The 61,694-nt window shown below is 38.8% G+C and overlaps 1 protein-coding gene across 11 annotated transcripts; it reads right to left on the bottom strand.

Annotated features, from left to right (window-relative positions):
* Positions 1 to 2,787: 2,787 nt before the first annotated feature.
* tmcc1a (transmembrane and coiled-coil domain family 1a) lies at positions 2,788 to 49,415 on the bottom strand. 11 transcript variants are annotated; one of them, XM_007562326.2, is made up of 8 exons: positions 49,311 to 49,415; positions 48,380 to 48,582; positions 40,465 to 40,514; positions 39,115 to 40,020; positions 9,918 to 10,175; positions 9,039 to 9,730; positions 6,465 to 6,600; positions 2,788 to 4,907 (listed from the first exon to the last, which is right to left on the bottom strand). In XM_007562326.2, exons 4-8 carry the CDS (start codon positions 39,772 to 39,774, stop codon positions 4,593 to 4,595), a joined length of 2,061 nt encoding a protein of 686 aa, XP_007562388.1. In that variant the 5' UTR covers positions 39,775 to 40,020; positions 40,465 to 40,514; positions 48,380 to 48,582; positions 49,311 to 49,415; the 3' UTR covers positions 2,788 to 4,592. The 11 variants fall into 11 exon arrangements, with proteins under 11 accessions (XP_007562388.1, XP_007562391.1, XP_007562392.1 ...); XM_007562329.2 differs by having other exon boundaries at positions 39,115 to 39,395; XM_007562330.2 differs by lacking the exon at positions 48,380 to 48,582 and having other exon boundaries at positions 39,115 to 39,395; positions 49,311 to 49,399.
* Between the last annotated feature and the right edge of the window lie 12,279 nt (positions 49,416 to 61,694).

Below are 61,694 nucleotides of genomic sequence, written 5' to 3'. Positions count from 1 at the left end.
GCTCACTGTGAGGCTTACAACTAAAATCACCTTTAATCTTTAGCTCTCTAGCAGACACCTGAATGTCAAGGGTTATACCTGTCTGATATTTAAACTTTTCTTATTTTATTGATTTTGACCCAAACTGTTTAGTTCCATCAACCCACATCATGCTGTTGCCACCACCATGTTCCAAAATGGCCATTTTGTTCTTTTGATAATACACACTGTTGTTGTTGTTGTTTTTTGTCCCAAATACTTTCCATGTAGCATCTGAAAGAAAACACTTCTCCCTTTTCTTACTGAACTTTTAAAGTTCACACACTGAGCTTTGTGTGAACTTTCATAGACTGAACTAAGAAAAGAGTAACTTTCTTAAAACCTCTAATTCATTGTCTCACTGAAAACATCTAGAAATAATTTGTTGGTGCCCTTCTCCTGGACAGATGCACTGATAGACGTTAGATGCTCTGTTCCCTTTCTGTACCTTCACTTTAGCTATAGATGCAATTTTTCAGGAGGATTCTACAACTGTTTTTTCAGCTTAGTGACTTTTCCCAGTAGAGGATGTTTGGCATGTACCCAAAAAGACTGAACGTTGGTCAAAATCTCCATAGAGCAAAGCAACAGTTCAGTCATTTATTGTGATTTTTAAAAACCTGTTTGTTTGTTTGTTTTTTCACGCAAGTGCGCAAACTAATGATTTCCTTTTGAATGTAGGTTGCCATCAAGATGAGCCTCCACCACCGCCATCCTGGTAATCCTGGTATTGTGGTTCCGCTCATCTCGAGGTTAATGACGGGTCACCGTCCCACCTTCTGTGCTCTCCAAATCGCCCGACTCTCAGATTAGTTCTGCAGATCCGAAGGGTTCCGTTTTGGGCACAGAAGGCGCGGTAAGAACCGTGAAAGTGCAACCAGATGGACGCGTAAAGCGCACCTTTCCGGGCTCTGACATCTACTGCGGATTTCTTTCAAGTCATAAATATTTCAAGTCCAAACACATGCGCCCCCGACTCCAAAGAAATATTTAAAAAAATGTGAATATGGTTTGCATTTTTGAAATCTGGATAAAGTGAGCATATGCTCACATCCCTAAATAGAATACTTGGTTGTGGAACCAGCGAGTCAGACGCTGCATAAATCAGCTCGCAGGCGAGCCAGAGAAGTGTTATCTCTGAATACACGCAATAATTAAAGTTGATGCTAAATCGTGTGGAATCGCCCTGTGCCAATTTAACGTGGACTCCTCTGGGGGACAAAACTCACTCTCTCCTCTCTCCTCCCTCCCCCCGGTCACTATACTTGCAGCTTTCAGCTGGACAGATAAGTGCACCGCGCGTGTTTTCCTTGGCGCACAGCCAGGCGCATCAAATCTGGCTGCGTGGAAGGGGAGGAAAGTGATAAAGTGCAACATCATTACCTTTAAACTGCGCGACACAATGAGTAAGATGCAGGTGAACGGTGGTGTGTATTTTAGGAGGAATGCAGCCAAGGTTGGGTCAGACGGGTCAGCGTCAAATACCCTCAGCCGGCCGTTAAAATGCAACGGGAGTAAAACAAGGAGTTCGCGCATTTATCATTAGAACACTCCCAGTGGTGACCCATTTAGCACCTAACCTGTTTCCTTCTTGATAAGGAGCAACAGCTATTTATGTTTGGACTCCATCTCTCTGGAAGCACACTATATATACGCGTTCATGAGCTGCTGATATATTAGTGAAATGCCTGATGAAAGAACACCATCTAGTGGCTGGAATGTAAAATCTGTAAAAGTACAAAACTCTGAGAACAAATGACCAGATGTGGCTCATCGTGTTATTGTAGTTGATACGAAACAAATGTCAAGTGACATGTTCAAGAGGGTTAGAGGTTTGGCTGGATTAAACCTGCAGTCACTTGTCACATGAAAAACCTGGTAAATCCTTTAAGCTTCTCCAAATTCGATGGCTTCATCCTTAGTTCATCACATAGATCTCCAATAGGCTTTGAGTGACTATCATGTCCAGTACAGATGTGTGTCTTAATTTGATTTTGAAAAGTATTTTCTTCTACTTAAATTTATCTTGTATGGAGACTCTGAAGGAAAATTGAAGGAAAAAAAAAATAACTTTCTGGTGCTCACCAGAAAGTTAATTTTTTTCCTTCAATGCCCCTTTTGGGGCTCCATAGGCTTTTTAACTCTGTAATTATGCTTTTGTATTATTTCTGTTTTAAACTACCAGAATTTGCTAATTATTTTACATATCTTTTTCTGTCTAATGACATCATTATAAAATCTGGTAATATGATGATTACCATATTACCAGATTTATGATAATAAATCATAACAGTCACTGCCTGAGCCTCGGTACTCAGGCAGCATATTATGGAATACTTCTTACTTTTACTCAAGTAAAAATATGCTGAAGTAGTGCTGCTCTTACTTGAGTACAATTTCTGGGTATTCTCTACCTAAATAATTTTCAATGCTCTCTTCAGAAGGATTTCCACTTCTGAAGATAAAGCCCCTTTCAAGTTTGGTGCTAAACATTTGGACAACATTGTCTGGCCCGATGTCATTGCCTTTACACCTTTACAATGCGAATGGCACTGCATCCCCAAAACACAATATCAATATTGAAATTTGGTGGTGATAAAATCCGGTTTTGGAAGGATGAGTGAAGAAACGTGCCAGGACATCATCTAAACCTCTCTCTGGCATTTTAGAATGTTTCGAAATAAAAATGTTGTGTCACATTGTACCTGGCTGTACTCTATGCCTTGCAGACAAAAAATGTAATAATGGTTAGGAAAAAAAAAAAAAAGCTTAGTTGGGAATGCACTTTATTTATTCCACACTTAGAAAAGGACATCAGAAGGCACTGAAGTGGTTTAGCACACAACCCTACATTATAGGTGTTACTGAAAAAGTCATGCAAGGTTAATGGTCAGCTCACTCAACTCAAATGCTCTTCTCCTCATCCCAAAATAAAACAGATGAATAAATACATTATACATTTTTAAAATCTGTTTATCTTGAGGGAATCCGAGATTACAATGATTTTGACACAAAACCTTCCGAGTTCTTCTTTGTTGGTTTTCTCGTCAAAACCGCGATGAGGGTGATCCTGACCCGAGTCAACTTTTCCTTTAGAGAGTGAAACCTTTTTAAGAGTCTATCAAAGATTTGTTAAACTTCAGCCTGACACGTGCCGTCACAAGCAGTGCTAAAGTAGAGGCTGGACAGTTTTGATGATCAAGCTAATAAATCTGCCACTGAAAATCCAGGAGGTGGTGTAGTGGTGATGGTGGGGTGGGAGGGGGGGGGTCTCTAAATCACGTAGAGCCTCTGACTTGATGAGAACTACGAGCTGCGTCCCTGACGACCCTGCAGCGTACATTCATGCCATATGTGAAAAGTGCAGAGCATCGTCTTAGTTGTGCCAGTCAACCCGGTTTCAACTCAAGTTTGGCACTGGGTGTTAAATACAGAGTTAGTGCTAGAAAAAAAGACAAAAAAAAAAAAAAACTGTTCATACGCAGGGAGAATGTTTTAGTACAGTGTTAAAGACGGACAGTGTGCATTTGCATGGCAGTGGAGATGACTTGCACCGTCGATATTGGGCAGCATCATTGCTGATCCTGCCGAGACGGGGCTGGATGAGCACCAGCGGTCTCTTTTCCCTAAACTGATCATATCAAACATGGCAGGTGGGAGGCAATTATCCTGGCAAATTGATTTTAGATGGACAACAGCGCTCCGTCATTGCTTTTAGCAGCAGAACTGGTTTGCATGTAATTTTCTTAATGACAACAAGCGGCTTTGTTTCCGTGTTACGCGTATGGCAGATGCTTAAGAATTAACAGATGTTCTCTGTTTATGGGTTGTTTTCTTTTTAAACGGGAAGCAGCATGTCTTCTTGAGTCTTCATCTGTCGTTCATAACCTTCATTAATCAAGTTTTTTCCACTTAGAAAGGGAGCTAAATCAAAGCAGGTGATCTTAGCTATCAGAAATGCTAAGAAAACACAACATCATCTTAAGTTACCATGACACAACAGCCATATTCAGTCCTTCTGAACCAGTTCATCACAGCAAAAATGGACCAACTCCCAATAAAGTTCATAGCCACGGTTCAAATCTACCAATCACAGAAAGGTAAGAGTTCTCTTCTTCTCCTAAAAGCAATCAACCACATTCCCACATGACTCTAAAATTAGACTGGACCTTTAGGCTGAGGCGCCAGCCCAGTTTCCTGACTAAATCCTCCTCTGTGTAAAAGGAGAAGGTCATAATGCTACATGGTACTGAATAAAATAACAATGGAAATTAAATATTATTAGAAATAACATTATAATCAATTAAACTCCAAAGACAAAACAGTAGAGTGTTGGATCCTGCGAGGGATAACACCATATCGTTTCGTTTTAGAACTGTAAACAGTCTTCTCCTTCCACAGTTTGAGTGTCCTCAGCTGTTCACTAACTCTTCCTCTCCATCTAGGTTCCAGGTTGTGTCCAAATGTGCTCAGAGTGCACGGCCAAGCAGCCACCCCAACCTAATCACATTCTCTGAGTCTCCTGCGTGACTGCAGCGACAGTATAATCATCCAAAAGCAAAGCGCCAATATGGTCATCCTGGGGGCTGCAGAGCACGATGCGTGTACCCCGACAGAGCGTCCCAGTTTCGCCACAGGAAGGCCAGCAGGAGAACAATGATGATGGTGGAGACGGAGCGTGAGCGCGTCCTCATCAGCGGGACCACGCAGTTGGCCACAGTTGAGACAAAAACCAGAAGGACGGCCATAAGGGCCAGCAGGACATTGATAAGTTTTCCCAGGAGGGTCCTGGCCGTGGCATTTTCCAGCCCCTCCAACTGGACGACCTGCTGTTGCTGCTGCTGGAGCTCCATCTTAGAGATCCTGGTCTGACACGCTTCCAGGGCCTCCTGTGGAAAATGACACCCAGAAGGGAAAAAGGTCAGCCAAGAAACCATTTTTGTAAATAAAAACTGAAGCTCGACGTAAACGTACAACCCGCTGGGTCCGCACTACGCTACACACAAGTATTTACGGTGTTTTATGTTTAAAAACATACTAAATGAAAGAAGAACAATGCAAACTTTAGCGTCATCAACGGCAAGACTGAGATCTTCAGTGCAGCTTCATGTCCCTGGACTAAATCTCATTCATTGAGAAAATAAGATAATAATAGTCAGATCTGCATTTCAAACAAGTATTAGTGAGCTTCCAAAACCTGGGTTGTCAGAGAAAAATGTCTGGTAATCAAACACCACCTTGAACGTCTTTAAAGATATATAATGTCTACAAATATAATGTCTTTTTAACTGGTAGACATTGCAGATAACCTAGTTTGAGCAAACCTCTTATTCCCACTTCAACCTTGTTGGATATTTTACTTCTTATTTGTACTAGTTTTTTTGCAGACTAGTTGAAGTTTTCTTATTTAAGATTTTTTTAATCTTATTTATATATATTTTTTTATAATTATTCAATTATTTTATAGATTTCAGTGGGAATAACACCTAAGGACGATTGCTTCCTCTTGGTAATGAACTTTAAGCTTCGCAGCTTTCGTCATTATCCTTCTGTAACTTCATGATTGGCTGGTGTCTCTCTGTTTTGGTTTCAATTATTTATTAATCTTTTTAAATAATCTAGAGCCTTAACAGTTCAACAGCTGACCGAAAATCCACATCACATTGAACAACGGGGGCCCAAAGTGTTGATCTCAGGGATGGGAGTGTATCACTCACAGGTTTCTAGCACTCTCTGCTGTCCGAGTAAGGAAGAGCAGCCAGAAACAGCTTCAGCTGTGGGTTATGAGGAGACATTTACCTAAAACTCAAGCCCTTAATGCCAGCAGGGAAGCATAGAGTAACATGAGACTACTACAAGGAAATGTGTTTGTTTTGGACCAACAGGATTCTTTGGACAGATCTTTGTATCGACAGTGTTTACAGTGTCAATATGCAAGGTGAGATAAAGCCACTGACTGTTGCAGCGTGTGTGCCCACCTCTGTTTAACACGCGTCTGACCAGCCTGTAATACCTTACCACTGCTTAAAACTGGAAGTCACACATGTACAACATGTTGTAGTAAAGTACGTACAACATGGGGCAGATGTAGCTCCAAATAAATAAATAAACAGTTTAAAAGGAAACGGTAATTACTAAAAAGCCAGCACATTGTGAATAGTCAGCTATCATTTTTGACCTATAAAAACACTTGATAGGTTTGTGGGGCGAGATAAGAATATGGAAGAGAATCTTCAGACACACAGAGAATAATTTATTTAATGAATTAGTTATTTTTACTGAAAAATATTTCAGCTCCAGTCAGAAGTGAGACCCATCATCACTTAGCTTTATTACCCAGCAACTTAAGAATATCTTAATCCATCTACATACTATGTTGTAAAATAAGCACGTGTTTTCTTTTATCGTCAGTGAAGTTGTTGTGGACATAGGTTCGATGGGCACACCTGGATGTCTCGGGCTCTCTCGTAGGACTGATAGGCGATCTTCTCCTCCATGCTGGCCAGCTCCTGTTTGAGGTTGAGGATCTCGTTCTGATGAAGTTCTGTCAGGTCGTTCAGCTGCTCCTCCAAACGCTCACACCTAAAGACACATGTAAAGTAAACACACGTGAGCTCCTGAGCCATAATTAGCTTAAACCAAGAAGAAGGGGGAAAAAAAAAAAACCCACACACATGCAAGCATTAGCAGAAACAGGCCAGGGGGCATTTGACCACATGGCACCTGACTGAACTGATGACTTCTCCTGATAAGATTAGGATGCGCTTACTCATCTCCTCATTCAACTGGCCAACCACAGGGAGAGTTACCAGAATGAGACTGGCCAATGGCATGAACCCAGTGGGAGGAGGGGGATCTAAGCTCCTGTTTATTTGGGGCTCAGACAAACGGACTGACATTCAAATGATTGTTTCTTTTCAGAAATAATGGTAGACAAAAATCTCTGGAGTTTCAACACCCTACAACTACATTTCCTTTTTTTAAATAAATAAATTGTTGGGACATTTCAACTTTTAGAAGCCACCCTGTCCTGAAAAATTGCTTGGCATAGGTAAATTCTACAAAGGCTTCCATTTAAAATGTCTTCACGTTAGTGCTCCTTAAAGAAAAAGTTTAACCATGTTAAGACTGTACATTTCATTTTGGTTTCTGTTGCTTTTATTTCTTTGTTTCCAGTGAGTTGAAATGCTGTCAGGCTTCAGACTGAACAACAATAAAAAAGAGAGAAAACTCTCAAAAAATTTAGATGGGACATTAAACCCAGCATAATATAAATTGAAATAAAAATTTTCTCAAATGTTTTGCTGAGGCCCAAGCATAAATTTATTTTGTTTTGACCTTTATTTTGAAAGGCCAATAAAAACCACTTTTTCATGCCTGCTTTAAATCCATTACCAATATCTAACCTAGAGCTGCACTTTTGAACTGTGTTTTGTGTTTTCCCAACAATTTTTTGTTCATCAAGTTCAGTGGTTCTCCATCTTGGTCCCCAGGGTTCGTTGTCTTGCATGTTTCAGACGCGGCTCTGCTCCAGCACACCTGATTTAAATTACCTCCTCCACGTGTCACCAAGTGCTGAAGAGGCTTCTTAATCTCTTGTTCATTTAAGTCAGGTGGTTGACAGTAGAACCTTTAATAATCTAAACAACTTAATGGTTTTCCCCTCTTCATCAATGCTCAGTGAAGGGTTTCTTTGAGCTTTGTTTAGAAAATTCATCATAAACATGTTTTAATGCCTGGCTTAGGTTTGTGAGTGATGTGGAGCCCATCACAGTAATCAAACCCATGGAAGATGTAGGCTTTTATTTTAAGGAGTATCTGTAGGCTTTAATTTGAAAAGTAAATTCTTTCTTGGTTACTGTGCTACATCTTTTATTTAAATGCATAATGTACATTTGAAATAATTGGAACTATGAAATATAGACATTTTTATTGTGAAGAGTATTTATTGAAATGCCAAATCTACTCATTTCATATTTACTCCAATAATCATCCAACTTAAAAAGGTTGAGTTTCTTTCTTTGATGATTATCTGTTAGCTTTATTTAGAAATTTCAAATAAATCATTTGTTAATAGCTGGAAAAGGCCCAAAAGTTGAAAAGTAATCTTTTAATAATTCAACATATACTGGACTGAGTCTTTTATTTCAAAAAGTATTTGTTAGCTTAGATCTGAAAATGTTAAATTAATGTCTGGTTATTCTCATGAAATTCATGATTCCTCATTCATTGCTTTGGCTGTGAATGAGGCCAAAGCACTGAGTTTACCGAGTTACTGAGTTGGTGGCATTTTACTGGATATAATAATGTTGGAATTAGTTGCTGAAGACTTATATTATCTCTGGTGGTTTATGGACGGGTATTTCCCTGCAGACAGGCCAGAAAAAAACCTAGTGGTCAGTCCTTCATGGTGGAAATGATTTTAGCCTTATTGGAAAAAAACAGACTGCTCTGGGCCGGGACATTTTAGGAAGAAATATGTCCAATATTTCTTTATCTGACCTCAGTGTTTGTGCCCTCATGTTGGAACATTCTAGAGGAATGTGAATGTGTGTCTTAAGCCCAGAGTCTGAATGCAGGCCTGGGAAAAGAGCTGATAGAAACACGAGGGCGTGAATAATGAGAAGACACAAGGGGGTGGATGCATTTGTCACCTTATTACAGATTAGATGACAACTGCTAACTACAGTAAAAATTATATTATAGTATAATCTGTAAAATTTGTCTTACAAAAGGTCTTATTTTTTAGCATAAAAGGTGCATTTCTTTAGAAGTAGTAAGTGACTAACTGCAAGAAAAACAAAGTTTTTCTCTTGTAATAGAAACTTTTCATAGAAATGCAATTACCCACAGAGATGACATCACCCGCATGTGAATTTAAAAAAAAAAGTTTCTAAAATTAGCAGGTGCTTCCCAGTTACCTGCCAGTTAATTCTAGCTAATTTCTTCCCAACCATTGATTGTGATCACGTAAACCTCTCCGGAATGTGTGACACATTCTTGAACGTTCTCTGAGTTACCTGAAGCGTTCCTCCTGCAGAGCTTGCATAACGACTGTGTAGTCTCTCTGATAGTTGCTCTTCAAACTGTCCAGGCTCTCCTCAAGCCTCGTCTGACCGTCCCTCAAGTCCTGCATCTCCTGTAGCAGCATGTCTAAGCTGGAGCCCTGGCTTCTCTCCAGTGTGTTCCCCTTAGAGCTTGGAGGGCCCCCAGGAGCCCCAGTGGTGCTGTTTGCCCCGGCTGAACCCGACGTAGCACTAGAGCAGTCGTCGTCACTTATGTATTTGGGGCTCAGCTGGAGATGGTGTCCAGTATTGGTCAGGGATCTTCCGCCCCCACCCGTTACCCCTTCTTCCACCGAGGGGTCGTCTAACGAGTCTTTGAGGTTGGGGATGTTGTCGGCACTACCAAATTTGTTGCGAATGAGCGAGGCGATCTCCCGTGGCTTGGAGACGACTGCGCCTGCAGCAGAGTGGGTGGCTTGGGAGAAGCTGGATAGGCCTCCCTTCACGCTGTCTACCACGCCCTCGCTAAATCCACTGACTTTGGCACCGACGTCCTTGAGGCCCTGCTGCATGTCCCGAAGAACATCCTTGGGTTGGCGAGGGATCCCATTGTGCTCCACTTCCCTTAGCTTCCGGTGGTAGTGCTCAAGCTTCCTCTGCAGCTGCTGGATGGTCTGCGCTGACTTCTGGTTCTTTTTCTCAAACACCTGCCAGTTAACAGAATGTGTTAAATCACAAAGAATGACACATTTTACTTATTATTAAATGCAATGTGCAACCTTCTTTCCAGCTTAAAGGTGTGCACAGATTGATTCAACAGAATTTATTTTGATGAAGTGATTGTGCACCTGATCAAATTTGAAACTAAATAATCACAAACTTTTGGTACAATACCTGTTTGATACGTGTGCTTTGCTGTTTGTCAGCATTGTTGGCTAGTTTGAGGTATTCTGCGACATTATCGTCCCTTGCCGTCTGCTCGATCTTAATCTGCTCTGTGAGCTTGATGATCTTCTGTTGCAGCTGAGCGATAGCCTGTTTTGTGCGCTGAGGGTCAGGTGTGGCATCGTCACCCGAAGGGAAAGAGCCGTCTGCTCCATATGAAACAGCGAGGGGTGTCTGGCCCAACCCGCTCACCTCCAGCCGGTCAATCTGCAGCAAACAGAGAGGAAGTTTAGAGTGGGTAAAGAGGCATGATGTAAGGCGCTTGAGTAACTGGAAAAGTTGCATATTGTTGGTTTCTTGTTTTTTTTTTTTTGTTTTTAATTTGCTGACATGTTAAAAAAATTAGGTTTCTGCTTTTTTGGGGGCCTGTAGTTTGGAAAGCGGAAAGTGAGACAGCTGAAAAGGCAACTTATGGTCAGTTTGTCTGAAGAGGAAGATGCCAGTTATTAACTTCCCAATTATCAATATATGAAGAAAAGAAACTGGAAGAAATAACACATCTTCACACAAATCTGAGGTTCCCACCCACTGGTGTACTTATTGTTTTGTACATGTTGCATATTGGTAAAGTCTTGTAAATAAATAAATATGTTATTTTCACAAAAATAGAAAACAGGCTCTTAATGTCTTCTTTAATTTTTTTTTAATTTCCTTTACCAAATAAAGGGTGGTTTTATTTGTATAACAGGTATCTTGGCTTTATACAGTTTTTGTGGATTACTTTCCAGACTGTGACCTAATTTTGTCTGGTGCCCTACAAGTATTCGTAGAGAAATCAGTCACCATCTAAATTGAGTTTCATCTACATGAAGTCTACCTGAGATAATAAGGAGTCTATCACCTGCAGTCACAGGCAGAGGATGTGATTCATTTCCTGAAACACCTCAAGCAAAAGTCAGAACTGCTCTGACTGATGAAAATAACTGTCCACCAGGAGCTCAGAAGCATGATACTATTGCCTCACATGCAATTTGATCTGAATGACTAGCCAAGTCGCAGCCAACAATGCACTCAGGAAAACAATATATTATGATTAAATGTAAAGCAATTTAAGCTTTTCTTTTTTTTAAGTGTATACACGTTATTACACTCGAAACCACCATCTCTCCTGTGAACTTGAACAGCTCACCTTTCCATTCCTCCAACGGAGAAGTTGTTCCCAGTACATTTTTTTCCTCCCAGTAGCAACCAGCTCTGTGTTTTCATTAGTGTAGATTCGTTTAAGTTTCAGTGAATAAAACTCCCAGACGGTTCGCTCTGTCGCTAAGTTTCACTTAACGCTCCGTTCGCTTCTACCCGCGCGGCTTGTTGTGAAAAGTTTAAATCACACCTGAAACTCAGTTAGCGGAAGCCCCGCCCACTTCTCCCTCCCTCTCAGAGCGCAGGGATGACATCATCCCCTTCAGCTGTAGGGCACGCGCAGCAGCCCGTCATCTTCAGAGAGCGCAAATAGATCAGGTAGGGATTGTTTTTCACCGACTCAAGATAACTACGACAGCAGACATGAGGAAATAAAAAGCAACGCTTTATAATTAAGGCTCAAAGAATCCAATCCAATTCTGAGCAACTTTTAATGCTTAATGAAACTGTTCAAATTATCGCCACTACAAACACTTTGACAATGGTGAGCAACAGAATGCACCATAAGCTTTATAAATGGAGCCATGCAACTTTTACACGTCCATTTAAACAACTGCAGTGTTATGAAAAAGCCAGCATATTACACAGCCAATTACATAAAATAGATTTTTTAATGTAGAAATGCACAAACTCAGGAAGAAGTCTGCTGACTCAACAGCTGTCCAGCATACAGTCACTTACACATTTCAAAATGAGGGTAAGCCACAAAAGGTCATTGCTAAAGAAACTTGAAAAGTTGAGTGAAAAGAAAATGAATGGTTGGAAAATGTGCACAAGCACAACAGGTGGATGGTTAGATCCTTTATTAATACCAAAAGAAAATTTACTTTGCCTTAGTGCCATGTAACACGAATTTGACAGCAAGGAACATATCTTATGAGGTTTGGGAAGTATGTGCATAATAATAAAGAGTTGTATAAAACTTTGTTGTAGTAACAAAAAATAAACAATTTAGGATAACAATGGATTTAAAAAAAACTTTATAGAATATTAACAGAGAGGTTTTGTTGATTACTTTTTGTAGTTGGTTTGAACAGATCGGATCAGATCTCTGAATATACATCTCTGAGGCACTCTACACTCTTCTGACCGACTCAGTTATACAGTAAGAAACCAAGCTTTCTAGTTCAAACTACCTGTTCACTAGAACAAAATCAGTGGGAAGATCAGATTGGAAACAAACAAAAAAAAACTTTGTCTTTTAAATCCCTTTTAAGACACATTTTATAAGCTTATATATTAATCACCTATTTTAACCAATATATTAAATAGAATATTTGTTTCAAATCCTCTTGTACAACTAGTGTATTCTATTACTACTATATTAAATGTATTTGAAATGTGCAATTCATGTAATTGCTGTAGTTTAACCAGAAAAGTCCAGACACCATGGTTAAGATGATGGCATAATTTTTACAGGGTTACAAAAACTGGTAAGAAGAAAGGGAAACCAGTTCCTAGTATTTTTCCAACTGGGGCAATAGGTGTAACTGGACTACAAAGCAAGATTGTACCAAGTCCCAGTCTGTTCTTTCTACCTGCCCATAGAAAGCCATCTAGAAGCAAGAAAAACCAGTTTGGCACCCATTTACACAACCTGACACAGACATCCATCCTTAGGCACATTCCTCCACATAGGTCAACAAGTGCAGGTCAACAAAAAATGTTTCAGGTGTTTTTGTTTTGTAGCAAAGGGGTTTTCCCTTTTTTTGAAATCTTTAAGGTGGCATTATACAGAAAAAAAACAATTGTGAGTTAACTTACACATGCTGTGAAGCGAAAGACTAATTTCTGATCCTGCCTACTGACTGCTTGGTATACAATCCAATCAAATGAATCAGAACTAGAATAGCTTGCCAGGCAAGCAAAAAAAAAAACAAAAAAAAAAAACAACATAGTGGCTCCTGGTCTCCGTTTAGCTCTAGTTGAAAAGAGTATTAATAACTTTATGGGGGTCTTACCTCATTCACAGAGGCCCTGCAAGGTGTAAATCTGAACATTGATCAGTTTTCTCCAGTTTCACCATTGACAGTTATCTGATTAATCAAATACATCCCCTCTAACAGAAGATAAAAAAGGGCAAAGGACAAGTGTCAGAACTCTAAACTGCAGTACACTGTAATGCACCACAGATAGGGGCTACGGATACCATGATAAGAAGGCCCATTCAACTGTACACACTGGCACCTAAACCACACCCCGTCAATGATCAAAGAAAACATCGACAGTGAGACGTAGTGAACGCCGACAGTTGGAAGGTCAGGTAATTTCCAAAGACGGAGTCCTTGTTTCAATGATCTATAAATAGGGGATGTATACTTTATGGTTGGTCACAGTGTGGATATAATCCAACATTTTAATAATGAATGACACAGCCATATTCCCACGCATAGAGTACACAGTCTTCACTGGCATCTCACATGAAGAAAAGTGTAATAAATTTCAAAGAGCAGAGTCATCTGTAAATAGCCGAGTTCCGCAACTAATCATGCATGTAATTAAAGATTGTCAGCCGAAGGATAAAGTTAATTCCCTTGGGTTAACTAAGCCAAACATATTGATATGCAGACTCACTGAAGCAAGAAGTGACTGACTTCATCACTGGAGTCTGTGTAGCCTAATAACAGAAGCTGAAGGCTTGTAATAGAGGGGTGCACTCAATGTTCCTGTGATTAGTCTTTATTAGGAAAAAGGACAGACTGAGTCGCTGTCAGGGGTCAGCAACCTGTGCAATATAAAGATCAATTGTTTTATAATTGATATTGCAACATAACTTTTTTTTTTTTTAATGAGTGAGAATAATCATAACATAACTTACAAACCAGAGTTTTTGTAAAAGTTTATTTTAGATTAGTCTTACCACCAGATATGCAAAATTAAGACATTTCCTAAATAGATCCTGCCTGACAGCAGAAATAGGTTAAAGATGTGGAAATGCAACAAAACATGCCATGAAACAACCATTGACATCTATCCACCTGGAAAATGTTACAAATCCTTCTCCAAGGCCTTTGGATTCCATCAAACCATAGTGGGAGCCATCACTCATACGTAAAAAAAAAAAAAAATCAAGAAATGGTGGCAAATCTTCCCAGGAGTTTCTGGCTTACTAAAACTAACCCAAAACCACGCTGATGAGGTCATGAGGGAGGTCAAAAAGAACCCAGGACAACATCTAAACCACTGTGGTACTAACTTGCCTCAGCTGAGGTCAATGTTCATGATTCAACAAGCAGAAAAAGAAGGGACAAGACTAACATCCATGAGAGCGTTTCAACCCAAAACCACAGCTGACAGAAAACACGAAGGCCTGTTGCACCAAAGGCTTTCGGGATAATATTTTGTGGCCTGAGTAGACAAAAGTGGAACTTTTTTGAAGGTTTGCGTCCCACTGCATTTGGTGTAAAATTAACACTGCATTTTAGAAAAACAACATTATTCATAAGAGCCAAGCATGGTAGTGGTACTGTGATGTCCTAGGGCTGCTTTGCTGGTCCTGGATGACTTGATGGAGCTATCGATTGTATTTCTCCACCAAAATTTCCTGAAGGCAAATGTCTATCATCCAGATTAAGGTATGATGTACATAGATTGTGCAAAAGGACAATGATCTGAAGCACACCAGAAAGTCCACCTTGGAATGGCAGATAAATTACAAAATAATTTTTGGAGTGGCCTAATCAAAGCCTACAATTAAATCTGATTGACGTTCTGGGATATGACCATAAACAGTCTTTTTTTATACCAGAAAACATCTCTGATGTGGAATTTTTCAAAAGAACCTGCACACAGCTTCAAAAGAGACACCACAGTTCCTCCACAGGAATGCAAAAGATTCATTGGCAGTTACTATATCATCGGCGATTAATGGGAGGTATTGCCACCAATTACTAAGCCAAGAGGAAATTATTTTTTCAGATCGTTCAAGGTTGGTTTGGCCTCTCCCTAAAGTAAAATGATTGAAGTTTCCTTTGTCTGATATTAAGTTTGCTTGATGATCTATTCTAAAGCATTCATGTTTGAGTCATAAATAAAAAGAACAGGGCATTTTTACAGCATTGTATATAAAAAAATACTAATCTGCTCAACATAAAGCCTGCTCTACAGCTCCTTTGAATGCACTGTTACAGAAAATTGTTCTCACTTCACCCAAGTCCCAACTCTGTGGCAAGGGGGCTCTACTTGTATAACAGCCTCTGATCCAAGTAAAGCCGGTTAGAGCCATGATATGGCAACCTGCTTATCCTGGATCCAACAGAGCTCTGGGAACAGTCCACCTAAACATAAGCAGACCTACAAAACACACCTTTCAAACAGGTATTTAGAAAACATTACTAAAGTTGCCAGACACACATATCACATAAATGGATGAATACGACCAGAACATTTTGAACAGCCAAATTTCTATCTCTAGCTGCAAAGAACAAAGATTAGAGCCATTGTTTTGATCCTTTATAAGTCTGTTTAATGTTTTTGGTGTATCTTCACATGACTAGGGTTTGAGGTCAGAGACAGTAAAGTGGTCCTGATGAAAAATGAGACACTGTCTAAACATCTGCCTCTCTCCTTCATCATGTGAATTTAATATTAACCCCTCCTAAAACATGTCTAAGAATAAAAAAAAATCATGGATTCTGCTGTTTACAGAATGACAGGCTGCAATAATATTCTTTATTTCAATATTTAGCAAACATGGATTTCAAATCCAAGCACTGAACTGTGATTGTTTCGAGTATCAACATTTGAGTTTGAATCTTCTGACATTACCCTTCTTGTTATGTTCTGCCTGGTTAAAGTCACAACAGTTTGTGTGTAAAAAGTGCTCAGTACCTTGCTGGTTGTTAAGGCTTGTAATGCAGCTGAGTGGTGGTGATCTTCATGTGATGTCAGCCTGCGTTTCCAATGAAGCTGTGGTTTAATGTACCATGTTGGTGAAGGGCTACAAAGATGTTGTAACATCAGGTATCTTTCTGAGAAATCACACCTGATCCACACCTCTCCAGTGACAGCGTTCTCTGCAATATGGAAACTCTGCAGCATTGCTTTGTCGTGGCATGCCACCCTATTTCAGTGGTTGTAGGCCGGGTTACAGGGCTATCAATTCCCTCTTATCTACAGAGTCCAATATCCATCAGTGATGGGAGTTAGGTTACACAGTGGACGTAATAAGGTTAGTTTCCTACATTTACAGTGTCTTGTGAAAGTATTCACAACCTCTGAACATTTCCACATTTTGTCACATTACAACCACAAGTTTTATTGAGATTTTATGCGATACCCCAACAAAAAGAATAGGGTGTAATCCTGAAGTGAAAGGAAAAATCATGGTTTTCTTTTTTTTTTTTTTTTTTAAGAAAAATCTATAAAGACAGCCATGTATTTGTGTTCAGCTCCTTTAAAGCTGCCTGCATTTGTGACTATGTCTCTTACTATTTTTGCATATGTAGAGATTCAAAATATGTTTGCCCAATCACTGGCAAAATAACTCAAGTTCAACTACAATGGTTAGGGAGTACTGGTCAGCCAATATCTAAATGTTATTTTTATTTCAAGTGTATTTGGATATTTGCACTAAAAACAAGACAAATGAATACTTGGTCAAATTTTGTGTGTTTTCAATGCAATGCAAAACTTTGCATTGGTCTGACATCCCAGTACTATCCCAGTGAAATGCACTGGTGTGGAAAAGAGAGGTGTGAATACTATTGTAAGCCACTGTTTGGTCAGTCCTGTACTATCACTCAAAATTTTAAGTTGCACTGTGTAGAGGTTTATACTTATTGTAAATAGTTTTATAGTTTCAAAACTGACTGTCTGATCTTTAACCCTCCTATCGTCCCTGAAATTCAACTTAACAAATTCAACTCAAACTTAACTTGAGTTGAGATAAAAGTCATGTATTAGAGAAAGTAGGTTTGGGTCCACAAAACGGGCAATTATGAGTTAATATATTTTGGTCATATACACACATATCTTTGTCATTCCCTCATGGTTTCAGTTCCAACCAACAAAAGCTTAAAATAACAACAAAATCCGCTTTTTGTTTCCTTTAAGGGGATCTGGTGAGGCAACAATAAATCCTTTTCCCCAGAACAGAAAACTTACACAAGTCCATGAGTTGCGGGACAAGAGGCGGTTCTTTCAATGCATTCACTCAACAAAAGGATTCAAAATAAAGTTGCACCAGCTTTTGTGTTAACAAAGTTGCACCAGCTTTTGTGTTAACATAATGGACTTAAACACAAAGCCAATCCTAAACATAGCATGCCCTGAAGAATCTGCACAAACTCTAGAATCTGCAATTGAGAAGAGTAATCCGGGATTCCTCTGAAGTTGCAATACAGCAGTAAGATTTGACATGCACACAAAAACACAAAGACTCACAGTGGTGGGGCAAGGAAGTGGAGAGGTATCAGAAGTTAGCAGGCTGAGGATGACCTCCATGAGGGATTGGAAAGTCACATGCATGCAGCTTAGACAGGAAATTAGCTTGGTCTTTTTTATCTGTGTGTCTCTCAGGAGGCAACCACAGCACTGGGAAAAGAGAGGTGCATAGAATTCATCATTTCATTCAAACACAGTCCATTTGACTCCACTGAGCAAAGTCTCCACTTAAAAAGAAGCCAAAGAAAACACCAGATAATTTAATGTTGGCTTGATTTAATATCCAGAATGGGCAACAAAAAACAATGACTACTGGTAGCTGCTAAGTCGACAGAGTTTTTGCAGAGCAGACGTTTCTCAACTCCCTTCGTAATGTTTCAGACCGAACACATGCCACGCAGAGTCACAGAAGCTTTGGAGCAGAAATATATGCAGTCCAACTAGCAGTGCTTCCACTAATTCCAGTTTGCATTAGTGGAAGAGGACGGACTCCCTTTGAGCAAAGCGACCATTTGATGTGGCTTTGGAGTGACAGAGTAGAGGCGAATAATCGACTGGAGGCTTGCTGGTTTAGATGCTGGCGAGAGCAAAAGCAAAAAGAGTTTGCTGTGAAGTTAAATGTTCAAAAAGTCCATTTCAGATAAAATCCCAAGAAGGAAAAACGAGGCAAAAACCCAGAGGACGGATGTGAGGGAAGTGAGAAAGGAAGGGGGGGAAAGGACCCACTAGGAGCTCTCACTGAGAGGGAGTCAGAGGGGAAAGAGGGAGCAAAGGAGAGAGGGGTTGTGAGAAAGCCTAGAGAGGGGAGGGAAAGTTTCCCTCTATTTGACTTTTTAGACCGGTTCAGCACCAAAAACAGTAGTTGGCTCAGGCTTGAACAAAGGGAGAAATTATTTTCAATTATCATCCAGTATGATTGTCAGAGTCAATCCTTTTCTGACTCAAGTGAGCATGCTGGTATGAATCACCTTCCGCTGCCTGTGGGCATCGACAAGCTGGGCTTGGTCAAATGTTTCTTCTTGCAAGCAATACTGACTACACAATCACAACTGGTCTTAAAGTGTTCACATAGGCTGTAGTAGAAAAGAACATAGGTGCAGTGAACAGTTTTGGTTTAAGGTATATAACTTTTTATAGCAAAATACATTTACATACTACATTAAAAGTTGATGACCAAAAGTGTATTTATTCTTCAGCAATTATGCTGAAGAGGCAATTATTAGAAAAACTAACAGCAGGAAAAAAATACAATTTCCAGTGCAGGACCAAAGTATAGTTTTTTTTTTAAATATTAGAAAAAGCTTCAGTAGTGAACTACTGGTATACCAGATGTCAAAGAGGACTGTAAAGACTGACAGAAGATATTTAAATAACAAGGCATCCAGAAAGATCCAAGTCTCAGGGTGATTTGTTGTGTTTAATAAACACTGTGCTAAGATAAATGAAGACTTCCTGCTGCTAGTAGTTCACCCAGAGCTAAGATATTATCTCTAATGATGTCATGACAGACATTAATGCTGAAACAAGAGCTGATAAAATAGTGACTACAATAAAACTGAGTTGAGACTTGGGTATAATGTGTTATCATTAAAGGACAAGCAGGTACAACCAATGGATGGATAGATTTTTTTGTTTTATAAAAGATAAAAAGTTTAAATCATGGAGTTGTTTTGATATTTAGGCAATCCAGTGTACAAGGTGTACTTTAAAGTACCATAAAAGCACAGCTGATAGGAAATCCCTTTTGGTCAGTGGAACTCATCATGACAGTACCATAATTATGTATCCGTATCCTCATATGCTGTGCAGCACTTTGGACTGGCTGAATGCACCAAACAACCGGATTTGGACTTCAGCAGATTTCAGTATAAGTCATGTATCCATTCAGCTTAATGTTTCAAGTGAGTTATTTAGTTGGGTGTAGAGAGAACAACATACTGTTCTGCTGTTGAAAATTTTTCTGTCACTATTTCAGCTGCATAAGAAACCTTAATGTTCCCAAATAGGAGGGTTTATTGATCCCCGAGAGTCCTCTCCGTTTTGTTTTGGTGTCACTTTTTAAAGTTCCACCACAGAACACAGCACTACACACGTAGTTCCGTACATAAACATTCTGCAAGTATCGGGTATAAAAAAGAGATCTATTTGTTTGGTACATGTGGGTACTGAACTGAAATGGCTGTACCTGATATTTTTGGTACAAATGCATTTACTATTACATCCTTTGGTAAGTATGGAACCTACGGTAAATGTCCATGTAAAATGTAAATATTTCATATTTATTCTTTAATCTTCAACATGACCCCTCTTTTGCTTTGGTATCAAGTCTTTTTCAATTCAAAAATACTTTATTAATCCCAAGGAGAAATTCACTGTTATTGAAACTCATTATTTAAGGATCTTCAAAGAGTTGCTCCAGAAGCTGATGGCTGTGGACAGGAAGGATCTACTGAAGCAGGCTGCATTACAAAAGCCTCCAACTGAACACAGTTTTGTGAAGAAAATGTTCAAAGTTGATTTTCATTATTTTATGAAGAGTCTCCTTTTGTCCCATGATCTCCAAAGGTTCTACAGCTGCCATAAAACAAGATATTCATACAGATTATTTACTGCGGTTAATAAGTGCGTCAATGTTAAGGGGAAATCAAACTCATGTAAAGATAAATCTGAAACAGAACAAAACTTCATGTGCCCCACTGCAGGAACACTCAAGCTCTCAGAGTGACTCAGTTCTTTTACACTCTGTATGGCGGCATTACTTACATACCACAAATGGCACAGTGGCTACACAATCACAAAATCACAGAGGGGGGTGTACTCATGTCCTGACGAGTGACTGACTCACTGAAAATAACTTGAAGAGCCACATTGGTGTTTTTTCCCTCACTAGCAATAAATTAGTTTGTCCAAATTAGGGGACAAAAACAGCAGCTGCGGCTTTATAGAAGTTTTATTTTAGTACAAAGATATATTTTTATTCACCACATGCTAACTGATAGTGACCAGTAACTTTGTTGTTATTAGAAATATTAACATCCTTAAGGAATATGGGCAGCTAAACATGTAAAAGATGATGACGAAAAGGTAACGTTAAGACGTAGTAGTTAAAATGAACTACAAAGAGAAAATTATTAGAAAACTACTGCTGCAAAAAAGGATGAATAAAAAAAATTATGGCAAAGGGCACTTCCCCCCCCCACTTTAAACGCAGCAAAAAGCATTTCAGAAATTTCAGTTGTCCAACTTTGTGGCAATAGTAGATGTCCAAACTTCAAATGGATGATAAGGATATGTAGATGTAGGATGCTTAATCTCAGAGTTAAAACTAGTCAGTCTAGATCTTGAAATACAAGCATGCACTTAAAGAGAGCATTGTTTCAATGCCAACAATCAAAAGTCAAGACACGTCAAGTGTCATATCATATTATCCTAAAGAAAAAGAACAGATGTGTAAAAAACAGCACTGCATAGATGTCATCCTCTCCCACAAAATTATATTGGAAAATACCAAATCCGATCACCATGTTCTCCATGTAGGAGGCAGAATCTATAAACCTGGGGAAGGCGGGTCTATCATCAAGGGAAAGGTCACCAAGGGCACAAATAGGATTGTGGGGCTGCCAATGGTGGCATGCTTCTTCAATATCGCATGGAGGAATGAAAACTGGAGTATGTGTTCCAAGTATTATGATAACTTCCCTGAGAAACTTAACTCTAGGGTGTTAGAAAAGAGGCTCTGATTCAAGAGAAGAAAGGCAACCTTCATCCTTATTGTCGATCAGTATACCATCTCTACCGTCCTGAAAGTGATAAGGGGGACATGAAGTTTTTCTGTTTACACGCGTTTGTGGCTTTGAAAAGACTTGAAGGTTGAGTTCCTCTAAGCATTTTGTGGGGGTTGCTTGGGTTGACTGTTAGCTGTCTCGTCCTCGTGAACTCATTTGTAAGAAATGCCTCCACACTCTCAACACCAAGTCAAGGTTGATCTCATTTTTGCTGTTGTCATATAGTTCTCAGTTTGGCGAGCCAGATGTTTGCTTGGTCAGGATGACTGCTATAATTTTCAAAAAGAAAACTCTGGCTCAAGTAGAGCCTGCGTTACTGTTTACAGTAATGCAGGCACTGTTCTAGTTTGTTATGGTAGAAAGAAAGAACCTTGTCAAAGCAAAACTCCCATTTTAGTTGTCATTCCACATTCCAGCCCAGACTTATGGTCATAAGATATGGATCAGGACTGAAAGAAAAAGATCCCAGATACAATAACTTGAATTAGAGCTTCCTCTGTAAGGTGGCGAGGCTCACCTTAAGAGACCTTTGATCCAGAGGATGCTAAGAGTAGGGCTGATGCATCTGATCAGGATGTTTTCCTGGGTCCCTCCATTTAGACGTTCTCCAAGCAGATCCGACTATGGACTAGAGCTTGTTGGAGGAACTATATGTCCCCCTTTCCTTGGAAATCCTTTATCTAGAATAAGGTGGAGAGAGATGTCTCGATTTGCCTCCTGGACAAGTTAACCTAATAACCTGATCTCAGATAAGCAGTAGCCAGTCCAGAGCAGGCAGGACTGTCTACCGATTCAATTTATCTGGCATCATTGATCAACATTCAGATGTCATACGGGAAATCTCGCAAAACTTTTAAGGCCAAACGTGAGTCCAAAGTAAACAAAAACTGCCAACTAGAAATAAGCAGTTGAAATAGTTTGTGGAATGTGTTCAATGAAAAAAAGATAGAAAAAGATGCTGCCAATGTCCACTGGACTTTAAGGTGTACCGAAGCAGATTTTTAATTTCTGCATTTTAAATTGCCCTCTGCATTTCCCTGAACTCGCCTTCTGATTGGTTACACCTCACATGCAACAACCACAATCCAACATGTTTACTATCCCAGATTTTAGATCAGAACGGTCCCAGTGTCCTTCTTAGCAGACCAACTCACTCTTACACACAAGCCACACACAGCGGGAATATCTCCTAAAATTATGTTATGAGCCGTTCATATAATCGGGGTGACCCTAAGACTGTCAGAAGGGGAAAACTGGAACATGAATTGGCATAAACATATTGCCGTGTTGTGCTAGGCACAACACGGCAATGTTGCCAATGTTGCCTAGCACAAGTGCTATGCCTAGCCTTGTGCTAGGCATAGCACAAGGCAATCTTAACTGACTAATTCAGATTCTAAACCTGTTGAGCTTCCCTGCTGAATTAACACCCAGATTTTTGAGACAACTACTGGAAAATCTCTTTCAGTGTTGCACAAGTTGGTACCGCATGAAGCCACATTAATAAATAATAGAAACAAACAAGATCAAAAGACAATTGCGACAGGGAGAACAAGGTTCACTGGAGGACAAGGGGGTAATAAACTGGACAGTATTGAGCTGGTCAAAACTACACAGCAGATTGCCTGTCACTTCTTCAGAATATCAACTTTTTTTTACGCTGCCACAACCAGCAGCAACAAAACATACAGAGTATCCAAGGGATTGAGGGGATGGGAGCCTTAACCATAGTCATTTTGCTCTAATTGCAAGTACTGCAGGCATGCTGCACTCCTTTCAGCCACTCTTAAGCAGTGAAAAACTTGCCAGACAAGGGGCCTCGTCATTTGGAGCTTAACTTGGACCAAGCCTGCAGCTTGGCCAAATATTTATGTGAAAGTCCAGAGACAGAAGACAGACTGATTCTGATGTAGCTGAGGGTTAAAGTATAGATTAACCAAATAAAATTGTTAGTGAGATCAAAACAAGAAGTATTAACTAAAGGTTTGATGCTGTTAGAACAATTTTACAATTTTCTCCCTAAAACTATGCTTTCAACTACAGCTTTTGTATTTTTCTTGCGTCAGTGTACCCTTTATGCGACGGTCACTGATCACATTGTGGCTTGATCTGGGGGTGAGAGAAGTTACATAAACAGAGAAGAGAGTAAGCTTTGTCTTCACAGACTGATGGGATTTCAGGTCTAAAAGAGGAGACAACCATGACTCGAGGCTTGGTCTGTTGGAAACGGCAACTTCTCTTAAAAAAAAAAAAAAAAAAAGAGAAGAGTCTTTTCCAACTTGTCCATGCGTCAGCACAATCAATGGTCCAGTGAGTGGTTACATAATGCATGAGTTACCGTAATGATAGGAATCATAATGACCAATGTTGTTGTTTACAACAGTCAGGTAGAAGAAAAAAAATGCAAATAACATGTATCGACATCCTTTAAGAATCTATATTTAGTATTTTTTTTTTTAAATAAAGTAAAAAATACATTCATTTCAATGTTGGATGGGTATGCAATCTTGTGAAAATGCACATGTCTAAGTGTTGTATCAGTGATGAAAACATGTGAAATTAAAGGGGATAATAATGATAAAGCATCTGCCTTGATAATAAATCTAAGACTTTACCAGTCTGATTTAACCTTAGCAAATGCATATAAATTCGGAGGCAATTCATAAGTAAGCCCCACTCAACACGGTGTGGTAAAAAAGTTATTCTACATTTGCTGCTGTCGCTTCCACTTCATTTTACTTTGTTACAATGATCTCTTGTGACATTTGAGGGTAACCATGGCGTTAAATACCGATATAAACAATGATGGGGATAGATATACGAGAGGGGAAGTGTTTATGGAAAGAAAACTAGCAGGAACACAATGTCAGATTAAAATATGCCTACATGAAAGGAAATGGTGTGCCAAGATGGGGAGACTAAATGTTTGTCTGTTGGAGGTGGTTGGTATTTGTTGGACCAGGCGCTGTTTATACTCCAACCAAGTTATGTAATGTTGAAACAGAAAGAGCTCTGGCCTAAACACAGGGTCGATTTTGCTGGATGCTGCACAATACTCAGTGCACCATGGGCAAGTGCATAAACCCCAAACACAATGCCAGTCTATTAATCAACAGGAAAATGAAGAATTCAGAACAAACAGTTCCGGCTTTTCACCCTGAAAGATTATCAAGCGTAGCCACACATCGTAGCCCTGTAATGACCTCACTGAACACTGTGATAAAGACGCATTAGTTGGTCTGAGCAAATGCACAGCTTCTCTCTTCAGTACAAATTAGGCCAGTGGAAAACAGCAGATTTCATAACAGGAAGACAGTTAATTAGGAGCAGAATTTGGTTAAAAGGAAGCTCTAATCAGTCAGAAAGCTATTAAGTATCTAATGAAAATCTAAGAGGATTCTCGCTGATCACCAGTCGAAGTTCATTTTACTAAAACTGAGCGGCTTTCACAAATGTTCTAGAAAGTTGTTTGCAACTATTGATGAATTTGTATTAGATTTAACAGTCCATCCTGTTGCTTTAATTGTGTTTAATAAAATTTCTGCAGTTATTTAGAAAAGTGATAGTCTCCTGTCTGTACTTTTCCATTTGCTCCAGTTAAGTGTGTATCATTCCTCATTGCCATATACTATTAGATACATTTAGAAATAAAGCTAATATAGCTATAGGCAACTGGAACGTCACTGATGGTGATGATGAAACATGACAACCAGTAGAAGCAAGAGTCCACCAGAGGGAGCTAAATATCAACTTATCAGGAGTCACCTGGGGTTGGTATAACTGACTCTGGATGATCTGTCTGCTTTCCAGCTTCTGGAAGATATTCTGTCTATAGCCAGCTTCTTTTTATTGCTTGCTTTGTGTCCTTATTCCCATGTCGTCACTCTGACAACCATGCTGACTTGGAACAGGTGGCATAAACAAATCACAGCAAGAAATAAGGTGATTTATGAATCATACCAAGCGCAAGAAGAAGGGAGGGTGTGAAAAGCAATGTCATAGCAAGACAAAATGGAAGGAGGAGTTACAAAAGATAATAAAACAACTGTATATGATTCAAAAGCCAATTAGAGACACAATGAGAAAGAGAAACTCTGCGTAATAGGGAGATATTGTGAGATTATAAGACTGGCATAGAGAAAGTAAATGCGTGTCTATGTACAATTAGAGAGGCGGCAGCAGCAAACTACACGAATGATTCTAAAGATTGTCAGGTACAAGGAAAGTTCTGGTTATTAGAGTAGAGAAAATATGCAGATATTTCCCTGGAGGGTGTGATCAGATTTTGAAATGTGTGTCCATGTGTGTTCAAACTGGGTCAGTAGAGCAGAGCAGAGCTGAGCTCAGCGATCTATGGTCTCATCCATAATTTATCAGAGTCACACAAATGGTACAGACTGAGCAGGGAGTGGCAGGGATGAAGAGCTTGGCCTTTCAACAAAGTCTGTCTGCTTTCTGCACTTAACACCTGCAACACTTAGAAAAGTTCCCTTGGAAACTCAATGATGTTTCAGTTTAAGGGGAGAAAAAACATTTTGTACTTTATTCAACCAGAAAAGACCCACTGAGTTTTATGTTAACATTTACAATGGCGTCCTAGTCAATATGACTGCCATCCGAAAGATTACTAAAGTATAAAACACTAACATCTTACACATTATAACATATATAAGGTCACAACGAATATAAACAAAACTAAAATTGTGTCCAATTTCATATGCAACAGGTAAACTAAACAAAATCTTTAAAAGATTAACATAAAACACATATGGAGAATTCAGGATTTTAAATTTGGGGAGGGAATGCCGAGAATACCTCTAAAAAAAGAAGTCTGAAACAACTTGATCTTCATACGAGAAAAGCATAATTCAACATGCAATGAGGAGTCAGAGTTTTATATTTGGGAGGAATATCAGACCTCACTGATAGATTGTGAAAGAAGCAGTAAAGCAATGTGAAGAAGCATTCATAAAAAACTACATGCCTGTTACCAAGCAAAGTAACAGGCATAGTACATAAAAGCAGAGTACATAAAAGTAGCAGATAAAGGTGTTTTTGTAGCCAGAATCTAATTCAGAAGAAATTTAGTTCAAGATTCAGATTTTCTTGAAGGATAGAATCATAATCATAGAATATAAAATTTGCTTTTTAGCATTCAAACTAGTTTAGAACGGCACAAGACTGTTGGCTCTGGTAAAGGACCCAATGTTGATGAAGCTGTGGATGTAACGGACTAATTCACAGGACCATCGGCATAAAAATGGAAATGAGTGTTTTATTTTCTTAATTAAGATTATTGACATGCAAAATAAGAGTGGGCTAAGAACAAACTCCAGGCAAGCACCTCTGAACACACAAAAGAACCTACGAAAGATACCCTCAGCTTTGACCCACCGAGATATTTTTGTCAGAAAATTATTAAACCAAGCTATGATATGATCCAGGGGTGTCAAATGGATCTAGGACAGTGAAAATATCTGCCGAGTGTTGTTTGCTAACTGCTTCAATAAAATCATTAATTACTTTGTTGCTTTTCCAAAAAGGGTAAGTGAAAGTTAAATTTGCCCAGTATAGAAGTCTTCAAAATGAAATTAGCAGAGGCATGATGTAGGTTAAGGTTGATCAAAGCATGGTCAGTGTCTGAAGGAACAGAAAAAAAAAAAAAAAAAAGGTATGTGGCAACCCTAGAACGGCTGAGAAAATACGATATAGACACAAATGCAAGCAAAGAGGGAAGACCAGCTGCAGGCCAAAAATAAACACACAAAGGATGACCCATAGTGACTCACTGCTGACACATATATATATATCTGCACAAAACCTCATACACAGCCAAAAGGAAAGAAAGAAAACATAACACCATCAGAGTCATTCTCAGAAAATAATTAAATCAATGAAAGGGAACAAAATACATGTAGTAAAGTGTGCATTCTGCTGAACGTACAGTAGGTTTGAATACTGGTGAATGATGAGTTTGATTAATACTGGTTGTCTATTAATAGAAGCGGTGGACGATGGAGAGATTACAGCAGACTCCTTCCTCATTTAGACCCATAATCAGAAAAACATCAAACTGTCTGTGAGGAAAATAAGATTATCTCTGCAAAACAGCTTTCCCGACAAGACTCCGTCCACCCTGCTGATCAACAACCACCATCATACACACACAAGCATTCCTGAGCCCCAAAAACTCTGCCTGTTCTTTTAAAATATCATATTAGGATATCAACTCTATGAAAGCTTTAATGCATGTGTTCAAGTAGGAAATGCAGATTGGGTTACAACCGCAAGCAGTGGGTGAGGGAAAAGGGCGTTGGCCTACATGTATAATGAAATGAATATTCAACAGCCTAATTAAACAGGCTGAGGCGACACTTCAAAGGGAACACAAACTGTTTGGGTGAAGAGTTCAAGCACACACAAAGCTGCACACATATGCAACACAGCATGATAGAAAAGATCCGAGCCTGCACAGACATTATGCACAGCACAGCAAACCATTTAGGTATGTGTTGAGAAATCCACTTTTGGCAAGGATCAGCTCATTTTCAGCTTAATCAGGCTGACTGGTGACCAGCTGGTCACAAACTCAAATATCAAGTATTTTTCTAATCAGTGACAACTGTCAAAGTTGCCATTTTAATCTATGAGGTGTGTAACATAAAATCAGAGGACGCACAGAGGTGTAAAAACCTATACGAAAGGAATTACTTTCTTCTTAGACTTTAGGGATAAGATAAAGGTTTAATGCAAAGTTGCTGGGTTTTTCTTCTCTAAAATGCTTCTCCTCAATGCCTGATTTGGAAATGTGGTAATCCTTTAAACATCTCAGGCTTAAGGTAAGAACTTATATGCTCTGAGGAATACGGAGGCTTGTGTTTTATTAATGCTATTTGTTAGTAAAATGCTGGAGACAGCTTATAATGTCAACTCATGACAACTCATTTTTGTCTTTGGTCTAAAACAATAAAGAAAATCTCGCTTTTGCAGTAACTGCTCTCACATGCTCTTGATATAAATATTTAAAGACCACACACAGCAGAAAGGTTAGAAAAAAAATATGAATGCTGCAGTTGTCTTTCTCTATTATACTTACTGACAAGATGCCAGAATCTACTTCAATCACGATCAGCAGGTCAAAAGCTTCACAAACGCATACAAAGTCTTACACCAAGGCATCTCTACACGAAACACATTTACTTAATTTGTCCCCCTTTACTAAAGCAACAGAGCATCCAGTGAACTTGGATCATTTTTAAAAGATCTGCCGTTTGTAGGTCATTACATAGGACTTGTTTAAATATATATCAGGAAGGGAAGTAGAGATTTCTCTAATGAAGTCTCTAGTGGGCCCTGTTTATATGTAGTATTTCAAACACTTACGAAAAATTGAGTCTTCCATGCTGACACTATACAGTATTGACACAAAGTCAGTGATTCAATGAAGTGAATCTAATTTTAGACAGCAGCTTTTTCTCTTGCTGTGAGAGGTCATCACTGCACCAGACAGGCTGATGAGGCGGCTGTGAGATCATTCGGGAAACCTGCGAGGATTCAGCTGGGTTGCGCTGCTTCAGCCCCCACCGTCTCTGAACATCACCCTGTTACCATGGAGACCAGCTCCACTGTCTGAGACTGGACACAGATGATAGGGAGAGCGATGCAGTGGGGGGTGAGGAAACCAAATTGAGGCGGCCTTTAAAACCGGGAGTGACAAAGTAAAGAATGTGGAGGTCAAAATAAAGAAATAAAGGTTGCTAAGGAAGAGAAACACACAGAGGTAACAAGGAGTGTGGTGGATACATGAACTGGAATATAAACACAAATAAAAGTCGCAATGTGCATAATATAATCACAGTAAAAATACAGCTGCTCACTGCACAGTGTTGGCCTTAAAAGTTTATAATGGAGTATCAGTGACTAAACAGCATCATACAGACCACAAGACATACGAGAAAGGTCAGGGAGAAAGCTATGGAGAAGTTAAAAGCAAGGTGTAAAAAAGGAATGAGTGTTGCACAACTGTAAGCTTACCAACAACTTTAATCAAAGAAGCAACCAAGAGCCCTATACTACCAAGATCTAAATTTCAGGTGGAATATCTGTTTAAAGGAGTTACTCTATTACTTTTGCATGCCACAAATCAGGCCTTTATGGAAGAGAGGTTTCGTGAAAGGGAATCCTAAAAGAAGATCATCATAACTCCTGTCTAACTATTCCTACTTCCATGTAGGGGACACAGAAAACATGTGAGAAGATTCTCTGTTTCAAAACTGATCTTTTCAGCATACAAGCAAATACCATCACAAACCCCTGGCAAACTTTTAGACATTTATTAGTAAACACATCTTAAAGTCACTGTTGGTCCTTCACATAAATTTCCAATGAAATACATTAAGGTTTGTGGTTGTAACTGTGACAACATGCAAAAGGAATGATTACTTTTGCAATGCGTAGTTGGATGACATAATGAAAACTGTTATGCTACATTGTGTGGACCTACAGAATTATCTGGAGGAAAAAATATTTTGTTATATTATGTAGTCACCTATAAGTAAAAGTAGTTTCACATAGTACGTAGTGCAATAAAAGCTTAAAAACAGAAGTGACCAGTGGCATTTACTTCCAATGTCTGGTCTTGGCCGGACACTTCCTGTTTGAACAAACAAATCAAATACCTCCACAGCCACAAACAGTAAAATGTATTTATAGGAATTTAAAAGCAATATTCACAAACAAATGAACCAAGACCAACATTAATTGTACTTAACTCGTAGCCAATACTGCTGTTTACTCTGGTGATCAATGATTATCTTGGTTAAATACATGCTGACATGATAAAGGTTCACTACTGGAAGAAACAATAAAGGTAAATCAATAATGCATAATGAAATAGAAAATAAAGGTGTGATTTGTTTGACATGATGGACTTAAGATCAGGACTTAGAGATATGACTGGATAATGACTAACGGCCACATTTGATAAGAGGCCCTATCGCCAGTACAGGAAGTAAGTCTTAACTCACTCATTGAAGAACAACTGTCGTATTCCAAATGTTAGTAGAAATCAAACTATAGATTATTAGATTAGTGGTAGCTTGTTGCAGTGCTTCCAAAGTTCACTGAATCCTCACCAGTAATCAGGTAGCACTGAGGAACTCTATCAGACACCATGCTTGCTCACAACAGCACACGCTTCTAGACACTACCTGAAAAACAACCGTCGATGGGTTGGTACTGAGCAAACACACAGGGATGACATCACCTCCAGTGTGAATCAAGAACACATGCTTCATTATCCTTTGGGCTGTCCCTCTCTTTCCCTGAAACTCGGTTGTTTGATTATGAAAGCTTCTTTGTTTTTCTTTACAAAGATTTTCAAGACGATATAGGGTGTCAGTGACTGGACAGGACACATGCATTAAAATGTGAGAAAACCCAATTTCTACTAAAGGTTTTCAGAACATGTAACACCACTGAAGTAAAACCTGGAGAAAAAAAAAAAAGAAAACAACCAATAGGCTGAAAGGGTGAGAAATTATTAAGAGCTCAGTGAAGAGGATGTAAAAACTAGCGAGGACAGAATAAGCCTCAGGGACCAGGTGATGTCCAGTTTCTCCCTCTCACTCACAACTCTTCTCCTATAGGGCCATAGCTCTAGACATACTGCCAAAAAATGTCAGAAACAATTTTCTACTTATAGACTTTTATGTCAATTAATTAAACCCAAGACTAGTAAAAACTAAATATTAGAGCTGGTCTAGTCTAATTCCAGCTATATGATAAAATTATGATCTTGATCAACGTATTTTAAATCTAAATATTAGGTGTTGTTATCCTGTCAATTAATTCCTGTCTGCCACACACCAGTGAGTCATGCAGCCGTGCTTTCTTTATTCAGTCAATATTTGAAAGTCAGCGTTGACATTGTTGTGTTCCCTTGTAATGTCAGTTTTTCCAACTTTACAAGTAACAGTAAATGTCCAAGTATGTGATCTACTACGGCCTCTTGAGGGATGGCTGTGCTGAGTGCAGCTGAAGCAATTTGTTGATTGTGACGACAATAAAAGCAAAGTGATTTATGAAGCAGAAAAACAGATGTATGTCTGCTTACAATTATCTAGAACCACATTAAAATATATTAGCAGGATGACCAGTAAGTCATATCAAAACAGAATAACTACAGCAGCATTAGCCTAGCACTTCAGCAAAGTCATCCAGATGGAAACCTTCTCAACAGGATTAAGAAAGAAGTTTATTATTTTTTTTCCCATATTAGTACATCATTAAATCAGACCAAATGTTTTCTGCTTAAGGTCATTTAAGATTACCAAAATTATTTTTGTTTGTTAAATGCCAGGAGGATGAGAGAAAAACTTCTTTTTAAAATGGCAAGATTTTTATTTTCTTCAGTCAGCAGATAAAATTACATTTTACTTCATGAAAAGCAAGTGCTTTTGTTAAGATTCATACAATAGTTTGCTAGTAGTTTGGCAAATTGTACCTGAAAGAATTGCTGCAACTTAGTGCTTTACAAGAATGACATCATCAGCTTGGTTTTTCCAAAACTTTAAAGGAAAAGCCATTTTATTCTATGTAAATTTTAGACTTTAAATACTTTTATTGTTATGCTGTTGTGAGTGAAAAAACATTAATCAGAGCATAAAATGGTGCACAAAAGGCAAAGATGTCCTACAAATCAGGCTTCATTCAGTAACAAAGAAACAAACAGAACCCAGAGACAGATTTTGCTAAATAAAGAACTAATCTCTAATTAATGAAAGCGCTATCAAAAGACAGCTTTGCTAGGTCAGAGGCTTTAAATGGAAAAGAAAAGCATGTTGGGTCTCAAGTACTTTTTTTCTCCCTTCATCTGACATCAGATCCACTTAACATTTGCCAAGTTTGAATCTTAATTCCATATACAGATTCAGATCTGTGGTCATTAAAGCATAAAATGGGAATACCGGGATAATTTGATTTATATAGCCATTAAGTAAAGGTTAAAATTTCATATCTAAAATTGTTGATTCTTTTTTATTTTTACGTTTTCATTTTTGGATTAACAACAACAAAAGGAATTGTGCGTTGTTTTAGTCTGCATGGATAATTTACAGCAATGTCACATCATGTGCACATGTAAACAAAAAGGAGACAAAGGATGAGCAGGAAGACAGGTGGGTTGAGAAAATTTGACTTGAGGCAAAGAAAAGAGGTCACCTACCAACCCCCTTCTTTTCCAATAATTCCCCCACCTACACGTTTTTGGGAAAAAAAACAAGTTGCAGACAGACCCGAAGAACACTATGATTACCAAAGACAAACGGTGTTAAAGTTTTTGAGGCTGAATATTTTTCAGCCAGAAAAATATTTTTATTAATGTAAAAGGTGCAGCCTCAAGGCTTGGCTTCAGTTTTTTAGCTCATATCCCAACAGAGCTTTTTCTTCCTTTTTACTGCTTAAACTCCTCTTACAACATCCCAATTAGAAAAACCCCTTTATCAGTTTAAAGTCTTGTACCTTAATAGGCTTTATTTTGGTATTTATGTTGTAAATTAATATTATTTGTGTGCTACTGTGTTGAAAATTTATGGAGAATACCAACTTAGGCATCACTGTCAAGTGTGGCATCATTTACCTGCAAATTTAGCCACAAGTCTTAAAATGTGTAATTGATATGACAGCTGGTGCAGGAAGTAAAAACCAGATCTTCAACATTTGCATGAGAAAGCACTTAAAACAAATGCAGATTTTTCTAACATGTAGACTTATTTAGAAAGGCAGAAGAAGACATAATTAATGTGACCAGTAAACCACTTTGTGCTCAACTTACTGGAGGAAACCAAAAACATGAAACCTCTAACTAATCATGCTGCAGCTCATTAGACTTGACCAAAAGATGTAAAAGAAAATGTGTTTTCCATATTAGCAGGAGCAGCAAATAAATAAATGTGACAGCTGGATGATTAAAAAGCTGTAAAGGTTTCCACTGATGTGTTTCTCTCTCAACTATCAGATTCTGTTCCCCTAAATAACAAGTAATGACATGTTTTAATACAGAACTCATGTACAATTAAGCTTCTTTTTTATATAACTAGATAAAGTCTAGCAAGATGAAGAAGGCAACATAATTTACACTGAGCACACAATCTGGTTTACGCTTATATGACCCATGTTGTAGACAAGAAAGAAACCAGGTATGTGGTACCTCACCGATTCATTAACATTTACAGTTTGTTTTCATTACAGCTCTAATTTATATCATTTTCCAAAAGTATTTGTACCCCTTGGAACTTTTCCACAATTTATCACGCTACAACCATAAACAAAGTACAAGAATAGCAAGAAAATAAAGTAATTGATGAAAGAAGTCATATTGGCACAAACAAAAGACGTAGAAGAAGATGGCCTGGTGAGATCAGACCCGAACAAAACTTTTCGGCCTCCGTGTAAAACTAACACACCATCCTCGCAGTGAACCATGGTGGTGGAAGCATTATGCAGTGGAGCGTGGACTAAATATAAACACCTGACACATGTCCCTCATTTCTACTCGCAACAAAGAAACACCTTGTATCCTTTCAACTACTAGCTAGAACTCTGTTATGGGTCTGTCAAATAAAATCCATACCGGTTCACTGGTGGCTATAATAACATGAGAAAAATGTGAAACACATCAAAAGGGTATAAATACATTTGTAAGGAACTGTATTCCGTGTCTATGAGGCTGCTCTTGGTTATTGTTAAAGTGGACTAATTGGAATTTTTTGTAGCTACAGAAAAATCCAATTTTAAGACACCCCTCATAAACCAGAGCACTCCCATCTCTTCCTTATTGGATTTACTATTAATTGCTCTTTTACTTGGCTTAGTAATTCTGCCAGTAGATCAGATTAGTTTTTACTATCTAAAAGCAAATTCAGAAGTATGTGGTGTTACCAGAACTACTGCATATGTATTAAAATAGGTCGGGAGGGTGTGGCTAGTCAACTAAATAATCAGAGCAAAACCTAGTTGTTATAAATAACAGACTGAGTTCAAGAACCAGAACACCGGGCTCTCAAAAATAATGTTATTGGTACTTAACACAACCTATCCACTCTCTTTATCCACATCACCACCAGGGGACAATCGTAAAACACACATTAACAGCCTGCTATCAAGACCGAGTCATAAATGCTCTCTAATCAAAAATAATCACACATATATGTGTATAGTTAAAGCCCATCCCTTGGAGAGACCTTGGATCGATTACAAAGACGAGCACGCTTGCAGCATTAGTGCGAGTTAATGTTTATAAGAGCCTGAATAAACTCAGAAGATGGACCACTCAGTTACCGCGTGCAACACGCCATCCAGAAGTGGAAAAAAAAAAAAAAAAATTTAAACACACAAAACAAAGCTTCCATTTTATCCAGAAATGTCAGAAGAGTGCAACTGATGCTTCTTGTGAAATACGGGTGCAGGACGATTTCCATCTTTTAACATAGATGTGGCTAGTTTTTAAATCAAGTTAAAACCTTAGCAAGGAGCATACTGTTAAGAAGTTTCATGACAGGTGGTGAAAAGAAGAAAAAAAGATTTAAAAGGATGTTACCTGGATTTCATTGCAAAATAAAAATAAATAAATAAATAAATAAAAAAGGAAACATTAGTGGATGGAGATATGAGCACACATTTGCGTGGAAAGCTTACCTTGGAGTATTGTCTACGAAGACTGAAACGCTGCACCATCCTCTCTGACTGACTGACAGACCCACAGCTGGAATCCCCGTTCTACTCCCCTCTGCTAACAGCCCTCCAAAGCACACACTGCCTCCAATAACACACTCCCCATTCACACACACGTGCTACAAACACACATGCTACCATCCTCTCTAAATAGCCACGGGTTCACACTGCACCCCTTCACTATGCAAACACAAGTGAGCAGAGAGGAGAGGAAACTGGGGAGAGACAAAAAAAAAAAGATGAAGTGGCTAAAGACAAACACATTTACTGTGTTTCCTCCACACTTGTATTCATAGTAAAGTGAGGTGTGTCATACTCACTCACTCACTCACTCACTCACTCACTCACTCACTCACTCACTCACAATCACATGGCCATCAATGCACAAATGATTTTCCATAAACACGGACGAAAATGAGACTTTACATTCACGCATGCAAACACCCGTCCACATTCTTCTCTGAAGACGGAGGCTGACGATACCCTCAGACACACACACACACACACAGCTACAGCTCAGCTCTCACTCATCTAGGACGAGGTAAGGTTGCCTCCTGCTTCCTGTCAATGTGCCGAAGGGTGGGGTGGTGAGAAGGATGAGGTGGAGGAGGTGCCGGTAGAGGGAATGAAAGGGAGGAGGGGGAGATGGAAAAGGAGGAGGAACCAGCTGACTGCTTGTAATAGCTCTCTCCAGGGATTGAGGGAAGGGGGGGGGGACAGTGAAGGGGAAACCAGAGGGTCAAAGGAAGCACAGTGGGAGGAAATTAAGGAGAGGAAGCAAAGAAGAAAAGAAAGAAATCGATCACTTGCTGAATATTCCTGATAAACTTCTTTTTTTTTTTTTTTTTTAAAAGGAGCCTTGAACCTTCAAGCCCCACAAACACCAGGATGCCAAGGTCAACTACGCTGTTACTATGGTAACTAAAAGTAGGGTATACATCATGTTGCAATTTTAAGGGTAGCCACAGCGACAGCTTGGATTGCCCTGATGACATTGCTACGTTGCTATGCTAATGCAGAGCTGTGAGCTGGAAATGAGCGAGTGGGTTCCGATCTCCTCCACCAGACCTCATGAGGTCCACGATCCTCTAAAGACTAAGAACGCTCGCATGTCTGCTCTCTGTTAGGGTGAGGTCACTCACACAGGACAGGAACTTTATTAAAGATAGTGTCTACATTAAAGCCGTTACTGAATGTAAGCACCTCTGCAGATGACTGAGATTTGCCAGACACAACTGGATTAAAAGGAAATCATTTTATTCTAATAAAGTAAGGTCATTTTAATAACCCACGATGACTTCATAGTGCAAATAGCAGCTCCATGGTACTCTTCAGAGCTGGTTAGTAGATCTGACAGCGACCTCTGGTGGCACAAAGGCCTAACTACTATCATCTGTACAGGTGCGTGTTTAAAAAAATGTTACATTAATTGAAATGTTGATTATTTTTAATAATTCAGTTTAAAAAGTGGAACTTATTATTTTTGATAAGTATGGATTTCAGCAAACAAAACCCCCAAATTCAGTTTCTCAGAAGATTTGACTATTAAATAAATTATTTATAACACTGAAATGTTAAGGCCTATACAATCATGGAAAGACAGTTTTACAGCAGATAGCATCTCCAACAAACAATCAGAATGCTATATCCAATCAGATTAAAGTAAAATTGAGTGGAAGGAAAACAGAGGATCAAGAGGATCAAGTAAAGCTCATTCAAGAGTTTGGGGGACATTCATGAATACATCCAAAACATGGTTCCTTGTGTTAACCTCCTCTGAGCCAGGAACAAAGTCAGAAGCATCTTACTCAACCAAGGGAGAAAAAGGACCACACTCAGTCCGATCACAGTGTATTTTGCACTTCATTTGGAAATCAAGGTTCCAGAGTCAGAAGTAGGAGTGGAGAAGCACAGAATCAGAATTAAGTCAATGCAGTTGTCTGTCGGGACACTTCAGACCACTTCTCTGCTGAGAAGCAGCAGATGATTTCATTCTCCAGCAGGACCTGGCCAATGGTTACACTGTCCAAAGTACAGATTCCTACTTTAATAATGCTTATTTGACACACAAAGACGTCCTACCTAATATGTAAAAAAAACAAAAAAACATTATGTATGTGGAACTTTCATTACTCTATAATTACTTTATCAAACACAACAGAGATTAGAGAATGCATTATGTTTTAAGACATCAAAGGACTTGTTTATTAATGAAAATCCAGAGCTACTTTATTTAAAACCTGAGTGGACAAATATTGTGAAGAAACTTATAAATATTATACATATTAGAAAAAGGCTGTTAAAAATTATTTAAAAAATAAATAATAATAATAAAATGCAATATGATACCATAAAATACAATCAAACAATATTCAAATAAATGTGAATTAAACCCTAAAGAGAGACTGCAGATGGGATAATCAGGTTTCTGTGACTATTTTGTATCAATATATGTTGTATTTCTTAAACAAAAGCAGCTGAAACCCTGAATATATATTTCAACCATTTTTATGGACCTTCTCTTGTGCAGCCTTGAATCACATTTCAACAATGGTTTCTCACCTGCCTGTTTCTAGACCCGAGACATAAACTAAAGAGAAGGTTGATTATGGTTTCATAAAACATGAACAAAGCAAAAGAGGGAGACCACATCTACTTGCTTACCAATCTCAAACTGTACGTGCGTTTTGCCAAAGAAGAATTGATTCGTCATCCATCTCTACTGAGACAAACTGCAGAGGGATTTGATTGTAGTTCTCAAAATAGACCGAAAAACAGCTTGAAAAATTGTTGCCACTTAAAAGCACACAAAGCTATATATAGTTATAGAAAAGTTCTGATTCAGGTGACGTGGGAAGAACAGAATGAGAGCCAGATCGCTACATATGGACATTGTGTTACATAATGAATCCCACGGCTTTAGTGTAGGAGTTTACAGGGAAAACGAATTGTTTTCTTGAGAAAAAACACCTTTTTAGCTGGAATATGTCAAATGATTTTGTGAATGTTTACTGAATGGCGCGTGTACTTTTGCTGCAAAGACATTGAGTGCAAGGACAGGTGTGATGTCTGTGGCATTATAGCAACAATGCTAATCAGAAAGGAGAAAAATGAATAACGTCTCACCATAAAACTTGCAGAATTCTAGTGTTTGTCATGACAGTTTTTGTAGCAAGTGGTCAGTTGCTACTGTGGTGAATTACAGGCAGACTGGCCTTGAAACAATTCCAGCATGTTGTATCAGTTCAAGCTAATTTTCTCAGATAGCACATTTCCTGACTTCCGCCTCTTCACTGGATAAATCACAATATGAATTTTTATTTCATGAACTTAAATTCAAGCTGAAGATTTTTCCGTCTCTACTTTTCAATAAAAAATGTGGTGCTCCACATAGGACATCATCACTCTACGACAATTTTCGGCTACGTTCTTGGTTGCTCGTTCTTTTTCCTTTCCTTGATGTTTTTTTTTAAAACACACATTTCTTGATTTCAGACACAATAAATATAACTATTATAATATGTAGGCCTGGCCACCGTTGAAATACAGGAAAAGCTGGTCTCTAATAAATCTTAAAGCGTACCCATGTACACAACAAAGTCTCGGTACTTTGACTGTTTACATTAACTTCTCAGAGTTTCTACAAATTTCCGGCTCAAGTTTGATGTAACAGTTAGGTTCTTTTGCTAACCAGAGAGAACAAAAGAGTAAGAACCACAGACTTTCACCCCGTCATGCTGCGATGGGTCTGTTCCAAATGTACGACACACTTGCCTGAACTCAAACGCAGAGTTTTAAAATGAGATCCAATGGAACAGCACAACATACATTATTATAGTTGACTTTGAAAAACAAAAACTGGCGCAATTGAACCAGCTGACATTATTCGTTAATTTTGAGGCTGGTTATTGAATATATTCTCAGTATGAATGGGAACTAATTCTCAGCCAAAATAGCAGCGAGATGTTTGTGTACACAAAGCAGGGTGAACTTCAACTTTTGATTGACGATTCACTGACAAACAAAGCTTGACACTTGTGAAAGCAAATAGAGGACACATTGATCACCTGCGACTGAAGTGGTGAGTAATGGCTCCTGTCACTTACTCTGTCCGTTTCCTCAGTAGACTGGTACCCAGACGACAGCACCACGTCCCCGACGCCGTGCGCAGGTGCAGGGCTGCTGGGCGTGGTGTCGGTGGTGGAGGAGGAGCGTGGGCGACTAACATGCTGCTGTGGGTCGTGGGTGTTCCGTCGCTGCGGAGGCTGAGGGCTACTTCTCAGAAGGGGGTCTCGGTCTCCGCTCCCGGACCCAGACCCCTTACTGCGTCGCGCCTGCAGGCTGGTCCCACGCCTAATCATGCCTGCAGCGCCTGAGCCCTGTCCAGCTGCAGAAGAAATCACAGGAGCAGACAGGCGATCAGAGTCAGAAGTGCAGGACCCCAAAATGTCCTGAGGAGCAGAGGGGGTGGCGCCGCCTGCTGACACCACCGAGGAGGATGAGGAGGAGGATGACGAAGGGATGGTGGAGCGAGAGAGGGAGAGGCGTTTACGCTGATGTTGGAACAGTTGCTTCAAACCCTGACCAAGAACCCCCATGCTTTCCTTGGCGTTTTGGCTCATCTTACTCAAAGAAGGGTGTGCAGACAGAGATGAGGCCCTCCTCAACCCTGGGCCCTGTGAACCCTCCGTCCCTCCACTAGCTGCAGGATTTGAACTGGGGCCCATCTTTTCTGGGTCACTTTGACTGTTTTCCACCTGCTGCATATAGCCCTGCTGGAAACCAAATAAATAGCAAGGATATATTGCCTAATTCGACAGTCTGTTCTCGCCTCGCTCTCTATCTGTGAGACATGCTGAGGGACAATGACAGAGAAGGGAGAATATAGGATGGCAAGACAGTAGAAGAAGAGGCGGGACTGTGATGGAGGATGGGATCAGGTCAGGCGCCTTCAGAGGGATGAATCCAAATTGGGAGCAAGCATCTTTGACTCAGGAACAAGCAGCCTTGGTCTAACACACAAAAAAGGACAAAGTTAATCAGAGGCTCAAATGTTTCCTTGATTAATTGTCATTAATTTCCCCTCAACTCAAGGGGAATCAATTTAATACAAACAACTTTAATACTTGAGAATTAAACAGTGAAATGCTTTTAAAAATGCTGGATTTAAATAGGGAACTGGAAAACGTAAAGTAAGTAAAGCAGTATGAAATGTTTTATTAGAAAGAAACAGCTAAAAATATAAACAGACAACATACATTTGAAATAAGACTAATCTGCAAGGCTTGAAGATGAAATGTGTTCCTGTTCTATGTAGCAAATCCAATGATACTACAGCATCAAATGCTAAATATCTTATCTTCCTAACTATGAACATGAACTGAGGAAGTGAAGACAGCCTGAAAAGGATTGCAGGGAAAAGGAGCAGAAAAGGGAAAAAACTGAGAAAAACCCACCTACCATCAGCCCAGCTGTCATCCTTTTATTTTTCACTCTTCCTGGGTGCCTGAGAGAGACGAGAATAAAAAATAAAAAAGATGGGGAAAAAAAAAAACATAGGGGAAAACTTTTAAAATGTCAGCAGCAACTCTAAATGTCTCCCTCACAGGAGTCATGACTAAGCAGCTTGTAAATCTAATTTTGTAACTTCAGAAACTAATAATAATAATAATAATAATAATAATAATAATAATACACCGTACTTCAGAATTTGTCAACGTACTTGGAATAGATACAAAAAAGTACAATTCAGACAGAGAACAAATATTGGTTTAAACTTAAAACTTATTTTAAAACTTCTGCCCTTGGCTGGTTGTAGAAGATTAGTGTGAAGAATTAGTGTCCATATTTTAAAATAATAAATAGTGTTTGAAAAATCAGCTACAAAAGTTGTAAAAAGGCTCAGTTGTAAAATTAACTTTGGTTATGTTAGCTACCAGTTCCTGCTAGCTTTTCTCAATTTAGGTATAATTTGTTTGAGACTAAATACATTTTGATCTGAGAAATACACAGAACCTCCTTAATTCTTTAAATCTGTCATAACAAAACGATTTTATGGGAAGAATAATTTTACATTGAGACAAATGTTTGACAGATTATGACAAAGTGACATCAAATCATTTATATTTAAATAAACACATTCTATCCTGACATTGATTTTAATGGAATCTGCTGTATTATGTAACTACCAATGGCTAGAAGTGAATGTCTTTATGTTCTGTCTCAATAAGCTCAAAACTGTAGTTTGTCAAATTTTCTGTTAAACTTTCATAATGAACAAAACATTATGAACTTTATCCGTGATGTAATGAATGGTGGATTACGTCACGGAATTTAAACCAGCAATTCATTCACCTGCAGAATAATATTGCACTGACTATCTTAGTCACAGACCAGAGCATAGATTTGCAACCCACTGGCTGGGAAAGTGACAGACAAGTGTGTTTCATTCTGATTCAACACTCACTGTCGTCTCAGAGTTGATGAGTCAAGTGATAAACCTAAGTTAATCCTGTCGCACAGCTGAAGCTGAACCTGATGTTCTGTCCCGACAGCAGGACCCAACACTCCTGCTATTGTAGTAAATCCCCCTCCCTCATCCCGAGGCTGATCCCTGTGTGGATTGGATGTTTCTTGATTGCCCACGGTTTTATGTCCAAACTAAATCCGCTTTCAGGAGCTTTTAGAGGACACTAGCTTCATTGTCATACTTGGTTTACATGTATAAACATTTGTTCAGTTTAAGAAAGTCTCGGTGATCCACTTTGACAAATTGATGACGCAACTGAAAGAACACCAGATGGGTCTTGCGTGACAAATGTCCTTTTCTAGACCAAACGGTGTCACCTCATGACATTCTTATAGCCTGGAACTGATTAATAAGGAAAGCACAGCTGGCAATGTCACATCAACTCCTGTTCTGAATCTGAATCGGGATTTTGATATCAAAAAGCACAAAACATCGAGAATGCTGTACATTTTTTAAATGCAAGGAACCAAGAACAGTTCCTAAAAAACAGAGGCAGGATTGACATTCTATGAATATCAGCATGTTTCTAAAAAAAAAAATTAAAAAAATCACAACACTGTCAATGGCCAACAGCAAATGACCACAGGCCAATCTGGAGTTGCTATCTTAACTGTGTGCTGACAAAAATGTACAAGAAAGAGAAAATAATTGCAACAGCTAAAGAGGAAATTGTGGATAAAAGAGGAAAGGTCACATCACCAGTCTGGCAGTGTTTTGGATACAAGACAAAAAAATCCAATCAATAACTATCTATATAAACTGATATGAAACATCTTTTGAAATTATTTTAGAAATTTTCGAACCTCATCTCAATAGGTTATTATCACAGCAGCATGACAAACCACATGGTCTTTTCTAGTCAGTTCTCTTAAATTAATCTCTTGCTGAGGAACAAAGCTAACTAGGAATGAATGACACAACACAGAGGTCAGAGTGGCCTGGTTTCTGCGACCCGTTAGAAAATATGCTGTTGGTATTTGCTGAATATACAGCTGCTTAGCTGAAAATATGGATGCAGCCTAAACAAGCCAGAGCAGTGTTTCCAGAAGAGTCTGCAAGCTGGCATGGAATAGGCCTCTCTTTGTTTCCTGTGAGCCCCACACAGACCCATCGCTGCTCTTTGTCCTGCGCCTCTTTCACTGACAGACACACATCAATAAGAGCAGAATGAGGCCAGAGAGTTCGGTCAGCTGTTTGGGTTTCAGTGCAGTGCGTGTTTGTGTCAAAACCCAGAAAACAGCGACTACAAAAAAAAAGAACTGCAACATAATTACAAAGAGGGTGTATGTGTGCTTTATATATGCAAGTGTTTTGGTGAGTGACATCTATGACCAGTGGAAACTGCAGCATATCTCATTCAGCAGCTGCAGAACAACAGCACAGCCAGGAAACAGGAACAATCGTTATTGTATTAACGTGTGTGTATGTGGGGCTCAGAGGCAGATAATGGCACAGTTGTGCCAGCTGTGACAGTGAAGGAGATGACTTCAGCACGCTGCACAGACTGTGATAAGAGACACAGCTCTTTGTGTCAAATGGTGATGCAGAGTAAACGAGACAACGGAGACAGAGACGTTACAAAGGAAGTGAAAGACGCCACTTGAATCAAAGCCATCGAAAGGTCCGCGGCATTTTTCGCCTGGCTGTATCGGGTTTAACCCGGCCACCCAGTCAAAGTGAGGAGGCGTGCAGCAGGTAGTTTGCTCTAAATGCTAGGCATAATTTTGCCCATTGTCTGATAAAACCCAGAGGGAGTTTTGGCACCTTGATGCTAAGGTGGTGCCAATCCTTCGAGGAACAAGATAAACAAGTGAATGAGCAATGATCTCCTTCAACAAGTGTTGACGACGTCAAAGAAAAGTTCAGAAAACACGCTTGCACATGTACCAAGCTGAAGCAGCCAAGTAGTCTAACTAGAAATTTAATGCTAAAACCTTTTGTGTTTTACGACTGGTTGTCCTTTGTTGTCGTTTTATATTTCTTAAATATTTAGATTTTATTTATTCGTATACATTTGTTGGTCTAATTAAATAATTTAACTTTTCATTCTTCAGCATTTATGTTTTAATGAAGGGCAAAAACATTTGGAGGGTGTCTGTTTTTAATCTTGTAAAATGCACTTACATTTGATTGCAGGGTGTTACACAAAAAGTGTAGTGGGTTTTCCATCCATCCATCCATTTTCTGAACACCCTTGTCCCTCAGTGGGGTCGGGAGGGGTGCTGGTGCCTATCTCCAGCTAACGTTCCAGGCGAGAGGCTGGGTACACCCTGGACAGGTCGCCAGTCTGTCGCAGGGCAACACAGAGACACACAACCATGCGCACACACACACTCACACCTAGGGGCAATTTTAGACAGACCAATTAACCTAACAGTCATGTTTTTTGGACTGTGGGAGGAAACCGGAGTACCTGGAGAAAACCCACGCATGCACAGGGAGAACATGCAAACTCCATGCAGAAAGACCGGGGCCGGGAATCGAACCCAGAACCTTCTTGCTGCACGGCAACAGCTCTACCAACTGCGCCACTGTGCAGCCCTGTAGTGGGTTTTTCACCTTGAAATCTATTGTGGGTTTTATGTTTGGTGAAAAAATATCCAAAACATAAATACCAAAAAAAAACAAAACAAAAAAAACACCTTACTAGCACTCCTGCACTATCAGCATTCATAAATGCTAAGCCAACAATAGGTGTGATGCAAACATGAGTCATTTCTAACCATGAGACCTGGCACATACTGTGAGCAGTGCGAACTATTCATATTGATCTGCTGCAGTTGTAAATGGCTGAAAATATCATCTGATGCACAGAGATGTGGGTGTGTGACAGTGCAGCATATTGAATAAATCTAGACAGGTCAGAACTGAAGCCTGGGAATGAGTAATGGTCAGATTGCAGGTTTAACATATTCTTGGAAAAGGTTTGCATTTGCAGGAGAGGTCTTGTTTATAGAACACCTCTGTGTTTGTCTGCAACACCACACCAGGTGCTCTAATGAATAATTCAGAACCTTCAAGGAATCGACACCAGTCCAGCTACAACAATAACACAAACTAAATTTGTCCAACTACTGAAGGGCTTGTTTTATCACCTACTAGCATGTTTGGTTTTTCAGTGATAAACAGATTACGTAAAACACGCTAGGCTCTCAGTAGTGCCTCACTTAGTGAACTGATGAGTGTTTAGCAGAAGTGATCCAGCTCATATTCCAACAGGTCTGGGAGAGCATAGTTAGCCGTCAACAGACTGGAAACCACCTACACATGAGCTGAAATCTCAAACCACCAACAGTATTAAAAGCACGCAGCCACTATGGACAACGGGGAGAGCGACCAATGTTATGAACAATGGCACAACAGATGGAGTATACCTGCCAGCTCATCAGGCCAAGAAACATTTGACTCTTTGAAGCTCGTTATGCTTCCAGCAGGTGAGAAGAACTTTATAGAGTCGACCTGAAACCATTTGCATTTGGGTCTTCGATATGGGATGCAAATGTTTGCGTCCAAGTGGATTAATTCTTATTTTAAACAATTTAATTACTTCAAGTGATGTACAAAATTTTAATAGTTTGCGTATAATCACTTAAGTCTCTAAAGTGTCAGGTGGTAAAACTGACCAAGTGATTGAACATGTTAAAAATGAATAAATTAATAGTTCCGTGATATCCATCTGTCTATCTAGACATCCATCCGTCCATCCATCATCTAACACAATTGTCCTTGCAGGGCTGTGAGAGGTGCTGGTGCCTATCTCCAGCATGATTTTATTGAAAGCTTTTTGATAAACAAAATTTAACAAACACCAATAGTTTTAGGGATGTTGAGACTGAAATACTTTTGTCCAGCAATATGCATCTTCTCAAATATATTGGTGCCACTTAACCAAAAACAATGCAAAATTACAAAAATGACAAAGTCTCAAGTTACAAAATTACTTCAGTGGATGGATTAGTGCAGCACCTTTGTGTTTGAATGAGAAGATGTTCAAAACTTATGGAACAATTTAAGTAGTACTCAATATTATCTTTCTTAAGGAAGCTGAGCCATAGCACTGGCTCAGTGAAACCAGCAAGATTTTTTTAAAGAGAAGATTAAGTTTTGCTTTGAAGCTTATGTCAATTTCATCATTGTTTTACAAAATGTAATATTATGACTCTTACATTTAACACTGATTACCAGATACTCAGCCACTCTTTCAAGTGTAAACTCTTGTGGTGCTGAGCTGCCTTTGCCTGTTTTCTGTTGGGAGGGAGGCCGGCAGCTTGTTGCCACGAGAAACCACAGCCTTTATGAAGGAATTTCACCTTCTATCTGGAAGTGTGGGAGTAAGTTATAATGGGGACAAAAACCCGCCAGAAACGAACATGGAAAAAAGTAAGTGCCCGTACAACTCTAAGGTTAGGACATAAACAAATATGGCTGAATTTTTTTTTAGACATGTTGTCCAACTCTACTATAAGAACTTTACATAAAAAACACAAATATTCCAAGTGTGAAAAAAGGCCCTTGGTATTGTCAATTTGGATGTATCACTTACAACTCGTCCTTTAGGTTTAAAAGTTCTTCAGTAAATATTCAAGAGCAGTAACAATCTCAATAGGAATAAATATCTCAGCAATGGTCGAGAAAAGAAGTTATAATGTCTTGATGATAGCCTAATCTTGGGGGGGACATTTTTTGAGACATATACTCCTGAGAACACTGGAAAATAGTTTAGTTTGCTTGTATTGGTTGTCACAAGAACATATTGTCAATCAAAAACAGCATGACCAAAGTTGACCTTACAGTCACTGCTTTGACAATAAACTTCTCTGTATGCCGAGGTACTTTACAGTCAAACTTAAGACCATCTGAGCAAAAGCTGAAGCTTGACTGAAACTGGGTCATGAAACAGAACATTTATCTCAAGTACAGCAGCAAATCTACACCAGAATGACCAGAATAAAATTAATCAAAGCGTTGCAGTGCTCCATTTACAGTCCAAATCTAATTGAAATGTGGTGCGAAATAATGACAGCTGTGTAGAAATAAATTCTTACGAACCACAAGGAAAAGAAGCAACAGTGAAAAGACACGAGTTAAAGCATATTCTCAGTAATATGGGTGGCTAATGAGGAAACAGAAAATGATTGCTTCCTTTCACTATGACTAACTGTTAAAGCAGAGACATCCAACCTTTTCTCAATTGGGTTAAGAAATGCCAAGATGAAAGTACTCAGTGAAGGACAATATTTAACTGAAATCCAAAATCTTATCAGTGAAAATTACATCCAAACATTTATCCACCGCCTGTCCCTGTGCAAACTATTCTGGCATTGAGGTCAAGGCCCACAAAAGGCCCCCAAAAGGCCCCCCGAGGCCGAACTTTGGACACCCCTGATGTAGAGCTACTAAAATAAGGGATACTAACTTTTTTTGTAATTATGTGTTTCTGAAAAGTACATCCTCTTCTAGGTCAAGAGGTTTTACATGTCAGGACAAAATTAAAGTCAGCAGCACTTTGTCAAATAAAAAAAAAAAATTCAACTTTAACCTCAAATGTGCAGAAAAATTACAAATAAATGACACGTTTGCTCTGAAACAAACAGGTGTTTTAACAGAAAGTCAAGAATGTAGGACATCAACAGCAACCCTTCTGCTGACCATCTGTCTGGGAAACAAGATCACCTAAACTACAATGATCTCATCAGTAATATTAAAATCAATCTTCACAAGTACAAATAGTTTCATATTTTCATGACAAAAAGGTTTTCAAAGTCTTATGAAACAAAGTCACAGGTAATAATTTTATGAACCATAATGAGAATAAGCACCTCATCGCAATTTTCTAAATGGTACATGTAATATTATTGCATTAATCTTTTCAAGCATCAGCGTGTGTTAAATAGACCACAACAAAACCGCAACCATTAGGTGATTATTCAGTTAGTGAATGAACAAAAAATAACTTAAAATCTGTGATAGGGATGCACAATGTCAATGAAAATATAAAGAATATATTCAGTATATATTTTTTTTACATGCATCGAAATCAAAACAAGAAATATGAGAATTTTATTCCAGCCTACACCAAGTTGTAAGTTTTTAATCTTAAACTGTTTCAACAGCATATGAAAATCCTATTGAAAAACTAGTTTCACCCTCCGACCCCCATTTCCATAAAAGATTCAAAGAGATTAATACGTTTTGTCAATGAATAACAGTAATAGCAAAGCCGTTACATGACTGATATGCCTACTGCTAATTTCATGTGATTATTCTGATCCACTGTCAGCATCATTCTGAGAAACACACTGTGGCTGTTCTTACGGAGCTAACCAACACTTCTGGAGGCCAAATTACACTGCAGTCCTGTCTCCTTAGCCTGCGTGTCTTCAGGATTCATCACCACTAGTATTAAAGTGTTTTAATAAGCTGAGCACATAACAGAGGGTGAAGCAACTCCCATCTTTAGAAGCCGCAGAGTTCAATCTTGTATGCGTCATGCTCACTACCATCAACACAAAGATGCACAACACATTACGCTCCTACAAAGACCCTTAATTCTGAGTCTAGGCCCAAGAAGGGATGGAGCAATGTGAGCGCAGCAGGAACAGGAGGAGGCGGGGAGGGGCAGCGTCATCACGGTGGTCTGACCATCCGAGTGAGACGTGAATAGCTGTGCTGTGTTAGCAGTGCCCTGAAGGGGCAGCCAAGCTCTCAGCCACTTAGCAGAAACAGCCAAACAGATACGAGGATGCATCATGTCATGTTAGACTCTTCCAGGCCGCTACATCTCTGCACAGATGGAAACAGTTATCAGAATGTATGCGTGGAGTGTGAGGGTGAAAACCAACCTTCAGTCCAATCTAATACAGCAGGAGTAGATTTCAGTCATTGCAGAGGAGGTGAGAAGCTTCCACATTTGGTGAATCTGCCCTCAACCACCAGCATGAGAAAAAGGGGAGATGAACTCTGTAATCCTCGACATCTGTCTTCCTGACTGCTTCCCTGTTTTTAGCATGCATATCTGTTTTCCTTTGACAATGACAATGAAAAGCTAAAGGAAAAAAAGAAAAGAAACAGCTTTCAGATACAATGGGCTGCAGGTTAATTGGATTCTAGAATTATCCTGCTTTAACCCGTGGAAGGAATTTTTAAATCTAGTTGCTTCACAATAGCTTGAATAACTCGTTTTATGATAAATTTCTTAGCAGCCTAGGAATATAAATATATAAAAAATAGAATCTGTCTTTTTATATAATACCTTACAAAACTACACAGAAAATGTAGTTTTCCCTCTTTATATATATATAAAGAGGGAGAAGGAGAGAGAGAGAGGGAGACAGAAAGAAATAATTTCTCTATAACTATAAATACGGGTACTGTTATGACAGGACAAGACCGTTACGAAAGATAAGTCCAAAAATTCACGGTTGAGTAACGGAAAAGTACTTTTTGTTCTATATAAATAAAATTATAGAAGACGGTACTTGGTGTGTTTAGTGGAAACATTCAGGAAAATAAAAGTGACCAAATCCGTTAAAATATCAGATCAGTTCAAGTCAAGTGCGTTTTCGACAGCAGTTTCTACCATTCAGTTTAGAGGACTCAGGTTGACAGTCCCGTTAGTGTCATCGCACAGAGCTGCTAACACGGTAAATTATCAACAGCGATACTCTGACAGTCAGAGGCTCAACAGGCATCACTAACACGCACAAACTGGCGGTAAGAGGAGCCTCCTAAAATAAACAGAAACACTCAGCAAAAGAAATAGGAAACACTTACCATAAGTGATGAACTGTAGGAACTGACAGACGTTAAGCAAGTTACACCCCTCCGCTGAGAGCGGTACACACCACGGGCCGCCCTCCCTCGCTCCCTAAAAACATAGATCTGACGTAGAGGCGTAAGGCGTAACCAAAGATTGTATGTTGAGATGATGACTTACTCAGCACTTTTAAACCAGAAACCTACATCTCTCGTTAGACAACAGGCTAGCTTTCAGGTTTACGTCTGCATCTCAATCGATAACTGACTATGATCGAAAAGTTAATTTATTTTTAAGAAATATTATCAAAAAGTAAACGAATGTATACAGCTTCTTTATACGATAGATTTGAAGCATTTATTTCTTATAAATTTGTTGTTCATGGCATACTGCTAATGATTTTATCGACGGAAATGTCAACCGAAAAATATTGCAATACTGTAGATTGCTGACAGTAATAATTTTTGCTGGAACTCTTAATGCAGCCCAAGATGCTGTAATAGTAACCACGTATTTTGAGTTATATTTATACTTATAGTTTTACAAACTGAAAAGAACAATTTGTTTCATCCATTTTTTTCTGTTCTTGTGGGTAGAAATTCAGTTCAATGATACTTTTTAAAATACTTTATTTTATTCAATAATTAATCAATAGAACCACATATTTCAATTTAAAAAAATAAAGAAGGAAAATATAAACAAAACAAATGTGGAGTCACAGTTTTATGAAGCTGTAAAGCTTCACAATAAGTGTTTTTTATAAAACACTGGTTATAAAAACAGAACTCCCCATTCATTGTTTATTTGGAAATCAAATGAATGGCTATCTTCTATCTTCTGAAGCAAAAGAGATAAGTGCTCAGTGATTGTTGCTGTTGTTTTTGTCCTGGTTGAGGCTTGTGTGGGTTGATCCTCCACCAGGCCCTGTTGTGATAAAGTATTCGAAGCATCGGAAGGATTTGACTTAGAGCTCTTAAACATTGCTTGTCTTTTCCTCCATCATCAAGCATAACATCAAACATTGATTAAATGTTTGTTGCAGGTTATATTTAAAAGGCTTGTTGAAAATAGTGCAATTCAAAAGGTTTAGGTAAAGACTAAATGGTAAAAATGTAAACCTCCTCAACCACTGTTCTTTTCTCCAGTAGCTAACCAATCAAGCTTTGAACAGGTCTGCAATCCCTCATATCTCACTTGGGTGGCTGATAACATGAAGAGAAGTATTACAACTCTGGGTAATAAGTGTGAGGTTGCTGTCTCAGAGCTGTTGTAACTATGGAAACTACATCTCACTGATGAAATTTCTTTTTGTGATCTTGCCTTCAAAACCTTCAATGGGAGTTTCAATCATAAACCAATAAAAAATGATTTGTTTTGGTTATTGCAATACTAACACATTTCTTTACTCTTTCTTAATAGGAAGCTAAAATACATTAATACAGTACCTATTTTAGATAACTTTGATCTGCTTTTTTATTTTTTCAAAGTCTGCTATTGTTTGATAGGCTGCTCATTTCTCTATAATCGCTCTTGTTTTCTGCGGGACTATCCATTTAATCTGCATGATGTCCTTCATTGATTTAGTTGTATTCTATTTTTGTCCACTAGATGTCAGCATTAACTGGGAAATGCAAAGGAGAAGCTCCATGCTGTTCTATCCAAAACCTGTAATGTGATTATGCTGTTTAAAATGTTCAAATTTATTTCTAGAGTGAAAAAAAACTTGGATCACGGAAAAAGAGTGCAAAGAGTGGGTATAATAAAAATTTTTAAAAAGTGATCCTCAAAGACAAGAGGAAGCCAAACAGGAGACATAACATGTTCACATCCATGTTTACACACAGTTTGAAAAGATATTGGTTTAATTTAAGCTAAAATTCATAAATGTTAAAAAACTAGATTCAAGAACAACATTTATATCTTCATCAAGCTCAAAAGAAATGTGTATTTCAAAACTAACATCATTAACAACTGGTTTAACAAAATGCTTGTGATAGACCCATATCCAGCACAACCATGTCAGGTTTACCTTCTTTTAATTTTTGGAAATTTAAAGTCATAGAGTTTTTTCAGTGGTGTTGTCAGAGAGAGGGTTGATTGATTAAATGACAATTAAATAAAGGCATAAAAGTCAATAAAGTGTCATTGCAATAAAACGGAAAAGACACAACGACTAGGTTTCCTGATAGGAAGAGGCAAAGTGAAAACATAATAGGGTCACAACTGTGCCAAGACAGAGGAGTAATGGATGAAAAATAGAAAAACACACTTAAAGACAAATTATTTTATATCTATCTGAATGAGAAACAAGGATACATTTCATTGTCATTACAGTCTGATATTGCAATATATGTTATTACATATTCTCATGGGATAACTTATCAGCAAACGTTACATGGAACCATCATGAGTCTTGAGATTTATTCCAGCTATTAGAGTATTTTAAAGTTTCTATAGTACGTTATTGAGAAAGAATTAAACCTGAATCTCTATCACCCAATAACACGACAGAAACACAGTGAATTTAGGCATGCTGGCATGGTTTACATGGTTGGCTAAAATTCAAACTGAGCATCAGAACAGAGATGACAGGTGACTTTGAACGTGGTGTGGGTGTCGGTGCCAGGCGGATTGGTTTGACTATGTCAGACTGCTGATCTACAGGGATTTACTTGCAAAATCATCTCTGGTTTACAGAGAATGGCCTAAAAAAAAAAAATATATATATATATATATATCCAGTGAGCAGTGACTGCAAAAAAATAATGATTATGATAACAATAATAATACATCTTTTTTGTTAGTGCCTTGAAGAGAGTAAATATTGCAGATATCTGGTGGTAGAGCGTTCCAGAGATTGGGGAGCAGAGTGAGAGAAGGCTGCTCCTTATATTGTTGAGGCGGACAGAGCAAACAGTGCGATGGATAGAAAAGGAAGACTGGACAGAACTGCGAATGAATGGTGATGTGCATGAGATCGGAGAGATAGGCAGGGGGAAATGTTATGGATGGCTTTGAAGGTATAGGGAGTATTTTAAATTGAATTTTGTACATGACCAGAAACCAGTGAAGACGCTGTAAAATTGGGGTAATGTGACAAAATGAGGAAGCTTCAGTAATGACACTATCAGCTGAATTCATAAATCAGTTCAAGAAATGACAAGACTGTGGATCAGGATGGAAGCAGAATATGGGGGAAGGAGAGGATGGATGGAGTTGGTTAGAAGACGTACACTGCCCTGTTGGAGGGAGAAACCAAAAAAGTTATCAATAGACAAACTGAAATTGTTGACTTTGGATAGGCACACGCTGCACGCAGAGCCTGTAGATGAAAATAAGAAATCAGAGTATGAACAGCCTGTTTTGAGATGTTCGTGACAGTAGCTCAAATATCCACCTGTTATGAAAACTACAAACTCTGAACATAAAATAAATGTTGACCCTTGAAACAAATGGACTACAACAGATAAAGACCACCCCAGTCAACAAAGCACAGGAAACTGAAGCTACAATTCACAAAAGCTCATCAAAATGGGATAATGGCTGATTGGAAAAATGTTGCCTGCTCCAATTAGTGTTTAGAAAATATATTTTCTAATCTCAACAACCGAGCTGAGTAGTGTACCCATCTTTGATGCCTATTTGTAGCTGGAAAATGCAGCATGTTTCAAACATCAACTAATGTCAAACTAGTTTTCTTGAGCATGAAAAAGAGCTGACCGCTTTTGGGATGGGATGGAACAAGAGGTTTGCAATGTAGACGTATAGCAGACAGTTATGCAGCAGCTGTGTGATGCTATCAAGTCAATATGGAGCAGATTCTCCAAGGAAGGTTTTCTACACCTTGTTGAATTAAAGTAGTTGAAGGGAACAGGAAATCCAACCTGGTATTGGTGACATGCACATAAAAAAGGGTTATAACTGAAACTCTGTACAAGCTATAATGTTACTTCGGTTTTACAGCTCAGCCAGAGCATGATCTGGTTTTACTCTGTTTGCGTGTGACTGTTGTGTTACTGCAAAGGCCATATCCCGAGAAGGTTTTTTACACCATCTTTATTTCTTTTTCCGAAGAACTCTCGGTCCCTGCTTGGTTGCAGTAAGCGCTCTCACGCCGCCGTGAGAGGCAGGTATTTCTCATAGGTCATCAAAAAATGTTACCCACGCTGCAAATGATCATCGCCGCACTTCATATTGCTTTGCATCGTAAATTAAATGTTCAATCACATCAATTACAGGTTGAAATTGGACATGTGAATGGTATAAATCCCCACAGGGCCTGTGGATGAAAATGAGTGCACCATGTCTTCAGCGGTGAATTGATATAATGAGTAATTAGCTGCCAAACAGGTAGAGAGAGACTCTTAATCATTGTGTCAGAGTTGTTTTTCACAAAATATGAGGCGAATAAAACATTGGACTGATGGAAAAACGCCCTGTAGAACAGGAAAAAAAACATTAGACGTACTCAAAGCAGAAGTTGTCACTGAGCACCCCTAAATGGCTACGATGTGTTCTGTTTTTCTATATGATCTAACGTGCCACCATTAGCCAAATAACGAGAGCGACGCTTGTGAACAGTTTCACACAAACTGAGGCCTACTGAAATGTATGATGCTCGGCAGCGGCAGGCTGGCTGTTTTTCCTGCTTCCACGGTAGAGCAGGGCGTAATGGGGAAGATTAGTCTGAGCGGCTGATGCCTGGTGACCCCTTTTCTGAGAGACCGGCAGACGAGTATGCTGGCTCTCAGTGGCCCTTGTCAATTAGAGCCTCCTCTCTCACAGGCTGGGCCTAATGAAGAGGCCTGAGTGTGGGAGTGGAGCCGGGCAGGCAGGGATCGATCCCCACACTGCTGAGGGCACAGCTGGGGGGCAAAGATGGGAAAGCCTGGGGACTGAGGGACTGCATCTTCTTCTTTTATCATAATATATGTCTCCTGGAGGAAGATATTCCCTCATTTGACCTTCCAACATCATTAGTCACTCCTTTACTCATGTTAAACTGTTGCTGGTGCACATCAACAGTTCAAACATTGACTGGAAAGCTTATGTGACACCCACTTTAAGCTAGGTTAAAACTAAACTGAGTAGTTTGCGTGGGTTGGTTTTCATCTTGTGAAACTTGTGTAAGAAGAATAACTTCGTTAGAGTGAGCACTCAACTTTATTCAAAAACTGTTATAAACTCTAAGATATTTTCCATAAACGAAATAGTTCAAGTTCCATTCAGGGATAAAATTAATTTACAAATAAAATACAACTGACTCCATCTTCTTTCCAGCCAAGTTTTGTGTGTTTCATATCACAACAAACCACTACTTGTTTTGTCAAAAAGTTTGCAGTCGTAAAGTAACTCATGAAAAAGTTCAGTAGATATCATTACTTTTGCAAGGCAGTCTAACTGCATATTAACCTCAGAAACAAAATGAAGTGTCAGTGTCCACAGCTCTTATTGAGAGGCTACTGGGGCTAGTCAAAGTCCTCAGAGGGTAAATCCTATTTATTTTTAAATATCGTCTGATTTTCAAGTGCAAGAAGAAATAACCATCATTAAGAAAACGCAGAAAAAAAACAACCTAATTCCATATTCTAATCATGCCAAGCTATCGCTCAGTCCTTGATAAGGTCAGGACCCCTCTGCCTCCTCCTCAGTGTTCCTGCACCCTCACAGTGATCAGCATGCTAATACAAATAATTGCCATTTCTTGTATAGGATTTGCATTCAGATGGAAAACACTGGCCAGCACTGTGGCCAGTTGGGAGGATATGGGATCCGTGAACTCCACACGGGACACAGAGATCGATAGCAACCAAAGCTTGACCACCACACATCTGTCAATCACTTTATTACTGAAAAAAAAAGAAAAAAAAACATTTTCCAAAACACTCCAGTTGCTTAGAAACTAAACTGACTGATTCAAATGTGGTTAAAATATCAACTGCCTTCAGCTGTAATCTCGGCTTAGAAAGTAACCCACTAACTGGTCATATTAAATGCCTTAAAACATTTAAACTTGGCGTAATATGATAAGCAAAGTTCTTGTTCTTCTCATTAAGGAGGGAAATGACTTAATGGTGCATGAGTCGTGTTTGAATTGAACCAAATCTAAAGTTTAACGACATGGAAAGGATTTTCTAGTAATGAGATATCTTTAGTCAGAACGTTGAGAAGGAGTAAGGCAAAAAAAAAAAAAAAAATTACAGACTTTTAATGATTATTGTGATTATATTTGAATGGCTTTCCTTTTTGGATGGGTGGGTTTGCTCATTTGGACTTTAACCCTGCAGCGCACAAACAACAAGAAAGAACTGCTAATATGTGTTTGAGAGAGAAGTAGTGTGCTTCATTGATCCAATTTAGAGCAATGAAGCTTAACAGCAACAGAAGGAACTTGTGTGTCAATCCTAATTGATGACTCAAAGCAGTGACATCCTCGCTGTTGCCAATGTGCGGTCAATACCTTGCACAAGCTGTCATGTTTACAAGGATCAAATTGATAATTTGAAAGAGAAAGTGTAGATAAATGTGTACTTAAGATCAAACTACTGTTTTTCAGTCTTCTCACTAATAAAAACACGTTAGTTCAATGGAGATTGAGGATGAGAAAATGTTCTGATTTGTTGGAAGTCTCAGTAACAAGTAAAAATCTGGCACCAGGGGTTTGGTCTTGTGCTTCTGCTTCAAAGTTTGACATTGATTGTAATACCTGATTGTTTGAGCTTATGTTGCTCACCTGTCGTTTCGAATCACTCTGACTCGAGTAAGCCACGTAATTTTATTTGAAGTGAGATTTTCCTGGGCAAGGTTAGACATACGTGGGTGTGTTTTGCTACTTTTGTTATGTTGATAAGGCCAAAATGTTAACTAATTACCTCAGGCTGGGATAATGCGGGCATTTGTTAAGTTTGGGCAACATTCACTGAATTGAGAGTGAGATTGTGACAGCCATCTCTGAGGATTAAGCTGTTTTTTTAGTGGCTAAGGATTTAAAGCAGGGCAAATTGGTGTAGATTTGCACTTGCTTGGTTCTCTCTGGTTCAGTCTTTTGATTGCATTTAATTTTGGATGTTGTAACAAGCACACCTACGGACCAGTCAATACATTGCAGATAGTATTGGCTTCAATTACACCCTGTGAAGGAACCAAAAAAAAAAAAAGGTCACATTAGCAGGAGTGACACAAATACCACATGGCACGTCTTCCCTAAAGGTAATCCTTTAAGGCAGATTTACGCAAAAACTGAAAATTACACAAATATCACCAACTTTGGCATCTGAAAGTTTTACTTTTGTTGTTGTTTTTCCTTATTAACGATGAATAAAGCAGTTGAACATTTTTTCAAGCAAGCGTGAGCTTGTAGCTTAGATCGTCTGCTAAAACTACTGAATAACAAATGCATCACAATGAACGCTTCACTCCGCATGAGTAAAACCACAAGGAAACGTCCTTCCCTTTTCATTGTGCTAAGACAATATATTACTTTGCTGCAGCCTCGTTTTGTCTTATTAAATTCTGTGCTGAGTTTTTAATCCAGTAAGAGCATAATGATAAGTGCAAAGAAAACGTGGGATGCAATGTGACTTCTGTCTATGAAACTTTATGCTACATATTCAGCGTGGCAACTAACACACAATCTAGGGCTTTTATACCCCCTAATAATGTCAGGTGGCATTTTTAAGGTGATCCTCCAGTTACAAACAAACACAATTAATATGCAGACTTCCAATACATCCAATAATGTTGGCACTCAGTGTAGTTAGCGCTCATAAGACAGCTCTGACCTTCCCAAAGACAACACCCACCGATCTCAGCAGTGCCTAATTAGAAACAGAAAGAGTGGCTGACTCCAAAAGGAAGAAAATGTTTGCTTTTTCTGTTTAGTGCATGCCTTTTTTGCAGCATGTACTTCGAAGGAAGCTGATCATCAGTTTGCTCTTTTCATCTTTAGATCAAAAAAGGAAGGGGATCATCAATTACACAAGTGCAACACCTGTGGACCAAAATCTGACCATGGTGCTGAAATATTAGAAAACACTGAATTAAAAACCTTTACTGGAGCTTGTAAAAGAACACCAAAAGAATAATGGCATCCAGCTGGATCTGTCCATCACCAGAGAGCAGATTTAGCATTTTGTTGACTGGGCACTTTCTCTTCTTCCTCCTGGACTCCGCCTATAGGAGAGGAATGCATTCTGACTAAAACACTAATTTTGCTATTGCAAACCATGCCTTTATGGCAAAGGCGACACTGAGAAGTAAAACAAGGGGAAGGGGAGAATCTGACAAGATTATCTGGAGTTTAAGGTGGCCTTTCAAGTAAGTAGAACAAGCCTGAACTCCCTTTGGTGTAGTGGACAAAACTAGAATTGTTCAAGGTTAAAGGAGATGAAGAGAGTGTGATAATTCCACCTTTATGTTGTTTTTATGATTTTATAATAACAGTAAACACAAACTGGATGGAGAAAACCTCTGGATGGATGAGATAAACCAAAATGTAATGGCTGATCCTGATCCACCATGAATGAAGTAGGACTGCAAATAATTAATGATAAACAAACCAGGAGAATTTACAGGGAAGCTCACAGGACACACAGCAGAGTACAGGGACGAACCAGAAAAGAACTACAAAAACCAGGGAGCTTATCTACTAAGGTAAGGAGACTAATCAACACAAGGGAACTAAACTGGATGAAGGGACACTAGCCAAGGGGAAAAGATAATTACTGACCAAAGAGAATAAACTAATATGCAGAGAACAGAAGTAAATTAAATGAACATGATTTAGAACACGATTTAAATTGCAATCGATGTAACTTCTGGGCTCCTCGGCTCAATAAAAGCTCAGATAATCAAACAGATGTGTTGTAGGTACTCAAATATAACTCCAGATGAGACAAACAGCCACTAGTCACTGATTGGCAAAGTTAGACAGAAGTACTTTAGCGGAAAGGGACCAAAGTCTGTTGCTTGGGCCTGGCTCCCCTCTGAAGTGGAAAAATAAACCCATGAAAAGGACTGAAGCTTTTTATCTGGCGCTACTGAAGAGCTTTGTTAAATTCCCAGGTGGTCTAATAATACCTAAAAGAAGAATATTAAAAAAAGCAATGCAGCTGTTCATAAATTACAATATTTTGTATAATCATACTCTTTCAACAAAGGCAAGAGAAGTTGGAAAAAAGTAAGGTCATTTTCATAACATCGTGGTTAAAACATCTGATATGTCATGTATGTAAAGATGTTTTTCTTTATTTAAATTACACTTTTTTTTTTACTAGGGTATAAATTTGGATACGTGATGCATTGTGGGAAACACTGTGGGAGCTGAACATTTCAGTTTTGCTTAATAATGACTCCAAGGTAAGAAGTAGCATTTAGAATTAAGATGAACTGAAAACCTTCAGTCCATATTATAATTACTTAGTAGAGTTGATTACCGTTTGGGCTTGAGATGCTGCTTTGACTAGTAAATATGGGAGCAGATTTTGGTACATTTCAGGTAATTGGAGTCTCCTTGAGCCACACACATGCCCTGCCGGGTAATATAATGAGCATCCATATAATAATTTTCCCTTTTATTCATTTATTCATGAACTGGCTTCTTAATGGGGCTGGGGAGAGACCGCAGGCACAGCGGTGAAATCTCTAATACAGCAAACCGAACTGAAACCAGCAGAGGGGACAAGTACGGACAGGGAGCAGGTACCATCGCAGAAGACAAGATGCATATGACATGTTTAACTTGGGAGTACAAGGGAGTAAATGACTGGATATCACATGTCTGTCATGTGATATGAAACCTCAAACCTTGAAACGAATGTTTCCTGGCATGAAAAAAGTAAGGTGTCGTTAAAGAAAGAGAAGATGACGGGCGGCAAAGAAACACAGGTTGTTTGTGTGGAGGAATAAAAGGTGTGACTCCCCTCTCACTTTGCTGATTACAGATGGAGAGGGCTCTGTGGAGTTCTGCTGCAAGTTCCTGCTGCCTCAGAGATGAGTGTGCCTAATGCCCCTTCCTCTCCATTACAGCCCACAGCACTGCACACAACACACAGCGTTCTTACATAGCAACAACCAATGCTATTCTGTTGTCTCCTGCAGATGTCATACTGCCGCGTCCGAACAATGCAAGCTGCCATGTGGCTTTTCCTTTTCCCTCTGTAGTCAATATAAGGTAATACGTAGGTGGCAGTTGCTGCCAGGGAACCCTGCTAATGATTAGTTTCTGAACCCTCAATTACTGCCCATGTATTATGGAGGGAAACCTTCTTCAAACACAGAAAAAGGAAACTGAGCTGCAGATCAGAGCACAGTATTTGCTGTAAACCCGCAGCAGTCCAGGACTCGACTTCTACATATTAATTTAAAACGTTACGTATATTTTTCTCAGACTTCCAGAGAGGTTTTTAAGTTCTTATGCGAGATAAGCAATGTGTTTTTTTGTTTGTTTGTCAATTTTAGATAAAATTACAAAGACAACAAACTAAATTTAAAGAGTATTCTTTAGAAAGTATGGGCACATTTTGTATTTGATGCCAAGAAAAGGGTTTTCTAAGGATTTAAGGCAGAAATATTTCAGCCAAAGAGGTTTGTAATGCTTAAAACTGTGAGAACTTTGATGGTTTTCAATTAAAAGAAAACAAAAAAAAAACATTTAAAAGTTCATATGCACTCATCATCAACGTGAATTAATTCATTTGAGGCTTATTAAATATTCTTATTACAGTGCAGCTGTCAAAGACTAAATCAACTGTACAGAAAGTCAACAGAATCCAAGGGAGTCCCTGGAATATAAAAGACCATGAAAAAAGTTTATCCTTAAAGTCTCTTCCATCAAGGTAAAATGCTTTTATTGTAGAGACAACTACATGTGGGCTCACAGGTAATTGTGAATCACCGATTCTCCATCATCCTCGACGAAGATGGACCAGCCTGCCAGTGATGTCTACACTCAAAGTATCTATGGCAGTGTATTAACACACACATCTCAGGTCATTTGAATATCTCTGAATGGTGAATAAATGAAGTCGTAACTGGTCAGCTTAACATCCAGACAGACTCATCTTATATGGCATGCAGGTTTGACGTTATCCGGTGTAGTTTCACGGGTTAAGGGTGATTTTCAAGAACCTCTTTGGAGCTGGTGAGTCACCCTGACTGCCAGCCTCTTTGTTTCTCAGCTCCATCGCAGTGGCAGCGGGCAGGCATCTGTTGGCAGGATGACAGCGCAGCAGGACGTTGACGGGGTGTCTGATAGAGAGCTGAGACAAGAGGCCGAGGGGGCAGAAGATGGAGCAAGAGACTGATCACAGAGCAGCAACCCACTCCTAGAACAGCAAAGACCACATAATTTTTTTTTTACCAGCAATGACACAACGTACAATTTCCAAAATGTTCATGTGATCATTTCAAACAGTGGAGCAATTTAAGATCCATCAGGTGTGGGTAATGGAGTTTTTTTTTTTTTTTGCTTTAAGTGATTTCTCATTTTTAGAAACATATTAAACTGACACCAACCTGTGAAATTTTAACTCTTCTCTGCTCCAACAGCTCCAAACAAAAGTCCATCAAAGTTTTTACAGCAGACGAAGAATCAATATGAGTGAGGTCATGCTGAAAGACCTGATTACAGAGCAATCATCTCTTAAAAAATATAAAAAAACCAGAGTAAGACAAACTGCAGACTTCATCTGGTTGTCCATTTGGCTACAACTCCCTCCACAATCTATAGAACCTCTACTGAAAATGGGTAAGAAAGCTTTAAAATAAAACCTTTTACTTTAGAGACAAAATGCCACCACCCAAAAATAAATAAATAAATAAATAAATAAATAAATAAAATCAATATTTAAGGTTCACAGAAGGTTAAGGGGAAGACATTAAAATCAAACAATTGTCTTAATAGAGAAGTAAAAGCATTTATTTGATGTTTTGACAAAATATCTAAATAAATATTATATAAAGAGAATATAGTGTTTGATATCTATATATTGATATTATGACATTATAAAATAAAAAATAACATTTATTGTATGTTTTATTTGACCACCAATAAAATAATATTTTCCAGAGTGTTGAACAGTTTTAAGAAAATGAAAACTAAAAGAAAAATGATAAAGATGAACAAACAAAAACGGGAACACCAAAAAAACTTAGCTGTAAAAGACATTTATTTAAAATAAGCATTGTTTTACACTTTATTTTCACTAATAGTTTTCAGAAACAGGACTTTGGACTTCATGTGTGTTACTCTGTGCTGTCATCTTGGAATTTTTTTAACATCTTCCATCAGAGCAACTTTAAAAAGTTTCAAACAATCAGAAATGTGAACAAATTGATTATTCAAAGCCTGCTTTAAGAAACAAAAATAAAATAATTTAACTTTCGACCATCTGCAGCAGCAC

Source organism: Poecilia formosa, unplaced genomic scaffold (assembly GCF_000485575.1).
Source record: "Poecilia formosa unplaced genomic scaffold, Poecilia_formosa-5.1.2 Scaffold135, whole genome shotgun sequence".
In the NCBI taxonomy this organism is placed as follows: domain Eukaryota; kingdom Metazoa; phylum Chordata; class Actinopteri; order Cyprinodontiformes; family Poeciliidae; genus Poecilia; species Poecilia formosa.
Note: the sequence above shows the minus strand (reverse complement) of the source record. Positions and strands in the feature narration are given on the sequence as shown.

Coding starts and splice junctions, on each gene's coding strand:
- tmcc1a (XM_007562326.2), bottom strand. CDS start 39,774: ATGCAGCAGGTGGAAAACAGTCAAAGTGACCCAGAAAAGATGGGCCCC. Junction 9,731..9,917: donor AAAGCACACGTATCAAACAG/GTATTGTACCAA, acceptor GTTAACTGGCAG/GTGTTTGAGAAAAAGAACCA. Junction 4,908..6,464: donor AGAGAGCCCGAGACATCCAG/GTGTGCCCATCG, acceptor CATTTTCCACAG/GAGGCCCTGGAAGCGTGTCA.